Raw genomic sequence first — 72,089 nt, 5'->3', positions numbered from 1 at the left:
CTCCAAGTCAGTAATCATGAAAAACAAAAGTTTCATTCAGAAGCAAAGCCACTTAAAATTTGTTGAGCAGATTCAGAACAAATATTATTTATTTATTTATGGAATGGATGATTTTCAGTTATGAAAATCATCAGATATATAATTGATCAAGTCAGTAATTCTGCAGACCAATAGGTATTCTATAACAGAGCTACTTAGTTTTTGGCTTTACAGATTCAGAACACTGGATTATTATTTTTTTACTCAATCACTCCTCACTTGGCAGGTCCAATTCACCATCGGAGACCCTCCCATGGGTGGGCGGCGACGATCCACATCAGGAAGCTCCTACTCCACTACACCCCCCACCAACATTGCCGCCACCACTGTTGCAGGTAAGCTCAATGCTCAACTTCTGTTTCTTGTTTCTGTCCACCCTCAAATTCAAAGCAGCTTGTTGATTAATGCTAGCAACCATTGCTAGTAGTGCTTGCCATTGCACAAAAATTTATTGGTCATTTAAGAATGAAAATCAAGTTGTAAAAGGCTTACACTTTAAAATGTCTGTTTGTTGGACTGCAATGTCTTCATGCACTATATACTGCACATACTCCTTTTACATGATGGCATGCCTTAATTTTTCCATCTGGAGGCACTCAGTCATTACAACTGATAATTGAATATTATTTGATTACAACAAAGTGGGCATGAATAATTTGTTCTAAAAATTCATTAAGTGTTTGAGAGGCTTATGAAGATAAGTTGGTGTGAACTTTACTTGATTTAAAGTATTGATTTTGCAACTTTTATGGTATTGTATATACTGTGTGTGTCATTGTCCTAATGTAGCATTATATGAACCTTAAAGCTTTACCTTTGTGGTGTAGGGGACTCCTGGTAATTGTGCTATTGTTACTGTGCTTCAGGCAACACCCCAAGCGGCCGCCTCACCCCCAGCAACTCCCCCCTCCGTCAGTCTGGCCGCCGTACTCCCCCTTTCTTGCCCCCTCAGCTATTCTCTGCCCCTCCTATGCTGCCCCCTATCCTGGGCTCTCCCACTAAGCTAGGGTTGGGAGGTCAGGACAACCCTGCTGGAGACATCTGTGGTAATACGACCAACCTGCCTCTGGCCCACCGTGCCATCACTCTCCCTGAGATGACCTCTGTCTCCCGTGACCTCACGATGGGTCAGTGTCCCTGTGTGGTGTTGTTTTGTCTCGTCACTGTTGATGGGCCCAAATTAATGATACTAAGCTTTTTTTGTGGTTTGAGGCATTATTAATGTTTTTTTCTAAGAGCTTACATTGCTGTAATTGTTGGGACTTTGAGATTTGACCGTAACCCTCGCTTTTTCATCTCACCAGGAAGTGCCCAAGACATGAGTGTGGAAAGTGCCAGCTTGCAACGGTCCCGGACAGAGTCACATTTGCTAGAGTGGCAGCATGCACACCATGCCACCAGCCCTCCTCATGGTGCCAGACAGCTGGTGCAGTATGGCCAGTCTGCACCACCTTCTTTCCTCTTCCAGGGTGGTGGCCATACAGAGGGTCATGACACAGTAGCTTTCTATGCACCTCCTCTCCACCAAGAGACTTTAATGGAGGTATTAATGGCTTGGTTTCATGTACTTTAACACAAAATTAGGATGTTTGATAACCTGATCTTTGTATATAAAAAAATAAAATGGATTCAATGTGATACATCATACTTCAGAAACTTTTTTATGTACTGATGTATGTTCCTGCTTAATGATTATAATTTCTACATGTGTCTTGGGTACATCTAAGATAGTTGAGTGATTTTATTTTTTTGAGAAGCTGGATTTGTCAGCACTAATGAGAAACATAAGACATTTCTGCTGTCATTAGTGATATAACAAGTTTGACTTTAAAAAAAAAAAAAAATCAGGTTAGATCAGTGATGCATATATCCATTGTTGCTGCAAAACATGATCTGAAAAAATTATCAACCAATTTTTTTTGCTTCTCAGAAAGAGCACAACGAAACCCTGGCCAAGCTCAACTTTGTGTTGGCGCTGGTGGACTGCATCCTGGAGCTGGCCCGCTCACGGTCAGCCCCCATCACAGCCCTCACCCAGAACACTACCATGAGGGAATCTGTGTCTGCAGGTCAGCTCAGTTTCATTATTGCACTGCACAGATCAAGAAACCTATCAAAGTAGATTAGAATTTATATATTTGTCTGTTCTAGTATTTGTACTTTGGAACTTCCTCTGTAAGGTGGCCTTGGTTTGAGAGCTTCCTCTCCCAAAGTATATATTTTGAGTTAGCATACCCAAAGTTGAACACCTTCTTTTTCTCTTAAACTGTAAACCTCTTTTCTATTATTTTGGAGGTCTTATTTTCTTCCTCACCTCATATTGCCTATCTACACCATCATGGGTATCCCACTCTCCACTGTGCTTTACGGGTATGAAAGTACCTCATTGTGTTGCCTCTTATTTGCATATTGTCAACTTTTTATTACTTGTTTTATAATTATCAGCTGCACAAGGAAAACAGGTAAAGATACGATGTTGTTTGATAGGAAGAAAGTATACGAGATTTATCATGTAACTTCTGAAACTTACAAAGGAACAGCCAGTATCATTTTATTACAGCTGTAGAACTATAAATTAAAGGGTTTCAGAACCTAAGGTCAGTCAGTAGACATCCTACTAGAAAGTTCTTTACCTGCTGCTACAGGTTCTCCCCGTGAGTCTGAAACCTCCCCTGTGGCAGCCCCCCCACCAGAGTGGCAGAGAAGAGCAGAGCAGTTGGTGTTGTACATGAGGGCCCTTCAGCTGCTCAACTCAGCCCTTACTCTTGCCAAGCATGAGAAATCAACAAGTCGGCTGCAGCCTTCCAATGCAGTGAAGAATGGTGAGTAACCTTATGTAGAAGTAGGCTAGATTTAAAGGCCAGGGAAATATATATGTGCACATTGAAGTCAACTGGGTTTATTGAATACCAGAAGTAGCATATTATGTATTCTTGGATAGAGTTAGAATGGGGTGAAATCCAGAATGGATAGATATATAGAGGAGAGAAAGTTGCAATATTTGTAATCCCAAATTTAATGCACATGTATGAAACCATTCTTTGCTTAGTCTAAGGCAGATGTTCTTAAAGTAGTGCCTCAATACCCCCAGGGGGTGTCGAAACTGGTTCTTGGGGGTATCCAAAGAGGCATCCTGAAAATATTCCATAGCCCATTGAGCGGATAAATGGCAAATGGAGTTTAATGTAGGGAAGTGCAGTATTCTGAGTGTAGGTAGGAACAACCCCTCACATAACTGTTGCTTAAATGACACTCATAAGCAGGTCTGGGTGCGAGAGGGACTTAGGGGTCTTAGTGAGCTCTGATCTCCGTCCAAGGGCACAATGCATTCAAGCTAGAAATCAAGCAAATAGGGTACTGGGATTTATTTCAAGGAACGTAAGCAACAGAAGCGCTGAAGTCTTCCTCAAACTATATCTAGCATTAGTTAGACCTCATCTTGACTATGCGGTTCAGTTCTGGTCACCTTACTATAGAATGGATATCAAAATGTTAGAATCGGTGCAGAGGAGGATGACTAAGATGATTCAGGGGTTGAGAAACTTGCCATACGAGGAAAGACTCAAACAGTTAAACTTGCATTCTCTAGAAAGGTGAAGGGTGCGTGGAGACATGATCGAGGTTTACAGATGAATGAAGGGCTTTAATAAGGAGGATATTCATAAGGTTTTGTTGATAAGAGAACCGGGTAGGACACGAAGTAATGGGTTTAAACTGGATAAATTCAGATTCAACAGGGACATAGGCAAAAATTGGTTTTCTAACAGAGTGGCGGATGAGTGGAATAGGCTTAGCAGTCACGTGGTGAGTGCCAATACAATTGTCACATTAAAAAATAGATTAGATAAATTCATGGACAGCGATATTAGGTGGGGTAAGATACACGGGAGCTTAGGTTCAAAGGAGCTGCCTTGTACAGGCCTACCGGCCTCTTTCGGACTCCTACGTTCTTATGTTCATAGAATTTAGCTGTTAGTTCATAGCTGTCCTGTTTTCTCTTTTTATAAGAAATTAAAAGTTAAAAGGGGGAGTAGTTGGCTAATATTGGAGAGGGGGTATCAAGTTGACTTGGAGTTGAACTTTGGGGTATCAGGGCTGAAAAACTTAAAGAACCACTGGTCTAAGGAGACTCTTTAGAGAGATGTCAGAAGTTTTACGGAAGCATGGAAATGCATGTTATAAGTAAGAATGAAGTTATGCTAATGATAAAGAAGTGAAAAACCAGAGATGAATGGTGATTTGTATAAAGTAGTGGAGGACTTTGAGTATAAGTGTCATGTGGAAATAGAAGTGGATGTGCTGGTGAAACATTGCACAAAATAGGAGAGTATACCTGGATGTATGGAAGCTTCTGATGAATGAAAGTGAGTCTCTGTCAAAGGTTTCTAGTGACAGCCATCCTCTAAGTACTTGCTACATGATTGGGAAGCTCATGGAAGATCTGTGGAGATGAAACATCTAAAAAAATTCTTCATAGTAAGTATAATGTACATTGTGGGAAATAAGGAAGTGAGCTAGAGGTTTGGGAATGTAGAATCTTCTTGACATTGAATAGAGCAGATTGTACTGAGATCCTGTGGCCAAACTGATTTAATGAAAAATACTTCAGATTTGTGAAAAAATGTAGTTTTATTAGTGTTGAGGAAAATAGGTTGAGGCACCTATAAAGAAACAGCTATAAATGGGGAAATATCAATGCCAGTTCTCTAAAGAGATGTATTAATATAACCAGATTGTACTAGGCAGAACAATTCTTTCTATTTATCTCTGCATTCTTCAGTGTATTACTGGTTCACATTCATTGAAACTGTGTTTTCCAACAGTGGTTGGTGTATTGAATGAGAGGTTCCGGCAGGCGCTGAATGTATGTAAAGATCTTAGCAGCGCTGGACCAGTTTCTGCAATTGACTCAAAAACTTCGACTATTACTGCAGACAGATTGATATATAACTATGCTATTGAAATGGTAAGTAATGTGAAAACTCCTCACCACTTAAAAATAAATATATTTTGTGTAAAGAACAATAAATCTGCAGTCATCTTTTTTTCATTGTAGAGGCAATATTTCTTGTGCTTTATTAGTTTATTCATTATCTTGAAATATACTTATTTGTCAATAGCTCAAATATTCCTTTTGAAATACCAATGGGATGTTTTTTTTCTGAAGCTCTCTTCGAGCAAGATAGCATGTTTCATTATTCATCCTCCAAATATTCCTGCATTTTTTAATACATTGAACTAGTGATCTTCTACTTACCCCGTCCTCTCTTATAGGACTTGTATACTGTAGTAGTGTAGATAACACCAATAGCATGACCTTCCTTCTGTCATAAAATAAGTACTTAAGAGGTTGCAGATTCTATTGTATAAATAATTGGACATTTCTGTCATCAGAATCATCCTTCATGAACATCTATGTTTTTCTTTCAGCCACAAACTGACATCCATTAATTTTCCAGTCATTTCATCTGTTTTAGTTAAAGCAGCGTTAACAAATGTCCTTCCTCTTCAGTGTCAGAGTGCAGCCCTTGATGAGCTCTTTGGCAAGCCTGAGGAGTGTTTCAGAAGGTACCAGACAGCCCAGATCCTCCTCCATGCTCTGGCCCAGCAGGTGGCCCATGACTCTGACCGCTCCTTATTGACACGCTACAAGCAAGCCGTTGAGAGGCGGCTCTTCCTCCTCCATGAGCAAGGGATTGTTCATGCTTACAACACCAACGAGGCGTAAAAGATGGTGCTACAACACACTGATGACTCATGCACTTGTTACAGTGGTTCAGGTGATACTGAGAGCCATCACAAACTAAGGACTCCACCTTGAATTTGTCAAGACACTGTGAAGACTTGTGACCATCAGTGTGACAGTATCCCCTTTAGATTTATTTACATCGGTGTGATAATGCCTCGTGAGATAAGAGCCCTGAGTGCTGATTACAGGGTACATTTTCAGTTGAATATTTAAATTATTAAAATTTGTCTTGTTTCAAGAGTATATTTAAAACAGCATCAGTGTGCAAAGTATTTTCATGATAGCCTTTGCTAGGCTTGACACGATTGGAAATATAGCTGTACATTGCTGTGTGAAATCCAGATAAGGAGAGGATGAGTGAAAGCTGAATTTATTAGCATTAAGAGACAATATTGAAAGTGTTTTCATGAAACGCTGAACTCGGAATAATTTTCCAGGATGGAAACAAGTTCTAAACGACAAATAGCAGCTATTTAAGTAGCTCTCTATGATTTGTGATCGAGGACAATACATGAAGATACAGTATATTATTTGTGAGGCCAGTCAGTGTATTTGTATATTTAAAGACAATGCTTCCCAGTGTAACTTGATCTTCAGTCAGTCTCATGTAATGGTCATTTACATAATGTCCCCCTGACTTGCTGGTAAGAAAGTTATTTGTGAACATAACCATACACATATATCACATATGGTACTGAGCCATGTAAATTAGCAATGTTGTATGTGCTTCATATTATATACATACATGTACTTGACTACCACTCAAGCAAAGTTCTGGTCATAATATAAATTACCTGTATATATGTATGTGTGTGTGCACATATGGTTAAAACAGGTAACCTCTGAATAAGTACTCCAGATGTGCATGTTGGATGAAAGTTGAGGTACACAGCTGGACAGAATCATTCCCAAAAGTCTGTGTGAGAGAGAGAGAGAGAGAGAGAGAGAGAGAGAGAGAGAGAGAGAGAGAGAGAGAAAGCTATATTTTCTTTTCCAGCAGGTGCATATTTCAAGTATCGTGTGGATGGATGAGCGCTTCATGCAAGAGGATGATTCATTTGCCTTATTTTATCTGATAAATGTAAACTTTAATAATGCTAGCCACCATATGGGGCAATGCTAATGCCTTAGTTTTTCTCAAGAGATCTAATAGGATATATGCGTATTGTATAGCAATGAGGCAGAGGTGTTGTATTTCCATGATGGATGCAAACTAGATACTAACAAATTATAGTTAGTGTAGCATAGCTCCTTAGGTGTCCCTGTGCAGAAATCTCAACCCAGCTGTTATGAGTTTATCTGATGCAAAGCTAAAGAAAGTGCTGAACACACTTCAGAACTGTAAAGAAAAAGGCTTTCTTAATGATGCATCAGGGGAATATACATAACAGGGAGAAAAAAGAATCAGAAGCAGGGATGTGAGTGGACAGAGGTGTCACTGGGTTGCTTTCTCACTCATGATGCTGTGCTCACTTTCCTTGATCCTTTTTATATGTTGCTACTTTTGATATTCTGTTTAGTGGACTGAACATTTTTACAATAGGTTATGCTAACTCTTCAGTGATATCTGAGTATTTGCAGTGTGTACATCAGGATTGATGCGCCTCATGCTGATGGTGCTGCACATGTCAGTTGAGTTAGTCAATATGGGTCACAGAGTAGGCCATTTCAGCACTAGCTTCTTGCAGGCATCATCCTAAGAGTCTGTATGGTACATTGAAATGGAGGTCTTTACGTTGAATATGAATGCATTCATTTCTATATATTATGCCTTGTTTAGCTTTGGAATCCTTTATGTGACTGCATTTTTTTAGCTGACGTTACAGTTGCCTACGGATATGGATTATTTCCTTCTTTCAGATCTACATACAATTACTCAGGAAAAAAAAATGTAGCTTAAGATTCAATTGCCACAAAGTTTTAGTTAAGTAATAGTGTAAATATGAGTGTGTCTGCGTGCGTTAGTGATTTATCTCTATACATATTTGAGTTTTGTATGTTTCATAAGCTTCAATCTCATTTATGCATTTTTATTCACAGTTGAAGCATTTGTATCTGAAATATGTACTTAGCCTTTACATTCATTGGAGTGGAGTTCCCCATTACATTTTAGAAAGATAAACAAATGTGATTTAACACTAGCTAGTGTGATCACTTCATTGTGATAATGGAGCTGGGAACCTGGGCAGTATGACTACCACTACCACCACTCAAGGTGAAGCTTCAGCTGAGGTCCTGAGTCAGTGTGACCATTAAATGTTTTGATGATGCAGCTGGGACCAAGTTATTGTGCTGACCACTTAGGATGATATTGTGTTGATACTGGATAACTTCATCTGCTTGAATTACCACAGCAAGATGAAATAGATAAATTGTAAATCATATTTCAGTGGCTCTTGGCAAGTAATTTTTTCCAGTGTGATGATAATGAATGTCGAATGGAGGATTTCAGTCAAGAGAGCTGCATTGCTATCCATTGTTGATATTGGTTCTGAAAACCAGCATTAAATAACATGATTTAAGCATCACCTCTTGCCTGTTGTGACTTAAAAATGCTGTTGTATCCTTATTTTCTTCATGATACCATGAAAAAAAGTGATGTGAAGTTATGGCAGACAACATAATATTGTGCAGTGATTCACAATGATGATGAAGTACAGTGGTCTTCAGTTAACATGTGGATAGTCATAAAACATGGTTCTAGTCTTGCCTTACAGCATAACTTTATAGAAAGAAATTTTGTTACTGGTTCTGCAGTTTCAAAACAAAGTTTGTAGCACATTGATCCTTTGATTGAAAGTACACTGCATCAATAGCCAGTGTGCAGGAAACCTTTTTTGTTGTGGCCTCATGTAAGCTTTTCCTGGCTCCCCAGGTTCCCAAGGCTTTGAAATCATTTTCATTTTTCTTTCAAGTTTGTCTTCTAGTCGAATACCTTTTATGTGGGCATTGTAGGCAGTGTCCAAGATCTCGTGGCTGGCAGGTCTACTGTCACAATATGTACTTTGTATTTTTATTATTATTATTATTATTATTATTATTATTATTATTATTATTATTATTATTATTATTATTATTATTATTATCATTGTCATTACTTTATTATTACTGTTATTGTTGCTTAATTTTATTATTATTAGTTTCCTGATGCAGACCTGAGCTCTTGTGATTAGGAAGCAGAAACCTTTGAGGGCAAGAATCACCCCCATGACTATACTAAGTGGCAGTGACCCACCCCCAACCACAGCATCTGTGATCTTTTTGTTCTGTTAGTGAGATTTTTTTACATAACATTTAATTATTGTAAGAGTTGTCAAAGCAAACTATGGTTTGTACAGGAGGTGTATAATTATAGTTACAGTGCTGCTACTTTGGCCTTTTGTTTTCACACATGATGAACCCCCTACTGTTGAGGCACTGGCCTCGGAAGACAGGCACACCACAGTATTAAGGACCTTGTAGTTAGGCCAACTGTAAGATTTGTTAGGATAATAAACTGGATTTTTTTCCTTTTATTAAATGGCATATGTAGATAAGTATGCATAATAGTAAAAACACTTAGTTAAATTTCCTAACGTTTATAAAGAAAAGCTGTCATTGGCTGGGTGAATGTGGGCGGTGCCTTGATGTGGCTACTAGTCGTGGTGAGCACTGGCTGGCTCATATTATCTACTCTTGCAACTAGTACAACGCCCTCCAGGGGCTGTCATTTTATATTCTTACCATAAACATAATAGAGAAAAATCAAATAAAATTAAAGCCAAACACTGTAATTTAGATTTTTCCTCCATATGCATCTACAAAGATTCCTGTAAAAGTCCAGACTTGCATCAGTCTTATGGCCTTCTTCAGAATTTTTTTTTTTTTACAATTTTTTTAACTTTTTGTTTTATATTATTTGATATATAGCATGTTTCTTTCTTGAAGTCTTATTTATTAGAAATTTCTACTATTTAATTATTCATTAAGTTGAGCTACATTTGTTAATTGCCTAGATTTAGTAGATAAGCTGACCTACCAGTGTGAATAACTGTGCTTAGCTCAAGATATCCAGTCTACTGTCTGCTTATTACTACTCGTATTCAGACACTTTACAGACACTATGTGCCTGAAGTTGCTTCTTGATTGTATTTTTTGTATATTACAAAAACTTATACTCTCACATGGCAGCATCATATAATAATTTAGCAGAGGGCAACAGCTTCCTTGATGCCATTTGGACATATCCCGTCTGAATGCAGATCTGGGTACTATTTTTTTAACAATATTCTGTGGCTAGATTATCTTGCTGCATTCTTTGGTAGTGAATATTTTGCTAGGTATATTTATTATAGGCTGTAGATATACCTGCTTCAAGTGAGGCTTACTATTCACTTGAGTACAGTGATACCTGAAAATAAACTATAATGTAAGGGAATTCATTAATAAGATATGCTCAAGCAAACATGTACATAGCTGCATGTATGAAGATAACGCAACCATTCCTAGTAAATAAATGTTTCGTCAATGCTAGACAATATTATTAAAGCTATGGCCTCTTGCTTAGATAGTGTATGACAGTAATTTCAAGATACGATCTTCTTTTGTGTGCTGAAACATAAGTTTCCGATTAACTCAGAGATCAACACGCTCGGGTTTAATCAATCATTTTTCATTTGCCATGAACCTGGGGACTGGAAATACAGTATTTCTGTTTATGTGAGGAAAGGAGGTCAAGCTTTTAAAAAGACTGTCTTTGAACATAATTGCTATGAGATGATCGTAATTCGTTTTGTGCTCTACACATAATAACAAATTTTTAGAGATGGTTATGATATAGTCCATGACTGCTTTTTATTCTATATGTCTGATCTAACAGGACCCCAAAAATGCAGCGATCTTTGTCAGTGATTTCAATTCACATCATCAGTAGCAGCTTGGTTCTCTTAGGTCGTGCAGCTCCTGACTTTTCAAATATTTCTTGCTTCTCTCAGCTTGCCTCCAGACTGCCTCAGCAAGTAGGCAACTGTCTTTATTTTTTATGATGAACCTGTTCTGACCTGATCAACACCTCATTTAAGGTTCCCACTTTTTTCCGATCATAGCTCAATACATCTTGGAAAAATAAAGAAAATTACTTCTTAACAATTCAAAGGCATTGTTGCTCACATCCAATCAATTGGAAATCTATTAAGAAAAACATTTTAATATCTGCTGGACCTCCATTTTCCATATATAGTTATAATTTGTTGCCTCCCTGAATAGTCAGATAACTTTGATAATCAAGCAGTGTTCCATTTAAAGTGGTTCTGATTGGTCGATCTAGACTTGCTCTGCTAAAACACGAGATCAGACACAATTATTATTCCCGGATTTCCTCATATTTTGGCTGCAAGCTGCCCAACAGTTCCCTATCAATCAGACTCTTTTTTTATCTCTAGACTCACATCACGCGCCCATACTGAGTTCCATCGAGCTACTCGAGGCAGTAACTGGACCCTTAGGTTTGTTGTAGAAAAATAGTATTGACAGTGTGGTCAGCGGCGTTGTACTTGTAAAGGTATAATGCATTTCGCTAAAAATCTTATATTACATCATATCCATTGGCGAAATGTAGTAATAAATCCATGACTTGTAAAATAATTAACACACCGCGGTCTGGCAATGCTGCGTCGCCACGCCCGCGCCTGCGCCGCGGAGGGGGGAGCGTCATACGAGGGCCGAGGCGCCGCGGAGGGGGCCATTGCGCAGCGAAGAGGTATGAATTAAGCTTATTTTGCAGGTTTCGAGCTATCCAAGTCGTCTGTACGAGGTCTTATTCCATGAGAACATTTCCTTGTGGCGTACAGCATTCAAGGAGCCTGGCAGGACATCAAAAGCGTAACGGCAGCATAAAAGACTCCTCATGGTTAATTCCCTCTCCCCCGTGGCACGAGTATGCAGAGTCAGCTTCACAGTCCATCACAGTGGCTTTGTGATCGCCCGAACCAAACGCTTCAATCTCCTGCACTCCATTATGGTTAGGTTTTCAATGCAACACTGGACTTAGAAATTTTCAAGGCACCTCCACATAATGAAGCCGTTTACGCAGTAAATTGGGACGACCAGTAACTTCACAAATGTGAAGCAAAAGAAGTATCCTATGCAGTACCCATGCTATTTTTTCGGTATATTAGAAGCAGTTGTTAGCTAGATTAACCTAAATATGCTCCCCGACCCTAAACCCTCTGCGAGCTATTTTGCGGCTGCGGCGGCCGCCGCCAGAGGAGGCGACGCGCTTTCGTAAACATTATTCCCTATTTTCAAGAGTAAAAAAAAATCCTTGAATTGGATTTTCAAAGCGTTTCCATGACTGTTGAAGGTTTGTAGAAAGGATATATGAAGAGATAGTGATGTTTCATAAAGTAGATTATGAGATACTGGCACGGTACTAAAACGAATCATTACCGCCTATTGTGTATAAAGTGTTATCAATAAGCACTCAGATACTTAGCACTCTAGTTTGTCCATTTCTTGCATTAATTACCATGTTGAAGCCCAAACAAAAATCTGATCATTATACACCTCTATTGACCCCTCCTACATTTTAATGAACAACAATTACAACAAAAATACAAAACAAAAAGCAGAAACAGTTAATTTTTGTCAGAAATGGTACTACTAAGAAAGGTTGAAGAGTACATTGATATCTATCAGAAAAATACTAGTGTCAACCACCTGAGTGAAGCTGATGAAAGACTGGATTAATACTAAATTTAGTGTATTGCACCTCCATGATGAAGTGTTTAGCATGCCTGGCTATGAATCTGCAGGCCTGGTTAGAATTTTTTATATTTTTATATATATATACTCTCTCTCTCTCTCTCTCTCTCTCTCTCTCTCTCTCTCTATATATATATATATATATATATATAATATATATATATATATATATATATATATATATATATATATATATATATCTATATGTTTTTTTTTTTAGTTTAACCATCTTGTGGTTTACGTTGATTATTTGTTTTACTTTTATGAGGACGTTTTCATGTAAGAAACTTTACTCATGTCAAATTTAACCATAGTTTAATGTTACATTACCCAAGATGAGTTCTAACTGGAAAATCGTAAGTAGAAAAACACTGATAGATTAATCAGGTCTGACAAGTTAAAAGAGAAGACAGTCATTCACTGGTGCCTGACTTGCTACAGGACCTGTATGGGACAAGCAGACGTGATGCTTGTTCTATACAAGTGGATCACATTTATTTTCCTTCTACTTTATATATATATATATATATATATATATATATATATATATATATATATATATATATATATATATATATATATACATATATATTGGGTAGGCGGTAGCGAACTGGTAGCGTACTGGGCCCACATTCACGCGTGATGGACGGCCAGGTTGAATCCCCATGCTACCACTTGGATTTTTCAGTCACCGCCGAGTGGCTTAAAACTACCCACATGCTGTCCTGAAGACCACCCATCAACCCGGACTCTAGAGGAAGCCGTCCAAGCGAATCAAGAACAAGTTCCAGGGGGCAGCATGAGCCAATGCAAGATGGCGCCACTATAAACACTCGCCTGCGCCAGAACGGGCTGGGCCGACTATCAGGCCCCACCTGGAAGAAGCCTTGGGCCGAGCATCAGGCTACACCAGGAAGATGCCTACCGGCGCAACAGGCAGCACGTAAAAAAAAAAAAAAAAAAATCTATATATATATATATATATATATATATATATATATATATATATATATATATATATATATATATATATATATATATATATATATATACAATTTCAAATACAGTATATTTTATTTTGATTTAAATCATGATTTCTTTTACTCTGTCTCACCCAGAAGCTGTTGTGAGATGGGATTGAACTCACAACTCAGTCAAGCATGACCCAAGCACCATATCTAACCCACTGAGCCACCTAGTCCCATTTCTTTTCAAGATCTTTCCCATAAGTTTGTTTTCCTTCCTATTCAAGTAATATATTTTTATTTTACTTGTCCTACATCATCCAACCATTTTCTCAAGAATTTATCTGTTCTCAAACATGTCTTTACTGGGTCAGGAGGACTGCATCCTCCACATGTATTAATATGAAATATTCTATATAGTTCACATTTTGATTGACTCGTCTATATAATTATGCAGGGAAAAATGTTACATACGCTTAACTTATTCTCTCTTGAAATACCCTGGTTAATCATTAACCTTCTAGCTTTATAAGTAAAGGATTGATTGTGTCAGTGTGACATCTCATTTCTCCAAGCCATTCACTTTTTTTTTTTTTTTCTTTTTTATCCTTTGTTTAGCTGTAGTTTGGTGATGATCCAATAATTGGACATTCAATATTCAGTCTCACCACATTTTTAACCACTAGTCTGATGGTGGTACTGTATCATCAGCTAACAGTATATTTTGATTGGCAGGGTGGTGGTGCTAATGCAGCAGATTGAAAAATGCCATTGCAGTTCTGTGATATACATGGGAGAAATCTTACTGTGAAAGAGCTTCTACATCAGGTCAGTTGGAATATGTTATTTTTTGTTAATCTTAGGATTTTTCTTTCTAGGCATGAGAGACTTTTTAAAGCTTTTGAAATGGGTATTCAATCCATCTGACTTTTCCTTTCCATCTTCATCAGTAAACTAGAACACATCACCCATTTAAATCCCATACGATGATTTAATGTATGATAAATCTAGTAAACAGGCAAGTTGGAATATAATGTGAAAGCCTAAAAGAATGATTAATAATGGAAAAAACTAAATGGCCTTCTCAGGCATTCATTATAATACTGCTCACTGAAATGTATTTCATCCCATGTCTGTTAAACACTTGTCAATCTGTGCTACTTTTGTTGTTATATTTTTTAAATTCATTCATTGATATGTATGCTGGTATTCCTGCTGGGTTCAACACCTCCCCTTTTAAAATTCAACATACGTACTTTAAACTACATAACTTGTCATTGTCTCTTTATTGCCCTCTGGGAACATCCCTTGAGGAAGTAGCCATGGCAGAAAACTCTCCAGGTCTCCCTCTTTGATACACACCTTTTTTGCAACACATACAGTACTCGTCAGAAGTATGCGGGCCCTGCTTTCCAACCCTGTTTATCAGTGAATACATTGAGGAATTTATATGAAAGAATGTATTTAATTTACATTTTAATACTTGGTAGGGTTGCCTTTCTATATCTTTACACTCTCAAGATGTCTAGGAAGTGACAGAGCAAGGTTCTTCAGTGTGTCGTGTGAGATATTGTCCCAGCCTCCAGGACTCAAGAATGGGCGCCTCAAGCTTGGGTACCGAACTGACGCCCTTCCCCTGTAATCCGTCTTGATAATGTGCCACAGGTTTTCAATAGTATTCAGATCCGGGCTATTGCCTGGTCAATCCTTTATAAAGGATACCATGCAGTCCTTGAGCCACTGGGTCACAGATTTTGCTGTGTGGGCAGGGGCACCATCTTGCTGGAAGACACTGGGCTTTGCAAGCTTGAAAGAATCAGGCAGATTTTCACATAGCAGCTCCAGGTAGACATGTTGGTTAACTTTGACGTTCTTTGGAAGAACAACAAGTTTCCCCATACCCCTGCCAGTAAAGCAACCCCACACCATGAGCGAATCTGGGTGTTTTACTGTGTACTGCACGTTGCGGGGGTCGAGGGAGTTGCTGCCTTTTTGCTGGTACACTCACCCTCCACGGTTGCATATAATGTCAAATGTAGCCTCATCTGACCATAGCACTGAAAGCCAGCCATCCTCACTCCAGGCAAGATATTTCATGCAAAAGGCGACCCTGCGATCTCTCTGTGCCGTTGAGAGAAGAGCTTTCTTCCTTGGTGAGTGGTTGGTGTAACATAACTCCTGCACCCGACGTGACATGGTATGCATGGAAGCCTCCCCAAACAATTCAGGGTTGCTCTCCTTCAGAGATCTTACTGTTATTCATGGATTTAACTCTAAGGTACGCTTTATTTTTTCTCTTGGAGAAGTCTTCCTAGGATGCCCTGTCCTAGGTTTCTGGGATGGTGTTTCCAGCCCTCCTCCCTCGTGAAATCGCACCATGTATTTCTTGACTGTGGACTTGGCCACATTCAACAATTCACTGATTTCTGTAGTTCCATGGCCTGCCTTCTTTAGCCCAATGATTTGAGCAATTACTTCTTAAGTTAACTCCTTTGTAGGTGCCATTGGAACAGTAAAGCCCCTAGGAAAATGAAGAAAACCAGTGTGAAAAAAGGCAAGGTCCCAAAGAGAGGAGATACCTATGATGCATTCCCTCCACATGGCGGCAATGATTCACTGGTGCCTGATTTGCTACAGGACCAGTACAGGATAAGTAGACTTGATACTTCTCCTCTACAACTGCTTCACATGTCCTTCCTTCTTTCTTATTTATATGTGTGTGTGTGTGTGTGTGTGTGTGTGTGTGTGCGTGCAGCGTCCGGGAGATCCAGGAAGGATGCAGGTTCGAATCCTGGCCGTCGCACTGCTGGGATTTTTCAGTCACCACCAAGTGGCGTAAGACTGCCCACATGCTGCCCTGAAGACCACCTATCAACCCGGACTCTAGATAACCTCTCCAAAGAGAGGCTCATAGATGAGCTCCAGGGAGCAGTATGAGCCAAAACAAAATGGCGCCACTATAAACATTCGCCTGCGCCACAATGGGCTTGGCCAACCATCAGGCCCCCACCAGTGATAAAAGCCTAAAGGGGTAATAGACAGCGACGTAAAATATATATATATATATATATATATATATATATATATATATATATATATATATATATATATATATATATATATATATATATATATATATATATATATATATATATATATATATATATATATATATATATATATATATATATATATATATATATATATATATATATATATATATATATATGTAATTTAAATCATTAGATATTTTACTTTTGATATGACACTTAAATAATTTTAAATACAGTATATTTAATTTTGATTTAAATCATGATTATTTTACTCTGATTTAAATCACTTAATGTAGATCAAAACAACCCTGGGTCGCATACTATTGATGAGGACTGTACACACCCTCTCCCTCCTCATTCCTGCTGATTATATGACTCGTGGTCATTCTACCACCCTCTGCCTTCCTCTATGACTCTAGCCCTCTTCACAAAATCACCATTCTTCATTCTCATATCAAACCATATCAATGAAGTTTATTTTACCCATTTTACTCAGTTTTATACACCTCTTGCACTCACATCCACACTACATCTCATACATCTTCATTACTTACACCATTTCATCTTACAAAACTACATGCTCTCTTTTCTAGCAGCTAATTTTTACATCTCACATTCTTAGCAGTTGAGATTCATGCCATGTTAATTTTTCAGAGGCATAGGTCAAAGTTGGCACTTCATATAACTATATTATTCCTTTAGTCATAATGTCATTCCTGTCTTATCAGGAGGTTGAGATGTGGATTTAGTTTTTTTTGAGAATATGCCTGGGAAGTAATGCAGCAACTTCTGTGATATTTCAGAGATTAAAATAAGACAGTTTGTTTTCAGGTATTTTTTATTAGTTTTCAATAATGTCATACAATGAAACAACTTTTTAACTTCCAGCAAAGATATCTTAAAAATGATATCCTTGCCATGAGTCAAAAAAATTTTATCAGTAAAATTTGAGTCTTGCTTCCTGTAAAGATATTGTATAAAATGTTCTCATTGTTCTTGAAGCTTGTCATCTGAAAAAGAAAAGAACCCGTTACTTTCACTAATAAGTAGCAATTTTATCTTGCTTAGATTGAAATCTTTAAAAACTGTGCCACAGCTCAACCCTCTCACGCACCGTGACACCAATGGCGTGTAAAAACTTTTAGGGCCACTGTGCACCGTGATCCTATTGGCGTCAATTTGAACAAAAATATTACTTTTAAATTAATAGTTATATTCACTCCAATCGTGTCATTTTTTGTTTGAGGGTAAGTTTCCTCACACTCTCCGTGTGCACAGATTTGAGTGCGGTTGGGAAAACAAAGACAGTTTTCGGTCACTCTCTCATCAGTCAATCTGCATGTCTCACTGCTGTAGGCTTTAAACTTTTTGTGGGCTTCCGCTTGCCCATGCGGCCCACCGCATAACAGTGATTTGATTGGGTGTAATTTGTATTCTATTCTCTTTACAGGCAGTATCGTATTATATTTTGTGAATTACGTAAGGACGTGAATACATAATGGCAAGGAGGCTGCTGAAACCTGAGAAATATTACCCACTCTTGTACTCAGACAGTGAAAGTAGTGGTGAGAGTGAAACAGAAAGCATTCCCCACTTTGCGAGAGAAAGTGATGAGAGCAAAAAAGACTTAGATTCAGAAGGAAATGAAGGCACGGAATGGGACAGCATGGAGGACAGGACAGGAGTCGCACTTCCGTCCCCGCTGGACCCGCTCCCTCCCTACTCAATATTTTTACTTTTCCGTAAATATTTCATGGTGCTAATTGTCCGATTGGAGATTTGAAGGAACCATAAGAATCCTGATAAAATTCTGCTATTATAAATACATCTACCTTGAAAAGTTAACCCACAAAGTTTTTAGTTATGGAGGTGGGAACATGACCTAAGTAGAAAACTTATTTATGCGGACTTTATTCCATGTCTATAAACGGTCCTATGAATTAATATTATTATTTCTTTATTGATTGATGAAAAACTACAACAAATAAGTAAGCCATTGATATATTATGTATAATAATAAATGCAGGTTTGGGGGAAGAAAGTAACCGAGAAATAAAAAATTTCAGTGTGCTAAAAAAACTACCTCGACCGGCAAGAGACCTGATGTTTGAAATGAGCGCAGAAAAGAAAACTTATGGTGCGCGAGAGGGTTAAGAATCGCACCATGTTTCTGATCCAATAAATCACTTCTTTTTTGCTGAAATATGAAGAATCTTTATGAAATCAACATGTGTAATTGAAACTCACTTCAAAGGAATTAATGAGTTTTTTGTAATTATTGTTCTGATGTTTGCACATGGAGATTACTATGGCATACTGCGGGCCTTCTCCCCACTGATGCCTCTATCATCAAACCTTACGACCACTGTTTATAGAGGTGAAACTATCACACAGCACACATGCCACTTTAAATCACTGTGAAAAATTATGAGCTAGCAGGTGACTTGGCCAGGCTGGCACACAGCCGAGTATAAAAGAATAATTTGAATAGTTCACCAAGGCTCAAGCATCTGCTTTATCCACGTCATGTGTTATCTCTGACTCCCAATCAACATGTAAAAACAGCATTGAGTGGTATTCAGATACCCAGTCAGCATGACAAATATTCCTGCAGTCTGCCCCTTATGCACTGAGTGTTCACATGTGGATTGTGAGTTGCAGACAATGTTTTGTGCATTGTGGGTAACAAATGCCTTGGTGATCTATCCTTATTGTCTCTTATCCTTGGTCATGGCCAGGTCACCCACTAGCAGTTCATAAGTTCTTGTACTATGTTGTTTTAAGTGGCATATGTATTGTGTGGTATTTTCACCTATTAAATTCAATGGTTGTGAGGCTTGGCTTTGATGATATATTGATGGAAGTGGGTGAGCCAGGGGCTTAAGACCAGAAAGGGTATGGGGCCAGCAGCCTCCATGAGCAAGACTTGAAACAATCACATCTAACACATCATTAACTCATTCAAGGTCAGTTTTATATTTATGACTTTTGTTTATCAGTCACAAAAAGTAGTGACAAGGAGGCTTTAAATGGGGAAAAAAAGGATGAAAGTTCTGTGAATGCAGCACCAATATACCTTTATACATGTATTCTAGGCTGAGACTAGGGCTCAAGTGTTACATCACCAGTTTGACTGCAAAGGTCAACTCCAAGATGTTCCCTGATGCTTCCTTCCAGTGAAATATCAGTTAGTCAAGAGATTCCAAACATTAATTTGCAAGGGTTAATTGGTGCTGTCTGCCAAGGGCTTTCACTTGTTTTTCCCACTTAAAACCTCCTTATCAACTTTCTTTAGCTGAAATAATAACAATCTTATTGAATTAACATGAGTAATATTAAACTCCCATAAAAGGAGTTAATGAGGTATTATATGTGATGACTGTTTTGAGGCTTGATCACCGAGGCTACTGTTATGTACCACCCGCTCCCACGCTAGTCCCTCTTCCTGACTCATCCACTTCTGTTAACACATAATCGAACCTGTCAAAGCCAACCCTTATAACTATGGGTTCTAGAAGTGTGACATATCACACACTACTTGATGCCACATGGTGTGAGAACTTGAGCTAGTGGGTAACCAGGCCATGCTAAAAAACGAGAAAACATTGAATCATGTCATCTGTGACTCCCAACTCAAATGTAAAATTGGCACTGAGTTGTACTCAAAACATGCAGAACATAAGGTGCAAACTGCATATTGCAGAGTAGTGCAGTGGACTATCAGAATATACAACATCGTGCTTATATCTGGGTCAGGAGTCACAGATGACGTATGATGCATTGTGGTGAATTATCTTTTTTGTCTCATCATCCTTGGGAGGTTATCCATAACTCAAAAATTCTCATGTTGTAATCGGTGCAGGTGCTGTCATGATATTTTCACCTCTATAATCAGTAGTTATAATGATGTGCTTTGATGGGTTCTGATGTATTGATGAAAGTAGGTGAGTCAAGCATAATTCAAAATGTGGATGGGAGAACACCACAGTAACCTCCATGCATAAGTCTCAGAACAATTATCACACCAGACACCTCATTAACTCCTATACTGTATGATATACTCTTGTTGATTCATCAATTTAGTCAGCCCAGCTTAACTCTACTGATGTCAATCATTACTAGAAGTCCTTACAAAATAATGAAATAGAATCATAGTCATGGCTTACTGTTATGACTCAATGACTCATTTGGTGTATATGTAGCCTTATTATGGCATGTCATACTGAAAATTAGTGTTCGTTCATAAACAAGTTTGATTCCATGGCAATAATTTGAATACAATTAATTTACACACCTGTAGGGGTGCTTGTTGCTTCTGTATCTTGTACTTGCTTTGTGGTGTTCTGATTGCTACTGCTGCCTGTGCTGATGTGGCCATTGTCACAGGCATGTGGCTTTATTTCCTTCTCCATGTCTTTTTCTTCCTCCTCCTCACTACTGGAGTCGTTAAGGTCACTGTTGACATTAAATTTATTTAAAGCATGATTTTCCATGTATATATATATACCCTATGCAATCCTGCTGTCCTACCATTCTAACATTTTTGTACAAGCATGCTTCTCTCTGTTTATAAAATATGCAGTCCTGCTGTCCTACCATTCTAATATTTTTTGTACGTTTCTCCCTGTTTATAAAATATGCAGTCCTGCTGTCCTACCATTCTACCATTTTCTACACATTCATGTTTCAGGGTCTATCTGGATAAGAGTGCAGTATCCACAACCTCCCCAAGCTGCTGCTCTCTTTTCCTCTCCTTACTGTTATTGCTTTTTTCTTCATGGGTGGCCCCGCCCACAGGCATGACGTCATAATGCAGGAACCAATCAGAGAGCAGTGGAAGCGGCGGCGACAAAGTAATTTAAAAAAAATCTTTGTATTAAATCAGCTTGTAATCTGCCATCAGATCTTTTTAGGTGTTTGCCGTTACTGTACATTGCCCTTACACCAATGTAGATTTATCCATGCTATCTGATAATTATGTTTATTTTATGGGAAAGGAGAAAATTGAGGAGGAAAATAACTTTTTCCCAGGCAGAGAACATTCACATGCATTACGCAGAAGGACTGCAGTATTATTGGCCTGGTTGCAAGTCCGAGCAGTCGTAAGACGCATATGCTGTAACTCGAGGACTACCTGTAGTACGGGTGAGTATTTTTGTGTTTTAACATAATTTATGAAAGTGACATGGAATTTTCAGCAGACGTCCTTAGTGCCTTGTCAGTGAATGACAAAGATACTAAGTATATGCGTGTTATGCACCTGAGAGATGCCCGGCGCATTATTGTCCAGATCCAGATCCAGAAAACACCAGAAAAGAGGTGTACACTTTCACTCTTTCTGTGGACCGGAGCCTTCATGTTCATCTAACAGTTGTGGTTTCTTACAGAAGAGGATGCATCTTCTGTCAACTGACAAGAGTGAAAGTGATGTCTAAGCACTGGTTTGTTTGTTTTGCAGTGGGCTGTGACATCACAAGCAAACTACATACAGGAATCTCCATTCATCTGCAGCTATTCATGGTTGAAGTTACTCCAGTTGATGAATGTATGAGTGAGATTGAAGCACACTCTAGGCTTCATGTCTCTTGTTGCAGAGTATGTTCCTACCGAGATGTGTGAAACTGAAGAGAAGGAGTCATTCTACATCATTCTCTTACACATGTAGCTTTTCTACTTTTTCCTTGCATGTCTTGACTATTCTCACCCATGCTCCTTACAGGCACTACAATAATTGTTTTATTTCAATCAGTCATTAGGGACATATGTGGGGGCTTGTTGCCTCCCTCAACCTACAAGACAAAACCCAGGAGTTCCTTTGGGTGAGTCTCCATGTAGGCCCCTATCCTATCGTAAGTGCCTCATTGCAGGATCTATCAACTTACTCAAGCTATGAACTCTGTGGGTGTCCCCTTGGCCTCCTCCACTCTGAATTGTCTCTTGCAGATATAACCCGGAGAACAGGATCGACTTCTGGGTAACATGCCATGTGCCTGTTAGGTAAGGCAGTAGGTGATCCTGCGAGAGGCTCAGGATGTTCAGGAGCCTGCATGCAGGGCCCTCCTAAAGTTAATCCCTTGTCTGGTTCTGCATGCCAGCATTTTACTTGCCAGTATGAAGTTTCACTCTTATGGAGGAGCTCCAAAATCAGTTTCAGACACTTCTTCACAAATATGGAGGATGTCACAATGATAACTGTTGATAAAGTGAAGGGGTGCTGGGTGAACCCATAAGAGCTCAAGCACAGATGGTTGCTAGACTTGTAAAGTTTAAGATTCTTCTAAAGAAATTCACTGAGGAAGACCAACATCATCTGATTGCAATACAAGACTAATTATTATGATTTTATCCTGTCAAGGGCAGAAATGTTTTTTCAACAAATAATAAATATAGATTTCCATGCAAGTCTCTTAAACCTGCTTATTATATGACTATTCTTATATTCTAGGTATATATTTTAGTCACATTAATTATCATGTATGGAACACCCCCATGCTATTTCCATTAAGAAATAGGGGGCCCCCCCCCCACACACACACACACAATCTCCCACTACTTACTCCATGAATCTCCCTTTTTTTATTCTGGCCACAGGTCCCTCCTCCATACTTCTCTTGGTGGCTGATGATCCACAGTCTTTCTCAGTCACTAAAGCTGTAAAAATGAACATAAAATATGAATTGTTGATTTTAGCGATGCAGAAAAATTTAAGTAAATTTGAAATTTATTTAAAAAAATAATTAAAACTGAAAAGAAATGGTGAATTTTATTTGAAAATATAGTATATGCTCAGGTGTTGAAAAATTGAGTAATAGGAAATAAATTTACATGTGCAGACACATCACGTCTAGACTACTTTGAGGGGTACTGGAATTGGTAGTCATCCTTATGATAGACTGAATAAGATTACCGTAAGGAAACCTTTGTTTGTTTGCCTGACCCATGCTTCCCCGTTTTTCAATTATCTAATGTCACAACCGGTAAGTTAAGGGTGCTGAATGGTATGTGGGTGTTATTTGGATATGTCAAAATAACAAGTCATAAGTGGTACTTGAACATGGCACAACATTTTCACCATATCCTGATGCTAACAACTCGGCCTGAACTCCTGTGCATTGAAGATACGAATGGTCACAGCAAAGGCACAAATGAATGGCAAGTGGGAAGCCACGTGATATTACTGGACATGAATGCTAAGAGCACTGCTGTCAAGGCCATGGGGTAAATGGGGTGATATGAAGGGGATAAAGAAGGTCCTGGGCACTGACCTCCCACCTTGATCACCACCAGGCCCCTTCTCATACCATGAGATGCACAGGGAACTATTATTGCATGAAAGGAAATGTAAATGTGAGAGGTAGCATAGTTCACAATCAATCGTGAAGAAATGATGAATATGCCTCTACTTCCATCATTATCATTAATGGCAGCAGGGTCAGTCACAGCCTCACCTCCTTCAAGATAGGACACTCCCCAGGCCTCGGTGATTCAGCCTGACCTAAGGCAGGGTCTGGGCACTAGTACATATTATGGCTTGTTGCTCAGTTATATACCTAAAACACAACCAAGTGTTTCACTGCCTCTAAACTCCCTGACACAACTGCAGTCTCTAAGTCACAACTACCACTAAAAACAACATGCATGAGGTTATGCTGCTGGTGACGATGCTGATCATAGATATCTACTTATACACATAAGTTAGTAAACATTTCATACTATGAAAATGCCTCTTACTTTCATCATCATCATTGATCTGTAGGTCTCACTTTAATGAACACCAAGCAGCAACAACATTAATGAAGAACGTAAAGGCACAACAGATTTGTGACCACTTTCATCATCGCTAGACTACTGTGATGTCTTCATGACTCAACACCCAGGTTCTCAGGTAGGGATGGTCTTGAAGACTGTCAGTCATCTCCCCTACACACGTGCTGTGCATAATCAGAGTCTTGGTGTTAACTTACTCTTGTGAGGATGTCTCTTTGATATTATCAAGCAGGAATAGGTTCCAATCTGTAGGTTGGTTACATTAGGCAGGTAAATGGAATAAATTTGAAAGTAGGTTGGCTGATCTATTTTTGAACTAACCTTACCTGCTTGCCTAATGAAACCTACTTTTTGCTGCTAAATTAGTAACTAAGTGATGTTGCCACAAGGGTAGGTTAGCACCATGACTTGGAATGTGCTCGGTTCCATGAAGCCAGTGATAATTGTCTTGCGAATGAATCACTCATGAATCCAGGTGCCCACATGTATAACCCATAGCTGCTTTGGCACCACCTCAGCCATTCCCAAAACAAAGAGGGGCTAGGGAATCCTCTTATCGTCAGGATGCAGGGGTCCCTGAGGCTTTGCCCTGCACCAGCTATATAGGCAGCTGGCTCCCATGATGTAAATGCATCAAGGAAAGATGTGACTGCTTAGAGATGATTTTATGTAAATATGGAAGCATAAAGAGAAAGGTATGGGAAAGATTATGAAGAGTAAACAGTTAACCCTCTCGTGCACCGTAAGTTTCCAATAAGTTTCTGTTCCACTCATCATGCATTTCTCAGGCCTGACCGGCCTTTTATTGCCGCCGCGATACTCTACATTCCCGGACGTATTTTACCCTCACAGATATATCATACACCAATAAATTTGGTATCATTGGCTTCATAAAGACTTGTACAAGAACATGCACAAATAAAAATAGAGGAAAATTTATATATAAACAATACAAATTTGTTTCAATTCTCCGTATAAAGCATTGTAGACAATAAATCCGAAGTACCAACTCTCCCCCACTCGCTAGCTCGAAATTTTGTAGGCCAACTTTTTTAGCCGAATATTTGTTTTGAAGCAGAATTTAGTGAGGATTTTTATGGTATCCTCAAAATCCTCATACGCATATTAGTTTCCGAGTTACACCGAGAAAACTGTATTTTTTTCCTCTCCCGTCAGAGTAGGCTAACAACAAAAAATCGCTCAAAGCTCCTCATCTATGCTCCTAAGAAAGATTGCCATATGTTACCATTAAGAAACTCAACCCAACAAATGACACTACCAAATTTGATGCACTTTCACTGAAAACGTAATTTTTAATCAATTTCTTTAACTTTGATGACGTGTTTCGTGTCATCGTGCGCCAGGACCTTTTACCCTTTGATGAAGCGAAACGTGTCATCATGCGCGAGAGGGTTAATAGGCTTGCCAGGAGAGAAGTTGGAAAGGAAGAAGTATGAGCATGGGGATAAAGAAGAGTATAAGAAATAGCATTACCCTCTCAACTCTGTCCAATGCATCAGAGACAGATGTGAAGTGTAGCACAGAAATTACTAGGGTGTAGTGGAAATGAGCACTATAAGAGGTGCATCTGGTGTGTCAAGAGGGCATGGAGAAAGTAATAAAGATGTGCATTAAGTGACTCATACTAGTAATTGCTGTGTTACACTTCACATCTGTCTCTGATAGATTGGACAGAGTCGAGAGGGTAATGCTACACCATGCAAAGGGTTGAAAATTGAACCACCATTAATAAAAGTATTATTTTCTTAGGACTCTTGTATCCTTACCCTGCCTTTGAGAAACATGAGGCTGCTGCTGACAATGATGACCATAGATATCTATTTATACACACAAGTTAGTAAAACATTTCACACACGCACACAAACAAACACATACTGGCCGCCGCCGAGAGAGGACGTGGGAAGACGACGGGAGGACAGCAATCTATTTGTCAGTCAAAAGGGCCCAAGAACAGCTACCGTATTTTGCGGGATATAACGCGCTCCGGTGTATACTGCACACTCTAAACTTTAACCCTTTGCATCCGTGACGCAGATGGTGGCGTCACAGTATGGAAAGGGTCAAAAGGAAATGGAAGAGGATTAATCCTCTGCTAAACCTCTCAATCCTCCTCTAAATTCCTTTTAATCCTCCTCCATTTCCTCTTAAGAGTTTTAAAAGAGGATTAAGAGGAAATGGAAGAGGATTAAGAGGTTTAGAAGAGGACTAACCCTTTCCATATGGTGACGAGGTTGAACCCCGACGTCAGCGTCGCCGAAGTGAAGGGGTTAAACAACAATTTTGGAAAAAAATATTCAGTGCTTAAAATGCTCAGAAATATGTATGGTTAAATGGTGCTAGGCTTTTCCCTGGTTCTTTCCTACATACTTCCTTTCTTTCTTCTCCCTCTCCATCCCCATATTTTTCTTCTTCCTTCTCATTTCTCTTTTCCTTTCCCTTCCTTTCCAGTTTTTCTCTTTTATTCTCTTTCCCTCTCACTCACACCTTTTTTCTCTCCCTCTTTCCTCACCTTTACCTGACCCTCCCTCCCTCTCTCTCTCTCTTCTTTTCCCATCCCGTTTCCTCCACTCATTTCCCTTGTTTCCTCCTTTCTCACACCCTCTTATCTATAGCCTTATCTCTCACTCCATCACTCTCTTCCTCCCTTTCTCCTTCCCCATTAGATTATATGAACACACACACACACACAGAAGGGGAAACGAAAAGAATGTGGGGAGGGAGGGGCAGAAGGGAGAGTCAAGTCATGTCCTGACTCTCCCTGCCCCTCCCTCCCCACACCCTTCTCCTTTCTCCTTGTTTTCATTGTTTACTCCACTCCATATCCTCGTTCTCCCTTCTTACATCCTTTGTACTTTTTTTTTATCACTCACTCTGTCCATCTCCTCCTCCCTTTCCCCTTCCCTGTATTTACCTAGTTGTGATATAAAGGAAGTGAGCTACACTCATATGAGAATGGCACAGACAAGTTGTGTGGCAGCCTAGGAGTCACACTGACCCATAAAACCCTACGCAAACTGTAAAAATTAAAGTGGGGGGGGGGGAAAAAAAAAAAAAAAAAAACCTACCTTCGGCATATACCGTGCAGGGGTAAACTTTCTGGCATTTTTTAAATGAAAAAGGTGCGCGTTATACACCGCAAAATAGGTAAGTCATTTGGGTCCCATCTCCTAGGAGTTTAGGAATTGAGAGGATTATGAGAGAGTGAGAAGTGATAAGTAAAATGGGGAGAAGTATAGGAAGGAGATTGAATGGAGAACATACAAACATTCAAGATGGCGGAGCCTCTGTCTGAGTCCCTGGGGCCTAAATGAAAGGGAGAAGAATCTTTGGAGTGTTTTGAGGGCTTCACGCCAAAATCAGTAATGGAACCGGTACAGTGGAAAAGAATAAATAAAGTGGAGCAGGACTGAGACAGAATAGTAGCAGAAATGAGGAAGATGAGATAGGAGTTTGGGGAAGTGATTCAGGCATTGACTGAGGTTAAAAAGAGAGATGAAGAGGCAAGGAAAAGAGACAAAGAGACAAAGAAAATGGTAGAGAACTTGAGGGAAGAAATAATCAAATTGACTAAGGAACAGCTGGAAAGCCAAAAAGAAATAGTGCAACTGAAGATGGAAAAACTAAAAAAAGATCATGCGAAAAAAATTATGAAAATGGAAAGGAGTGTGTTGGGGACAAATGAAGACATGGAGAAGAAGATGGAAGAAATGACAAAGAGTGAGGTAGCAGAGATGATAGGAAATGAACAGAAGACTGTGGGTGAAAGGGTAGAGGAAAAGATTAAGCATGTGGTCAATGATGAATTGAAGGAGTGGAGAAGTGAAAAAGACAAGGAAAAAACGAGCTTTAGGGAAATCCTAGAACAATAGCAACAGGAACAGAGACAAGACAGAAAAATAAATTGTGAATGTACTAAAAAATAGAGAAACAATGGTGAGAGATATGGAAAAAAAAAGAAAAAAGGGTGGCTGAGTCGTCAGAGTAACAGCCCCGTGTTCAGGAGGACGCGAGTTCAATCCCTGCCCGGTGCCACCAAGCTGGGATTTTTCAGCCGCCGCCGAGTGGCTTTAACTACCCACATGCTGTCCAGAAGACCACCTATCAACCCGGACTCTAGATTCTAGGATCAAAGATGAGTTCTGGGAGGTCAGCATGAGCCAATGCAAGATGGCGCCACTATAAACACTCGCCTGCGCCAGAACGGGCTGGGCCGACCATCAGGACCCACCGGAAAGAAGCCTTGGACTGACCATCAGGATCCATCGGGGAGAAGCCTACTGGCGCAATAGGCCTAAAAAAAAAAAAAAAAAAAAAAAAAAAAAAGTGAAGACCCAGAGAGAGTCATGAGAGGAGTAAGGTGAAAAGTATATTGAGAAATATGAATACTGAAGAGGAGGAAAAGTTTGGGGAAGTAGATGAAATAACTAGATTGGGAAGATATGAAGAAGGAAAAAACAGACCTTAAAGATTAAGCTAAGGTTCCAAATGGCAACAGAAACCATACTAAACAGGTCATGGAAAATAAACAACTCTGAAGAATATAAGCAAATATATGTGAGGAGAAATATGTCAGAGAATGAAATAAATAAAGTGAAGGAAATGATGAATGAAGCAAAAAAAGAAACGCTGAAAGATCAGACAAAGAAAAGAAGATATTTTTTGGAGAATGAAAAACGAAAAACTGATGAAGTGGTGGATAGGAGGTGAAAAGAGGGAGTAAGGGTGTTGATAGAAAGAGGGGAAAGAAAGGGAGAAAGGAAGGAAGGTTTAAAGATTGTGTACACAAATGTAGATGGTCTTGTATCAAAGAAAATTGAACCAACTGATTATTTAAGGGAGAGTGATCTGGATATTATATGTATAGTTGAAACAAAACTTGTAAAAGAACTGGAACTTGTACTGAAGAGAAAGAGCAAGTACAACATTTGGAGAAAAGATAGGAAAGAAGGAAAGGGAGGAGGAGTGATGATAATGACAAAACAAAACTTGAAAGTGACTGAAGTGAGGTATGGAAATGACAGTGCAGGTACTGGTAAAAGGTGGAGAGAAGAATAACATAATAACAGCCCATGTCCCCCCTAAAACTAAAAGTAGGAATGAAGTAAGATATGACGCTATGCTGGAAGATACAATACGGGCACTGACAGATGAATTAAAAAATAATAAAAATGAAATATTAACAGGAGACTTCAATTGCAAAGAAGTGAAACGGGAAGATTATGCAACGGAGGGGTGACAATACTTGGGGAAGCAAACTATTGAAGCTGGTAACAGATAACCTGATGACGCAGTGGGTGCAAGGAGAAACAAGGCTATGACGAACCATCAAGACTTGACTTAATTTTCACAAAAAATGTGGAGTTAGATGAAGGACTCAGTCATGAGTGCCCCTTAGGAAAGAGCGACCATGAACTATTGGAGATGAAAACTTTGGAAGGATGTGAATATTGAGATGAGGCCTATAAGGAAAAAGAAAAAACTACGCTAAGGCAGATTATGTTGAACTCAAGACTTTCTTCGGTGGGGTAGACTGGACTGATATGCAGAGGAGTACTAATATTCAAGAGAAATATGACTTTTTTTATGAATATTTACAACAGAGGAATAGAGATATATGTTCCATACTACACAGTAAAAACTAAAGGAGAGAAAACATGGTTTGGATAGAGGTGTGAGACAGCAAGAAATAGAAATAAGGCATGGAGAAAAGACCAAATAAAAATAACAGGGACATATAAAAAAGCAAGAAATGAATATGTGAAAATAAGGAGAGAGGAGGAAGCTAAATTTGAAAGAAGAATAGTTTTTAAATGTAAAGAAGAACCAAAAATGTTTTATAAATTCGTAAATGGGAAGTTAAAAAGCAACAAAGGAGTGGAAAGGCTAAAAGAAAAAAATGTATTCTATGAAAAGGACAAAGAAATTGCAGGCTCAGTTCTGGCACCAATAGTGTTCATAATATATATAAATGATATGCCGAAGGGATATGAGCCTTTTTGAGTTATATGAGCCTTTTTGAGTTATATGAGCCTTTTTGCAGACGATGCAAAGTTAATAAGAAAAGTGAGGACAGGAAGACTGTGAAGAACTGCAAAAAGACCTGGATAGAGTGTATAGATGGAGCCAGTTATGGGAGATGGAATTCAATGCAAACAAATGCCATGTTATAGAAATGTGGAAAAGTAAAAAAAGACCAAGGAAAACATACAGGACAGAAGAAAACTTAAAGGTGGTTCATGAAGAAAATGATATGGGAGTAACGATGCAAGACACACAATACCCAGAAAAGCACATAAACAAGCTGTTTGGAGAAACCTACAGGATGATGCAAAATATGAGGGTATCATTCCATTTTATGGAAAAAGAAATGATAAAGAAAATAATAACAACATTGATAAGACCAAAACTTGAATATGGTGCAGTTGTATGGTGGATAGAGATGATCTCTTCTCAACTGTGAGAATGAAGAGGCTGAAAGGACATGGAAAGAAACTTAATAAAGGAACCTGTTTGAGTGACTTGAAAAAGTATAGCTCTCCACATAGAAGTGTTAACACATGGAACAGCTTACAGGAAGAGGTGGTGGAGGCGAGCAGTGTCCAACAAATGAAGGAAAGGCTGGATGAATGTAGATATGGAGACGGGACTATTAGAGCTTCGCTCGGGCCCGGTAGACTACAAGAGGTACATACAAACAAAAACACACACACACACACACACACACACCTGTAGACTGCTTGGTAGCCTTCTTATCTTCCTCTTGTTTAGTGTTGGGCTTGCTGTTGTCAATTTTCTGTTGTTCCTTGCCTGCTTCTTTCTCCCCATTATCTTCCTCTTCCTCACTGCTGGACTCATCAAGATCACTGTTGGAAACATTGAAAAAATGAGCAACCTATTTCAACACTTAATATTTTTTTCTTTTCTACACTATAACTAGCTACAATGAAATGAAACTGCACCACTGACATTGCCACTGTTGCCCCATTATACTGATAACTAGAGTAAAAAGTCGACATACACAATACCTGGGCTATTGGGTTAAATAGACCAGAGCAAGGAAGGAGACCTCCCAAATAGATGACATTCCATAACTAAGGCAGTTAGATAAGGGCCCAGATCCTCATCAAGTGGCATAACTGCAATGAATTACTTACACTCCTGCAGAGTGTGAGGCAAGAGAATGTTACACAACATTGAAATCATAAATACTTTATAAAGAGATGCAACATCATGTAAATTCAACACAAGATAAGTACCTAAGAAATTTATGCTTAAGTGATTTAAGTTAAATTGTTTAAGTTTAGTTCAGAGGAATTTACAAATTTAGTATGGAAGGGAAATGCAAAAATCAATATATATAACTATTGACCAACAAAAGCATGGAATGCAAGGATTCTCTGCTGATTTTTTATGTATTGTAGTACACAATCTGTTGTATAATGTAACATTCTGTCCAATATATAAAACCAACAACATGTGGCTTCAAAACATTTCCTTAGAAATACTCTGACAAATATGGCCTAAATGACCAGGAAAACCAAGACCTTGGAAACCCTGTACCAAAACAAGTTATGGTGGATATCACATGGAGATGGGAAGTAAGCATTATGGAAAAGGGAGTAAGCAATGGCTGAAGATATTTTTATGATTGTTGGGAACAAGAAATGGACTTGGGCAGCTCATATCACCTGAAGAACTGATAATGGATGAACAGCCTAAGCATTAGTGATAAACCTGGAATTTTACGTCAGCTAATCAAGTGGAGAGATGAAAATATGATGGAGTACAGTAACATCAGATAGAGATAGGTGGAAATAATTGCATAAAGTCTTTGTCCTGCATGGACTAATAATAGCTGAGGATGATGACACAAAGTCATATTATATATATATATATATATATATATATATATATATATATATATATATATATATATATATATATATATATATATATATATATATATATATATATATATATACACACACACACACACATTGAACAAGGTAACCACTCGTGTACTCACTCTATGAACTTTGCCTTTTTGGCTTTAGCCACAGGTTCCTCTTTTAGGCTTCTTTTGGTGCTTGATGGTTCTTGGTCTTTTTGAAAAGCTGCAAGAAATTAAGCACATATTAGTATGGAACAATCTACAACAATGTAAATGGTTAGATGTGAAATCAAGATCAACTTGAGAAGAGAAAAAACACTTGGTAAGAAAGCCACTTACATATTTTGTAACTCCGATAACAGAAAACCTGAGTTCACAATCAGTGTCCAAAAGAGATGTGTTGCACTCAACAATGAGAAAAAAACTTAACATTGAGGGAAAGAATGAAATCTTCGCTAACATTCTGAAAGAAACTGCACCTGAAGTTTGAGATAAAATAAAAACAAATTCACACAAATTTCCTTCAGAAACTAAACTACTGATGGAAACACACTGAAGCATGAAAGTACAAACAGTGAGAAACAAAACAGAAGTAGAACTTATAAAAACTATAACAGGAAAAAGGAGGATGTGAAAACTCCACATAATAAAAATCAACAAAGCACTAACTTTAGGTTCTAATGTTAAAACTGTTAACAGGAAACCAGGTGTATTCCATAAGGAAACCAAATGGAAAACTCACATACAAAAGGAAGAAAAGAAAACAGGTCATTAAAGAGTTGTACGGTGAGCTATTTCACTCAGACTTCCAGCCCCAGAATGAGTAAATATATATTAGAAATTCTGGCAGTAAAAAAAGTAAGTTAAGATTAAGTTAAATGAGCACTGAAAAAGTTAGTGTCTGGGGATAATAGTATTAGTGTAGGTAGATCTTATGGGAAAAAAAAAAAAAATAAATAAATAAATAAATAAATAAAAAATAAAATAAAATAAAAAATTGCAGTTGAAAAACTACTGATATATTTTCAGTCCTGAGAAAGAAAAAAATCCAAGTCTGGAAATTTGTAGCCATAATCTTAATACATAAAATTGGAGACCTAGAAGATCTCAAATATTATTGTCCTACGTGGTCTAGTGGTCAGTGTGCCTGGCTACTACGAGGGCCTGGGTTCGAATCCCCGCCAGGGCAGTCGGCGTGCAGCTCACCCAGCTGTTTATCATCCCTTTCGAGCTAGTCAGTAACTGGGTACCTGGGGAAACCTGGGGAAGGTAAACTGTGGCACTCCTGGATTTTGCATTGGCCCGTGTCCTGCGATAACTGGTTCTTACCTACCACAGGCTCAAAGGGCCAACAGATCAGAGATGAGCACTGCAGCCATGCACAGCTACAGTGTATGCACACACCTTTACCTACCAGCTCACAGTGAGCTATCAACACATTATTTACAAAAAAATTATCAGACAAAATTCCAGAGTCTAACCTGCCCAGGGAACAAGCTAGTTTTCAAAGTGGGTTCTCAACCATAGATCATATCCAGATTTTAAAATGGGTAATAGGGAAAACAAATAGGTACAGAAAAGCACTTTGCTCTGCATTCATTGATTATGAGAAGGCCTATGACTAAGTGTAAACTGTAGTGGTGATGAGTGCTTTTCAACAGAAGAGTGAGGGAAAATTTTTATGGAAATCCTTAAGACATGTACAAAGATGGAAGAGTGAATATTAAATTTCATACAAATAATGGAAACGTCCCAACAAGAAATGAAGTTAGAGAGGGTGACACCATATTACCAAAACTAATTAATGAATGCTTAGAAGAAATCTAAGACAATTGATATAAACAAATCCATCACATAAAATTGGAAATAAAGATGTGGAGTTCTTTTGAGAAACAAGATGGTACAGTGTGAGGCTCTCTTTTGCAGTGCTAGAAGCAAAAGTTTTTCAACCATCACATTGCCCCTGTCATGACATGTGTGGGCCTGTTTGCAGATGATACAGTGTTGTTGACAGAGAATGAGGGGATGCTGCAGAGGATAGTAAATGAGTTTGACAGCATGTGTAAGAGGAGAAAGCTGAGAGTGAATTCTGGAAAGAGTAAGGTTATGGTATTTGAGAGGGTGAGAGAATAGGTTGTTTATTTTGCAAAGCCGTACAGAGTTAGAGCAGAGGGTACAATGAAGTGTAGGATAAGGCTAGGGGAGGAGAGAATGGAGGAGGTGACTGAGTTTAAATATTCAGGAGCTGTTTTATGTAAGCATGGCAGTATGGAAGGTGAGGTGAGGGAAAGAGCAGTGAAGGGCAGACAGGTGGTGGGTATATTGGAGTTATGAGACATGGACATGTAATGCAGCACAGCAATCGAGAATACGTGCAGTGGAAATGAGTTATATAAGAGGTGCATGTGGTGTGTCAGGATGGGATGGAGAAAGTAATGACAGCATGTATGAGTGGTTTGGTATGGGTGCGATAGCAAAAGGAGTGGTGTGTGGAGTGGTGGAGTGGGTGAAGCATGGTGCATTGAGATGGTTTGGACACGTGATGAGAATGAGGGAGAATGAATTCGTGAAGAGAGTGTATGAGGGAAGGATTGAGGGAGAGGGTGGGGTGTCAGGGGAAGACCACCTGTGAAGTGAATCAATAGGGTGAGTGAGTATTGGAGCGAGAGAGTTGGAAGTAGCAGTATTGTATGTGTTGAGAGGGAGTGCCAGAACAGAGTGGAGACACTTCTGCCACGGCCACCCCCTGGAGGGAAATTCCTGTGAGGGAGCAAGGCGTCAGAGATATAGAGAGATGGATAGATGACATGTGGATGAGGGACATGGACACTCACCAAGTCTCTGGGAAGAAATATGAAAAGTGCCCAAAGAGACATGCAGAGATGAATGCTGGATCTCATTATAATGGCAAACAACTGTAAATGATTAAGAGAACAAACAAAGGTAGGTACTGAGAGCAATAGAAATCAAGATATGGCAATTATTGGGACATACTTTGGAGAGGGGACAAAAGATGGACAAGAAGGGTGATAGATGGGAAATAACTGATATAAAAAGACTCAAGGGGAGGCTGTTTACCAGATGGTGTAATGAAATTAAGAGGTTTCTGCAATGTTTACATAAAAACTGGAGGAGGCATAGAAGAAAAACAAATGTAAATGCTTGGGAGAGGCCCATGTCCTGCAGATCATCACCTCATTTGTGAATAAACTACGAGAATCACCACAGCAAGTCCGTAACATGTATGATATGCTACATCATGGTTTGAAATAACTTAATTCAATAGATGAATTCTCAATATTATGGTTACAAAGTGAACATAACATAAAAACATAAGAATGCAGGAAGTCTGCAGGAGGCTGGTTGGCCTATACAAGGCAGCTCCTGTAAGCCAAACCCCACCTAACCTAACTAACCATGAATCTATCCAACCTCTTCTTGAATGTATCTATGGTATTGGCACCCACAACATGACTGCCAAACCTGTTCCACTCATCCACCACTCTATTGGTAAACCAATTTCTTGCCTATGTCTATGTTGAATCTGAATTTATCCAACTTAAAACCATTGCTATGTGTCCTGCCAGGCTCTTTTACAACCAAAACCTTATTAACATCCTTTTCATTAAAGCCCTGCATCCATTCATAAACTTCTTTCAGGTCTCCTCGTAACCTTCACCTTTCTAGAATGTAGATTTAAATGCTTCAGTCTATTCTCATATGGCAAGTTTCTCACCCAGTGAATCATCTTGTAAAAACTGCATGAGCACTTGGAGTTAGTTTTTGTTTATAAATTTAGATTATTTGTTATTTGTGCATCAATCAACTTGAATATCTATTCTGTCCTAACAGGACATTCCTTATGTTCTGCATACATAGCTCCAACACTGCTTCATGAGACCATCATAATTATTGGGAACAAGTAGTAATACTTAACCAAATCTACCTTTGTCTAAAGAATCATACAAATTTTTTTCACGACGTTCTCTTTGCTGAAAATAAGACTCATCTTGGAAGGTGTGTCTTGGAGATTCTTCTAGCATCTTAAATTTCTGTCGTTTTTTCTCTTGCAATTCCCTTTCTCGATCAGCTTTCTTAGAGATAAAGTCCTTCAATCTGAAATATAGGTAAAATTTAGTTAAGGCCAGTGCCTGATCCTTGACATCCTGCTGTCATCATATGGTGCCAAAGCATGATGTGGATGCAGCCAATGTCAGTACAGAAGTGACAGTATTTTAATTGTGTGTACATAATTGTGTAAAGCGATCATCTCACCATGTGACTTAGCCTCCTATAAATGTTTTTTTTTTAAATGAGTTTTCTTGACTCACATGTGTGTGTCCAGTGCATTACAGAGGTGATTATTTCTAGGATGGAGAGACACATTTCACATACTTTCTCTGTTCCTCAAGCTAAAAAGCTCTGGTTACATCATGCTTGTTCTTGTGCCCTCATCATTGAACCCTGGCCTGGCAATTTAGGGAACATTTCTCCATATTCCACTGTACAATACGACTTTTGAGAACATGCCAATTCCATTTTCAAATGGGGAAGAGAAAAGTATTACACAGGAAGTGGGCATTTGTAAAGAACACAATCAACTGCAGACAGGATTTGTATATGGTCAAGAGACCTGAATTGCACAGCCTTTAAACAAATAGTTAGTATGGAAGTATGTATATACAGCTAGGTAAATATATGAGACTTTATAAGACAGCACCATCACACAGCAGAACACTACCTTTTTTCCTCATTTATGTCCCTCAACCGACGCCCACTAAGGTCACGGCAAGCCTCGCGGTTTGTGGTCTTTTCAATCTGAGCACCTGGGGAAAAAATAGTCAGCTTGTCAATCCAAAGAAAGAAAAAGGCAGTGCTGGAGTGATACTTAAGGATAAAACAACATGATTTGTAATCTCTAACAGGGAATAGCTGATTTTAATGAAATGTTCATAGATTATTGAGATAAAAATAATTACATAAAAGCCTGGTTGCCTTTTCTTATCAATATTTCAGTTGTATATTAAATAAAAATTCAAATTGCTATACAATGGGTTACTGAACAGCTGGTAACCCCATTTCCCACCAATGTCAAATTTATTGTATACAATTCAAACTGCAGGTTTTTGGAAGGGGTGGTCAATCGAGTTTCATAGTACTAAGTGTACATCAATGATTTAGCCTGATTCGGCTTCAAAGTACTTAAAGTTTTGAGGGGTTTAGGGAGTATATTATTATTACTTAATATTATTAAAAAGATGATCTCTTGTCATGCTGCAAGCCTCTCTACTCTCTAGTGGCATGATTTGAATTCCACAACAATTTAAATATGGAGAGAGAGAGAGAGAGAGCAGAAAATAAGACACACATAAAATATCGTCCTTACCAATAGCCCGCAGCATGGAGCCAAAGCCACCTTTCCCTCCAGGCAGCCTCAGGGTGGCCACAACTGTTGATCCATCGTCAATGGGTGATGACGGGCCGATGATGTGGCCGTGGCTCTGTAGCACAACTTCACATGCATTGCCCTGAAAAGGTAAAACTATATTAGATCCTGTACTTGAATATTATGAAGTTATGCCCATACAAATAACCAGTACCACTTGGCACTTTATACCTTATTTTAAAAGTTAATGGTTATGTGTACCTCACATAATTACTACATATGACTTTCATAAACATCCTTATCCAACAGAGAAACAAACAACAATGAAATGAAATTAAAATTTATAGAATCACATATCACTTGCATTACACTTACAAAATCATATTAATATGGTTGAAAAAAAATTGTTGTTATCCTTATAAACTGGACAATGATAAGGATATAATTAATGCTAATTGCCATATGTCTCTTGTCATCAGCTCCCTTATATGCCACCTACAACTTGTACAACAGATCAATGGTTCCCAACATTCTTACACTCACAACCCTTTTCCCAAAATCTTGAAATTCACGTGACCCCTTGATACCAGCACTTTGCTTTACACATTTTTTAATACTCTACTTTTCACCTATACCTGGCCCTGGCATGCCCCAAAGGATACCTTGATATCCCCTCTCAACACTCACCAGCAGAAACATATAGCAGCAGCAGGATAAAAATCATAAAAAACAATCTCAAAATAATAAATTATAAAAATCTCTCGCCCAAGCTGTTTCAAGCAATGATTGGTGACCCCCTAGTCAATCTTTTGCTGCCCCCCAGGGATTGCAGCCCACTGGTTGGGAACCCCTGTAATAGATGCTATTAGATGGTTAAGATTCCATAAATATATCCAGCAACATTTCCTAAACTAAACAATTTATTGCATAGGCTGCCATTTAAAAAGCACTTTCTTCCCCTAGGATCTTATACTAGCATAATTGTTAGTTATAGTTACTCAAAGGGCTAAGAAGGTACGAGTACAAGACTAACATTTAACCTGCGCAATGTACAGTACGCACTCCTATGGGACTTGTTTAGTATGCACTGAAGTTTTGAGCCAGTACTGCAGACAATTCTTACCCTTACTAAACTCTAGACCTCTTTATTTTTTAGCATTTTGAACCCCATCAAAAAGTACCACACATAAATAATGTCAGAAATGATTATAAAAAAATTACCAGGATCTCACTCACAGCTTGGTCTCACATTCCCACATGAGCGATAATCATTCCAAAATATGATAGATTAGGTTCTGTTTCGTCAGGTCAATGCATCAGGGGTGTGATGTGGTATTTGCCGTACAGGGATGCAATGTCTGTCCCAGAATTTATGCATTTTGTTGATTGGGTAAATATCTATAACTTCACCTATCTCACGATGGCATATGAAAGTGTGTCTTTCTTGTATTTTTTATTTTTAATGAATCTGCTAACTATTCCTCACAGAAATCCCAAATTTCCTTTACTCCCTCCCGGAGACTAGTGATTTCCGTGAAATAATCGCGCAAATTAACAGGAAACATCAAAACTCACCATCCATCATATGACATTACCGTAATATTTTCAAGGGAGTGCCCTAGACACTGACTGATGTGCTCTTTCGATTGATTTTATTGTCATCTTCTTGTAGGAACAGAACTATTGCCATATATTTTTGTATCTTTATTTCTCCACTAATAAATCCCGGAAAACATCCTACCAGTCTCATATCAATAAATCCTATTGAAGTAACACCAGTCCCTATATCACATCAAATAGATGGTCTACCATAAATACCAGTATTTCTGCACAAAGACAAGGAATTACTATTAGTTTTTCATGTGTTGAGTGATTTTGACCTACATAGCCATGGATGAATACATTGTTTTCTCTTAATCCCCAACCATAGGGGGGATGGGTAACTGAAGGGTATCTTTCCAGAAGTATGCCTGCCTCACTGTGAAGAACACCTTTGCTGACATATAATGCACTACCATATTGCTCTCCAGTCGCAAATCACTTGTTCATGAGATATCATTATATTAATATGTGGCCTGGAGAAATACATCAAGGAATTTATTTCTGTTGATTGCATCCTGGCAGTGGGGAACAGATCATTAGGTTAGATTTAGCTTATGTTAGATTAGTGATATGATTTGTACTGCACCACTGGTTGTTGTCAGTGGTGGTCGGTGGGCTGCATGTGTAGTTCAGGAAATTTATCCAATAGCTAAAGCACATGTCTACCTTATCTACATGGTGAAATGAATACTGGTCCTAAACTCCATTATTATCAAAGGCAGCAAAATATTTATCTATGGTAAAGATTGGTATTACTGACGTGGTGATATCTTGTTTTCTACTTGACCAACCACTCTTCTGTTGTCATGTATATATTCTACTAACTTTAAAACCTCTTGAGAATCAATAGGAAAAAGTGTAGATTTAAACAAATGTGAAAATAGCATGTGAAATGTGTTTGGGAACCCACGTGGCTGCGGGCGGCATTAACTATAGTCTGACTCTGCTATGAAGTCAATTTGGATGGGCCTGCTCAAGGAGTTCCCTGGCCATTGCGCTGCCAAATCTTATTTAATGTATACAGAATATGTGGTGTTATGAGAGAAATGAAGGGCAAAGTTGGGGAAGTTGGAGTAAAAATGTACGCTGAGGGAAGGAAGTGGGTGCTGAATTCAATCTTATTTGCTGGTGACAGCAGAAAATGAAAGTGACACAAAATTTGGTCAGTGTTTTTGATAGTAGTATATGTAAAAGGAGAAAGCTGAAAGTAAATGTCAACAAAAGTAAAGTGATGGTTTGTGAGCGGAGTAGAAGTGGGGTTGTAGATTTTGTATGCCCATACAGAGTGGGAATTGAATGTGAAAAAGAATGTAAAATAATTTTGAATGGTGAAAAAATGGAGGAAGTTAATGAGTTTAAGTACCTTGGATCAGTCATGTGTAAGCATGGAGGTACAGGAGAGACAAAAGAAAGGTGGTAGGGTCTTTGGGACGTATCATGAATGGCAGAAGTGTGAGTATGGAGGTAAAGAGGGATTTGAGAAATACAGTAATAGTACCAACCCTCACATATGGAAGCGAAACATGGGCCTGGAATGAAAGTGAGAGGTCTAGAGTGCAGGGAGTGAAAATGAGTTATTTGAGGAGTGCCTGTGGTGTAAGTAGAATGGATGGAATGAGTAATGAAAGTGTATGAGCATTTTGGAATGTGTCACGTGGGTGAAGGGAAGAAGTGTGGAGTGGTGAAAGAAGTGAAGCGACAGACTTTAAAGTGGTTTGGCCACATGGAGCGAATGGAGGTGAGTAAGATGACCTGGAAGGTATATGTGAGTGAGATAGAGGGAGGGAATATTAGAGGATGACCTCCAGTGAAATGGAGAGATAGGGTGCAGGAGTATGTCAGGGAGAGGGGTGAAAGATCCTTGAGAAACTCTGAGCAGGCAAGGAGGGAGTGTCTGGATAGAGAGAGATGGAAACTCTTCTGCCGTGGCCATCCCCTGGTGGGAGCTCCTAGGAGCAGGCATCAAAGATGAATGAACGAATGAGAATATGTGACACACAATTTCAAATAGTACGTAGACAACATAGGAGGGAGAGAGTCATTTATGTTGCAGCGCTGTAAAAAGGTTTAAACCTCACCCAAAATTAGCTACTTCATATTTGTGTCAGACTGTAATGGCTCACTGCTGAAGCTTACTCCACTGCCACCGACAAGGGTGAAGTGCAAAGCCTATCACACATATTTATCATAAAAAAAAAAAAAATAACTGGCATATTAACCAAACAGGTTGAATAGCCTAACCTAGCCTACCTACAGGCTCTGCCTACTACCACATGGGTCCCCACACACATTACTTGGCTATTTTCATAGTTGTTCTTATCTCTACACTCTTTCCAATTGATTTCCAGGAGGTTTGAAGTTTATTAGAATGCATATATGGCAACAGAAGAGCAGATGAGATATTAGTGTATTAATAAAACCAATCTTAACTGCATTTACTCTCAAAATTGTGGAAAATGACCTCTTATCAAAAACTTAAGAGGGACTTAACCCTTTCATGCACCACAACGCGATTCACGTCAAAATGGAATCATCTACATGAGCTTTTGACTCGAATCGCCTCAAAAACTTTTAAAAATTAGCCAAAAATAAAGTATCTTTCAGAATCCTGTCAAAGATTCAAGCTAGACCTATAAAATAAACTAATTGTCAACTCTCTTGTACCGTTGGATTTGAAGTGATAATTGCCCATGGATTAGTTGCCTCTCAGCGCGACTGTCGTCCCTTTCAATTTTTTTTTTCAGAGTTGGTAAACTTCGCTATTTATTTGCATTTCTTGATATTTTTTTCTTTCATGTGGCAGAATAATCTCTTCAAAAATAATTATAACAATGCCAGGAAAAAGAATACTCGTGGGTGAAGTCGATAACATGATAAAAAAATTCCGCTGCACGGCCATGAGGCCCCCTAGGGAGCCCCAGATGGATGTCGCAGTGAAAAGAGAAACTTATTAAACTTTTGGTGCGTGAAAGGATTAGAACGAATCTTTACTTTGATGGCTGCAGATTTTAAGTGTAATTCTGAAAGGGAAACGTGTCTGTTATTAACTATTAATAGTTATAACAGACATGCATTTGCACAGGACTATGAAATATATGAAGATAAATCCTACACTTGCAGATGAAACATGTATATTTACCAGTGGCGGTCAGCGGGCTTTCTAGACTTTTCCCCCAACAAAGCATCTGTCTACCTATTCTAGTGAAATGAAGACTGGTCCAAAACTTCATTATTACCGAAGGCAGCTAACCGTGTATCTAACCTGCCTAACCTGCTGATGCATGTAAGGCCACTGTCCCTACTGATGCGTGTTATGCACCTATACAGGTGCCCTGCGCATTATTGTCCAGATCCAGATAACAAATAAGGCCAGTCATCTTCACCTCTCTCCGCCTCAGGGCCTCGAGCAGCGCCTCCCCTGTGGGCGTGGGCTCGCTGATGCACCAAGTCTGCCGCTGCCCGGACACATGGGACACCAGGAACAACATAATTGGCTGAGATTTTCAACACTTCGTGTTCTTCTTCGTGGGTGTTTTAACACGTCCTCTCACTGGCCAACAACAACAATGGCGGCGACAGTCCCGAGGTCGAGTCCGCGAGTCAGGGCCATAGAGTAGTGCTGTACACTAGAGTGCGCACCTAGGCCCGTCATATGTCGCCTCTGAAACTGGATCGGCGCCCATGAGTGTACTGGCTCTGGATCTGGATGATAATGCGCAGGACACCTATCAGGTGTTTGACACACATATTTGTGTTCGCTGTTGTGGGGACGGGGGAGCCGAGTGTGCAGGGGAGGGAAGTGAATCAAGTGTATTTCAATTTGTCAGTGTCGGTGTGTTGTGGTGACAAGAGAGTGTGTATTTGTTTTCTGAATGAGTCTATTGTACCGCAGTCTAAAATCTGTTGAGGGAGGCTGTTCCAGTCACGTATGGTGCGTGGAAAGTATGAGTGCTTGTATGCATTAGTGTCAGTGTGATATGGAAACATGGAAACGAAATGCAGGTAACAGAAAGCCTATTGGCTCATTACGAGGTTGCCCGCTTTGGTGAATTAATCTGTTCGACAGCCACTTGGGGCCTGGGAAGCAGATGAAAGCACCTCGGTACAGTGGCCGATCCAGGGGGGGGACACCTGGTCACGTGCCCCCCTAAAAAAACATACGTATATAATTTTTAATAACGGAATTAATAATAATAATAATAATAATAATAATAATAATAATAATAATAATAATAATAATAATAATAATAATAATAAAATGCATAAATGAATATTATCTACTAGTTCGCGTTAACATATGTTTTAAAGCTAAAAAGAAAAAAAAAACGTGAAATACTCCCCCAGAACAAGTATCTACACATCCAGTTTATTCACGCTCTGCGGGTTTCCCCTCGCTGACTTGTCTAGTACGCTTATCGGTTATGCTCACAAAATTATCCTGTTACAAAGAAATTATTACTTATTCATGCCACTTTGCCCATTTCATCTACAGCATGACAAAGGTTTTCTACACTTAAACACATAAAATCATTCAGACGGTCAACTATGGGTGAGGAGAGATTGGATGGGCTTGCAAAATTATGCATTCACCGTGAACTCACCAACGGTGATCTGATTGAAAATTTTGTTACGGCTGTCATGGAGTGGCTTCTGGGGCTTCCTAGATGGACTAGCTCATCCCTGGCCTTCATCGGGCACGGGATGATCTATCTGGCTGTGCTGCGTCGCCACGCCGCGTACAGTATGAGGAGTTAAGTGGAACAGTCTGGGAACTCCATCATCACCTTCGTCAGACAGAGCTCGGCCTATGTATGTGGATCTATGCGGCGGGAGTGGCTGGGCCTTCTATGTCGCTGGGGGAAATAAAACTATCATTGTTGTTTTTGTTTTTGTTGTTGTTGTTGTTGTTTTTATATTTTCAAAAAGTAAAAAAGAAGAGGAAATTTTATTCTGTAATTTGTACATCATAACACACACACACACACACACACACTGTGACACACACACACACACACACACATATATATATATATATATATATATATATAGACACACACATATATATATATATATATATATATATATATATATATATATATATATATATATATATATATATATATATATATATATATATATATTTTGTCATTGCTTTTGTCATAAAATTTATGCCCCTTATGCTACAGCGAATTAAATTAGTTTTAATGTAGCATTGAGTTCCTCCTAAAAAAAGTAGCTTAATGTTATTTAATACATTACTCAACACTTGACAAATAATTTTTCATTTATTTTTTATTTACCAAAGCACTGCTAATACAAATTAAATCAAGTGTAAGTAAACTCAAGAGCAAATATTTTCTCATTTTTTCATTTAATTTCACAAATAAAACTATTGAAGCTCCTCTTGTAACCCAACATATTTTAGATTTACAATATGGAGGACAGGCTGGGATGGGAAAAATTAGTAACCCAGAGACTAGCCTACAATGTCTGCCTAACAAAGTAATACTCGTAGGTAAAGTGGGGAGCATGCAATATTGCTGCGCGTTGCATCGGTGCTCATTTTCGCCTCCTTGACCTTTTGAGCTTGTGGTGGACTCGTATCCACTAGCCCGGGGACACTTGCCCCTATGCCATCCGGATTCCCACAATTTACCTTCCTCAAGTTTCCCCAGGTACCCGTTTATCGACCAACCCGAAAGGAAGGATGAACAAGAGCAATAGCTGGGAGGACTGCGCGTCGAAGGCACCTAATCGGGCTCGAACCGGTGCCCCGAGGAGTGGTAGACGGTCACAGAAACCACTCAGCTATGGAGACGCAGGGGCTGGGGTGTCAAGAGAGAAAACCCATTTTAACTCTCACTCTGCCCGGGTATAGAACCAAAAATCTCTATTCAACCGAGAAATTTCGGTTGCGAGCCGAGAGCCTAGCGCCCCCCCCCCCAAAAAAAAAAATTCTAGATCCGCCACTGCCTCGGTATTCAGTTTACTCCTGACGCAACGAAATGACGGTCGATTCGATATTTGAAGGAGTTGATGGTATTCGCATTTACTACTTCTGAGGGAAGATTGTTTCAGTGGCGGATGACTCGGTTTGAGAAGAAACTTCTTCCAATGTCTGGTTTGGTATTTATGGATGTGTGTGCTACGAGTACGTTGACTGTTTGCGTTGTGTATGTATGTATGTGGATCAATGTCAATGTGAGTGTTTGTGATCTTGTACTGCGCGAAGTTCATCCAAAACTGACGACTTTACACAATTTCCTCACACCCAGTTTCCTGACCCCACTATTCATTATTAAACTGAGGTCACCATATCATCTTCCTGAAAAAATTCTACATCACATTAAAGCATAAATTTGTAACAGTAATATTAACCCTTAAACGACGGGTATAGTTTTCACCGAATGGTCCCTGGATACGGGTAAAAACAGCTGCTATTTTTTGTTGTTTATTCACATCGTATGAAGCGTCTAAAAAAATAGAGCATAAATATTTATTTTTACACTTATTTCCCTTCAACTCCTTAGTACTCTGCTTTATTTTCATCGCATCACTTTTTTAAGCACGGTTCCTAAGATCTACCTACACGCTTTTCTAATTATATTGGTGTAGGTTACGTAAAGGTAAAGATGGGTGCATATGCTGTAGCTATGCGTGGCTGCGGTGCTCATTTCCGAACCGTTAGCCCTTTGAGCCTGTGAAAAGTAAGAACCAGATACCCCGGGACACGGGCCAATGTGAAATCCAAGATTGCCACAGTTTACCTTCAGGAGGCTTCCCCAGGTACCCATTTATCGATCTGCCCGAATGGGAGGATGAACAGCTGTGTGAACAGTACGCCAACTGCCCGGGACGCGATTCGAACCCGGGCCCGCGGAGTAGTAGCCAGGCACGCTGACCACTAAACCACGGAGGCGTCTCGATCTAAAATTATATATAGAGGGTCAAAATTGCCTCTGAACATAAACTGTGCCGCGATGGCGAAGTGTCGATCCGTGATCCCTAAAGCAGTCATTGCGTGTACGAGAGCGATGGGTCACGGCAGTTGAAGGGCTTATAATCAATCAATCAATCAATCAATCAATCAATCAATCAATAAATAAATAAGGCCCGCTAAGCACTACTCCTATAAGACAAAAAGAATACAAAAGAGAGGCTAGCAGAGAAGAGAGGTCACTTTAAGAAATACCCATATACTTGAGGCAAGGTGCAAGGCGTACAAACAAGCGGCCTCCGGTGCAGCCTTCAATAAAGTGTCCTACCTAAACACGAAGGCAAAGCTCCGTAGACTGCATCACCACCACGGCTATTTGGTTTTCTTTCGTTGGATATTCTGGGGTAACTAGTCTGTGTTGCAAATACGGCACAATTCCCCTCTCCTACGTATTAGCAAGAATAAAAAAAAGTGTCTTGAAAATATAAATTGTTTTCTTATGTTATCTTATACATCACTATTTTTTTCTGTTTCTGATGTTTCTCCGTTTTTTCCCTCTTACTTAAAACCTATACTCGTGTGCGAAATAGTATTGGGTATTTGTTGTGCTTGTCAATTCAAACATTTTCTTGTCTGTGTCTAATCTGCCCATCTATCTGTCAAGCTATTCACCTATCAGCTTAGTGCTCCCAGGCTTCCCTTTCGCCCCCGCGCCTCCACGCCCACCACAGCTTTCAGGAGTGTTCTTCATGTTGGTGGTTATTTTGCACACCGACGCGAGTCTTGTCATTGACTGAGGTTTTTCACTGAGTAGTCCTCCTCCTTTGTGGTTCAGTAATTACTTCACCCCTCGTCACCTTGGGCGGTGGGAGTGCCTTTCCCGCGGCCAGAGGGAGGGATGGAGGGAGGGAGAAAGGGGCACCCGGCCAACCATATCACCGGCTAAACACATTCGACACGCTATGAGGGCGGCAGCTGCAAGGAGGTGCCGACACGTTCCACTACGCTTCGCTCCTGCTCCATTTCCCTGAGACAATCATATGCGTGCTGTTGACCTGACTGATGTTGATGTGAGCCGGTCGATCCAAGCCTTCGTATTTTGTTCGTTGCGGGAGGTGGATGCATGTGGGTAACCTTTACGGGAACAATGTGCGTGTTTACCCAAAGAGAAGAGCGGAACACTTGTTTACGATTGTGTTCACGGGTAGAGAGGCAGGTAAAGTTGGTCCATTTCACACTTTTACCTCCGACATCCTGCGCCCGGCGGTAAACAAATGGTGGTGAGGGAATCCGCTCGCTCGGCCTTCCCCTAAATGTTACGGTCGTGGAGAGAGGAAATCTTTTTTTATTTTTTTTATTTTTTTGGGTGCAGTGATGACTTTTACCGAATATTAGTAAGAATGTTTAGTTTGATCAGACCAGGGGAATATAGGACAGAACACGAGTAGAATGGAAGGGTTAAGTACCTGGAGAGGGTGTAGATGAGAGGGTTTGAGGCAGGTGATGATGATGATGGTGGTGGTGGTGGTGGAGAAGGTGCTGTGTTGGAGGTGTGGCTGTAGAGGTTGTTGGGCTGTTCAGAACACGAGGGGGCCAGGTCAGGAAGCTACAAACGAGGAAACGCACACACACACACACACACACACACACACACACACACACACACACACACACACACACACAGAGAGAGAGAGAGAGAGAGAGAGAGAGAGAGAGAGAGAGAGAGAGAGAGAGAGAGAGAGAGAGAGAGAGAGAGAGAGAGAGAGAGATTGACTTTGTATCATCTCATTACTATGCGAGCCAGAACGTGTGTGTCTTTCACCATGATTTGAGCACGTGCTGAACTCGCGAACGCTAGCCAGTACCCTCAATTTCAGACTGAGACCGTACCTTCCTTGTCTTAGCTGGGAGCTCAATATTCACGGGTCTCTGGATACAGCTGGGATCTCACATGCCACCCACACACACCCGAGAGGCAGAACACAACCCCCAACTGACACCCGGTGCTCATTCAATGCTGGGTGGACACGGGGCACAGATAAAAGGAGGCTGCCCATTCGTCTTCACTCGGGAATCGAACACAGGACCTCTCGGTTGTGAGGCGAGCCTGGACCCTGAGGCGAGCAAGCTAACCACTGGACAACGGAGCTTCGTGTGTGTGTGTGTGTGTGTGTGTGTGTGTGTGTGTGTGTGTGTGTTAAGGAAAAGCAGCTTGACTGGCACTGTTAAGAAATCGATTAAAAGGAGGAAGAGAGGAGGCGGAGGAGGCGGAGGATGGAGATAATCACTAATGAGGAAGCGGTCGAGGATGAAAATGAGATGAGGTTTTAGGAAAGTCCTGCAGAAAAAAAGAAATTAAGAGGCAGGGACGGATGAGATGCCATGAAGGGGAGGATGTATGGGTGGGAGCAGGAAACTATGTAATCTGTAAAAGGGGGAAATAAATTATGGTTGTCATTTAACGTCATTATTTGTTCGGGAGAATCTTCTTTTCTCCATTTTACCATCATCACTATCTTCTACTGCTGCTACTACTACTACTACTACTACTACTACTACTACTACTACTACTACTATGTACTACTACTACTACTATCACCAGTAACTACAGTAACAAAAATCAGGTAAAACAAGTAAGCTACCCAATATAAAAAATAAAAAAAAAAGATAAATGACTGCTGAGTTGGATGAGGTAATTAAACACACACACACACACACACACACACACACACACACACACACACACACCAGCAGCAGCGACGATGGACAGTGTTTGTTTAGAGACAGATGATGGTGGTGGTGGTGGTAGTGGTAGTGGTGATGGCTGTGGTGGTGATGGTGTTTTTGACGGTGATGGCAGTGGTGGTGGTGGTGGTGGTGATGGCGGTTAGCGTTGGTGGTGATGACAGTGGTAGTGATGGCAGCGGCGTCGGTAGTGGTGGTGGTGGTGGTGATGACAGTGGTGGTGATGGTGGTGATGACGGCGGGGATGAGTGAGGCGGCCTTTGAAGAGAGGCGACGTGAGGCTCTGGTGGGTGGGTCCCTGGGGGGGAGGTCCTTGTCTCGCCGCCCCCACCAGCAGCCTTTGAGGTGATTGACTCTCTTTGACCTGCCGAGGCTGTGTTTACTTCAGGTGAGCGACGGAAGGGTTGATTAATTCTTTCACTTCTACGGCAGGAAGCTAAAGGTGAATGGACAGCAAAATCTGTACGAGGAAAGCATGCATGTTTTTGCTACGCATAGAATATAAGAAAATAATCAGGTGTGGCTGATAACCATGCAGAAAAGAGCAAAATGTTAATTAATGAGTAACACTGATGCCCATAAGTGCTGTTTCAAAGATGCTTCGTCTCATTCCTGGGTGTCTTGAAGGACGCAGAGGAGGCAACATCACGGAAAGGACGGCGTTGATGAAGCGCTGAGACCGTCTGTGTGTGGACTCATTTCCGGGAAGACACGAAAAGATGCATTGTGATTATACTGTTTGAGCGTAGGAAATTAAGCTTTACGATAATCGAATCTTGTCCACGACTAATTGGCTGTTTCTGATGAAACGTTTCCTACAAATAGTATCATTTTACAGTAATAGGCTGGTTGTTCCATGACGCTTTGTGTGTGTGTGTGTGTGTGTGTGTGTGTATATATATATATATATATATATATATATATATATATATATATATATATATATATATATATATATATATATATATATATATATATATATATATATATATATATATAAATATATATATATATATATATATATATATATATATATATATATATATATATATATATATATATATATATATATATATATATATATATATATATATATATATATATATATATATATATATATATATATATATATATATATATATATATATATATATAATAATAACTCAGCGTTTCATCATGCTTGTTTGGAAGGTGTGTGTTCGGCGCACTGTGGGGCCGGCGCTCCAGGACCCGCCGCTGTCCGCCTCCCTCATAACACTAAACTTCAACTTTCAGCATCAAAACAAACTTCAGCGAGGCAATGTGCACCTCAACTCTCCTTCGGCTGCGGCAGACAACGTCCCCTCCTACCCTGTTAGCGACACACACACACACACACACTGTGTCTTTGTTTCCAGTTGCTCCCTTTGAAGTTGTAGTTGGTGATGGTTGAGTCGGAACTTGGGAAAGTTCGCTGTGGAAGAGGTGACGTACATTGGGTGTGATGCCCGCACCAGACTACCCTGGCCGTTGTACGTAGCTCAGAAAGCAGTGTCATCAATGACGTCACTTTGTATCTGTATTGACTATCAGTACTTAAAGAAAACGGGCTCAAATATATACTAATTCTTGTGAACCTCCATGCCCCTCCCCTCCTCCTCCCCTCCCTAACTATACTCACCAATCCACCCACCCACCAATCCCTCCTCCACTTCCTTCTCTCTCTATCCACACTCACCCACCAACCCACCCACCCACCCACCTCGTTTTGGGTTATTAGAGGTGACTGAGTCTAGTGTTTTGTGTGCTGAGTCTTGTGTTTCTTGTGCTGAGTCGCGTTTTATTTTGGCTGAGTCCTCTACTTTACGAGTTTCGTCTCGTTTACGGGCGCATTGTTTACGTGTTTCCTATCGTTAACGGGCGCACTGTTTACGTGTTTCGTCCCGTTTACGGGTTTCGCATCGTTTACGGGCGCATTGTTTACGGGTTTCGCATTGCTTACGGGCGCATTGTTGACGTGTTTACATCGTTTACGGGCGCATTATTTACGTGTTTCGTTTCGTTTACGGGCGCATTATTTACGTGTTTCGTTTCGTTTACGGGAGCATTATTTACGTGCTTCGTTTCACTTACGGGCGCATTGTTTACGTGTTCGCATCGTTCACGGGCGCATTGTTTACGTGTTCGCATCGTTTACGGGCACATTGTTTACGTGTTTCGTTTCACTTACGGGCGCATTGTTTACGTGTTTCGTTTCGTTTACGGGCACATTGTTTACGTGTTTCGTTTCACTTACGGGAGCATTGTTTACGTGTTCGCATCGTTTACGGGCACATTGTTTACGTGTTTCGTTTCACTTACAGGAGCATTGTTTACGTGTTCGCATCGTTTACGGGCGCATTGTTTACGTGTTTCGTTTCGTTTACGGGCGCATTATTTACGTGTTTCGTTTCGTTTACGGGCGCATTGTTTACGACGTGTTTCGCATCGTTAACATGTTTCGTTTCGTTTACGGGCGCATTGTTCACGGGCGTCTAAGTAACGAAATGTCTCATGACTAGGGGGCAGTGAAGGAGGCCCCTTCGGCGGACGTGTCGCCGGCCTGCTCCTTGACTGGGCCAGGGCCGACAGCCTCCTCCTCTTCGGACCCCGCGCAAGAAACATTCCCGTTCACCTCAAGGGAACGTTTGCCGAAATATTAAAATCTTTTAATTACTCGGAAATAGCCGTTGTCGCAGTTTGTGTAAGTTTGAGATGTGAATGAAATGAATGAAACCCTGCCGCCATAGGGCTCTCGTTGTTCCTGGTTGTCCCCGCACTGTTTCCTTAACACGGGGGCTTTCCACTCAGCAATTTCGCCTTGCAATGCTTCCCTGTGATTGGTTTGCTTTATAAGTTCACGTATGAAATGTCCAAGCTCCTGGCAACATGGCGGACGATGACGGGCTAATGAAGTACTCACGCCAGACGCGGTAAACGTTGTGGTTACCACTTGTGTTGCAACCTTTTCCTTCCTGCAAACACGTTACCTCAAGAGTTTAGGGAAACGAACAAAAAGAAGATCATTGCATGGCGTGTGCCGCTCTCTACACTGTAACAAGGGTGTAGTATAGAAGTAGTAGTAGTAGTAGTAGTAGTAGTAATTATTCTTATTGTTGTAGTATCCTCTCCACAGTTATGAATAACTTTGCCCTTCCACTTCTCTCTCTCTCTCTCTCTCTCTCTCTCTCTCTCTCTCTCTCTCTCTCTCTCTCTCTCTCTCTCTGTGTGTGTGTGTGTGTGTGTGTGTGTGTGTGTGTGTGTGTGTGTGTGTGTGTGTGTGTGTACACCCTTAGGATAATCTAAACTTTATGGAAGCGAGAGATGAACTCAACCGGTCTTCTCTCGGGAAGGAAAAACAAGCCAGCAAGTCTGCCAGAAATCAGAAAACTTCACAGAGAAATAGTTTTCTGCAACTTCTTTGATGATCTGCAGGACCCTAAATCCGTGGAATACGACGGCGTCACTTTTTGGAAGGAAAAAAAAAAAGACATCTTGAGAAAGAGCATGAGGATGTGGTGAGTGAAGGAAATGCGTGCCGGAAGATTTTGAAAAGTTAACAGAATTGGGACCAAAAAGGCAAGGGTTCAGAGAGAAGAGGGAAAACAACTAGAGGGATGGAGTGATGTGGAAGGAAGGGGATGAAGCGGGGAAACGGTGCACAGAAGGATGGGGGAAACAAAAAAAATATTTGGAGGCAGCGAACGATAAACACAGAAGGAAAAAACGTACTGAAGAGAATCTACGAGCTATTCAACGAGTAGCTTTTCAATAAGTGACGAAACGAAGCCAAGCACAGGCTCCCAATCACTTTTAGAAATTGAAGTAAACACAGAAAACCAAACTCAGACTCCCAATCACTTTTATAAATTTAAGTTCATAAAGTGCTATTAAGATCATAACAACGCAGTAACGACGATAATGTGATGATGATGCTGGGGTTATGATGACAAAATCGTGACAACATGATGACTTAGAAGGGAGTTGATGATGACAAGACAGCTTTTAATGACTGAGATGATGGCGAATAGTCGTAATAATGGCAGACACCTGGTGACAGCAAAAGCAGTAAAGGGAGAGCGTCTACTCGTGCTGACAAAGTAGAAGTGAAAGCCGGTGACATGACAAACGGACAGCGATGATGAAGCAGAGGCCGTGATGACACAAGTAAAACAGTGAGTGGAGATGATGATGGTGACAGCGATAATGGTGTATGGTAGGGTGGAAAGGTGCGTGAAGCGACAGTATAGGGGTGAATTATGATGGTGACAGTAATAGTAAGGGATGAGTAGTGGACGGGGGCGGATGGGCGGATGGGTTGGCTGCAGGAGCGGTAGGGTGGCAGTGGTGGTGGTGGTGGTGATGGGGGCGGTGACGTATGGTGGTTGGTGAGCTAGAGTAATGATGGGAGGGGGTCGCGGGAGCCGAGGTAGAGTCAACACAGCAGGTAGGGGCTGGTGATCGATGGGAGAGGATGCCCGTCGGGATGGGAAGAGTATTACGTCACAGAGAAGGGAGAGAAGGGAAGGAGTCTAGGGGCAGGGGGAGTGAGGTGGGGGGAGGGCGAAGGGAAAGAGACGCTCGGTTAAGAGGAAGAATTGTGAGGGTTAGGGTAAGATGTAGTCGGCTTTGTCAGTGAAGGGAAATCAATAGAATGACTCAGGTTTCGAAATATGTATGTTGAAGATGCCACGCTCGGCTGGAGATGGGACGGGAGAGCGTGTAATTGAGGAAGGGACGGAGGAAGGCCGGGAAGAAAGGAGCAGCAACAGGGAAGACAGAGTTGGCAGGGGAAGATATGGAAAAAAGGAGGCGAAAGGGAAGGAGCAGTAACAAAGGACACGGCTGGTGGGGGAGACAGACTGAGGCAGGAACGGGAGGAAAGAGGAAAGCAAGGAAGAAAGAAGCAGTAGAAAACAGAGTTGGCAGGGGAAGACATGGAAAAAAAGAAGGAGAAAGGGAAGGAACAGTAACAAAGAACACGACTGGGAAGGGAGACAGACTAATATACTTTGGACGCTGAACTGAGGCAGGGACGTGAGGAGGAGACAGAAAGAAGGAGTAACAGAGGATATGGTTGGCAGGGAAAGACTACACTAAGCAAGGAAGATATGCTGCTTCCTTGAACCCTGAAGTGAGGCAGGAGCAGGCATTCTCTTTCCTGAACGAGGCTCCGAGGCGTGTTTGTAGCAGCGTCAGGGGAAGGGAGAGGGACGTCTGGCGGTCTTGACGGCGCGAGGCGAAGGGGGACGTGATGGAAAACTGACAGCCGCGCGCACTTGTTGAAATTCATTTGCGTTGGAAGCACTTGGAGGGAGTCTTGAGGCAAACATGAGGTGATATTACGGTTGGGAGAATTCTCGTTGTTGTTATTGTTGTCTGGTCTTGAGAAACTCCTGGGAAGCAGAAACACGAGGGCGGAAGTGTGCGAAGTGGGAAGTTAGTTTATTCTTCAGTTCTTTTGGTCAAGGTAAAAAAACACAGTACTACCAATGCTGCCAATACTATTACTGTCATTACTACTATTTCTCCTCCTCCTCCTCTCACTACTATTACCACCACCACCACCACCAATAAGAACAACAACAATAAAACCACCACCACCACCAACAACAGCATCAGCCCAGCAGCTCAAGGGCGGACGGACGCATCGGAAAGACCATACCCTCGCCAAACACCGTGAAAATAACCGTTCGCTCACTCGCTTGCTCGCTGGCCGCCCTTCGATTCCCCTTACTCATCGGGTGACTCAGCGAAGGAGGTGAGCGACAGTAAAGTGGGATTACCTTGCGTGTTATGTGACCTCTAGCGGCCCACGTCATGTCATCTTGTGTCGTTTTATGAGCGCGAGGGTTGACGTCATGAAGAGGGGGGTTGAAGGACCATATTCTTACACATATCGGGTTCCCATTACATTTATTTTCCAAACCCACGGAGAAGATTCACTTGGTGCTCATGAGTGCTTTTTCCCGGTCATGGTGTAGATGTCGCGTACAGCTATCGCCAGGATCACAAAACAGTCCATGAAAACACCATAAACTTATAAGAGTCTTTTTAAACAGACTTACAGAGGTGCCGATACGTTTAAGAAGACAGGCTTTGGAGTCTTCAAGAGGGGATTGAGTCATGTTTTCCACTCCCTCTTCCCCCGAGCGTCCCCTCTCCAACAAGTGACTGAAGTTTGGTAAAGTTTATAATTCCGTCAGTGATTTCCTCACGACCCTCTTGGAAAACATCTGACTCATCCTCGTCTTCTATAGCTAATTTGCGCCTCTTACTCCCTCCTCTTGACACATTCTCTCCCTCCTTCTCCTCCTCCTCCTCCTCCTCCTCCTCCTCCTCCTCCTCCTCCTCCTCCTGAGTCATCTTCGATCCTCAACACCTGACTCACCTTCCTCCAGCAGCAGCATCTTGTCACAGTCACGCTAAAATGACTCTTCACATCTTCCCCTAACCTGCCCCAACCTACCGCAGCCTGTCATAGCCCTGTAAACCTTCTGTCTCTTTCAGTGTGTGTGTGTGTGTGTGTGTGTGTGTGTGTGTGTGTGTGTGTGTGTGTGTGTGTGTGTGTGTGTGTGTGTGTGTGTGTGTGTGTGTGTGTGTGTGTGTGTGTGTGTGTGTGTGTGTGTGTGTGTGTGTGTGTGTGTGTGTGTGTGTGTGTGTGTGTGTGTGTGTGTGTGTGTGTGTGTGTGTGTGTGTGTTGATCCCCTAGCTTGAAACGATGACAGCGCTCTAAAAATCATCACAAAACGTCATTACAGTCTCCTTAATTGATCACGAGTGACACTTTATTCGTTCCAACCACGATGACATTTTACTTTTTTATACTTTTTTTGTCATTTTATTTTATTGCTACATCAAATCCTTTCTATCGAGGCAAACAGGCTTTGGAATCTTTGGGCTTAACTTTGCTTTTCCTTCCTTCTGTTGTACTATCCATGCTTTCTGTCATTTTCTTTCTTTTCTTCATTGCACTTTCCCTCCCTCAATCACTCGGTCATCAGCTACACATTCCATTATAGCTCTCCTCTCCGCTCCCTCTCCCCTTTCCCTTCCCTTTCATGTGCTGATACACCTTTCGTCTCATTAACTTCTCTTAGTCTAATTTCCTCCTTGTGTCTCGTCATTCCCATTGTCTTTCACTCAGTTTTCATTGTTGCTAGATATTCACTCATCCACCCCTTCAATCTCTCTCATATGAAGAAGATAAAAGAAAAAAGAAACAGAAAAAGCAAATAGAAAAACAAGAACAAGAGGAGGAGGAAAAGGAAGAGGAGGAAAAGAAAGAAGTGATGATCGCCCCTGTGTCGTGGGATTTAAATAGATTGCAGTATGTCAGTATAAGCATGGGATTGAATTACATTAGATATTCATATGCATGGTATGATAACAGAGTACACAGACAATTCATTTAACACCCTTCCACAGCTACTGAACCCCCATTGCGTAGTAGTTTTATGAGATCTTTGCTTTAGAAAGTTTTGAATAGCAAACATTACGGATAACGAGACATTAGTAAACACACATGTCCTTCACAGTTCAGAAGTTGTTAATGATTCCCATCGGACCATAGGTGAAATAAAAAGGTCTAGTATTTCAACTCCTGACTCGACTGATATGGTAATTTATTTATGAGTCTGTAGGAATTGGTGCATAATAAAAAAACGTACTTGTATAATTTATGATTACTTTTTTCGATTAACGCTTCTAAACAATCGAGCTGAGACACATTACAGACAAAGAATTATTACCATTTCAACACGTGTCCAAACAGCGGCTAACGACACGGATGGCGGAGGACGACGAGGATGACTGGAAAAGAAGAGTTAGTATTCGCTGGTGTGTACTGTGTATGCATGCAGCCGGCATCAAAAAGCAGCGGCGACGGAGAGTGATGACAAAATTACTCTATGCATGAGGGCGGAGACAGGAGGAACAGATGTGTGTGAACGGCTGGCGCGGCGGACAGCCAGGACAGGAAGCCAAGGATGGCGGAAATTAGCTTAAATGTGGACGAATACACAGGTGACGGAGCAGCGGCTGGTCCCTTTCCTACCTTTCTCCCACGCCTCTGCCTTTGCCTCTGCCCTCCGCCTCTGCCCCTCCTTCCCTCCCTCCTCCCCAGCGTCCGACCTTCGTCTCTAATGATATAAAACTTAATGACTCGAGCGTCAGCTGGTGTGTGGGCGGTGTTTTGATGTTCAGCCATGAGCGACACTTCATTATATACATCGTGAATCTGGTCTAGTCTCCAAGCGATGATAATAACGGCTTAATTTTATGGTTCATATATTTACGAAAACAACGTCATCAGGATATAAAACAAACAGATGTGCTACATTTTGTTCCTTGGCATTTTTTCTCTCGTTTTACCGATTGGATAAGTGTCTGTCTGTTTTTGTCTATTTGTTCATCTCCATCTTGAGGCTCACATTCTTCTCGTGTCCCCTCCTTCCCTTCCTTCCTTCCTCCGTCCGTCCATTCATCAGATCTCCACCCTCGCGGCGACCCTCATCGGCTGCGGACAGACGCTACCCATCCATCATCTCACTGAATTCCTTAATAGATCCATTTGGGATAAGAGACTCGGCCAATTTGGATTCCTTCCGAGTGTGAAATTGGTTAGAGTCGCGGCTGGTGGTTTGGGAGCGGCAGTAGATTCGGCTCTCCACGCACTGCTTCGCCTTCTGATTTATGTCGTCTTGTTTTTATCGTTCTGGTCTGTCCTAACACGCGTCCATATTCTTAAATGTATCGGGGTTCCATTACAACTATTTTTCGAGGACACAGAGAAGATTAATCCGGTTTGCATGGGTGATTTTCCCGTTCCAGTTGCAGAAGTCGGGTAAACCTATCGCTAGGATCACAAAACAGTCCTTGAAAATCCCATGCAGCAAATTCTACGATAGGCCTTTCAAACATACGAACTGAGATGTCGAGATGTTTAGGAATGCGGGCTATAGTCACAGGGAAGAACGTACAACATCACTGACAACATGTATTTCCCTTCTTCCCCCCCCACACAGAAGTTCATACATGTCTTCTGTCAGGAGTATGTGTTTATGTGGGCGAAGTGCGGGGCTTCTCAATACGTCTAAATTAAATCCGCCGTCAAGTGTGTTTCATGTGCCCAGATTAAAGTGGTAATCGACCTCGTCCGCCTTCACAACGGGCCCGGACGTGTGTATGCTACCATGCTCTGCTCTGCTCCCCCTTTATCGTGACAGTTGGTCGTTTGTCGCACCCTGGCGTGGCGCTTAATAAAGACACTCAGCGCCAGGCGAGTGTCATCATCATGCTGATCAAAACAAACCCCGAGCGACGCCCCACTCAGCCAGAGGAGAGGCGGGTGGACGAGGGGCAGAGGAGGGTGTGTGGAGAGAGGGTTACAAGGGTTTGCGGCGGGGGTAATCACAATCACGCCCCGAAGACCGTAAATTTGGCGTGTCGCGCGGTCTTCCCACCCATTACAGCGTCCCGTTCCCGCTACCACCACCACTATCATGACGATCACCACCATAAGCAGTGCATGGTTCCCTGTGAGTGCGGAAAACCTGCGTCAAAGCGAATCCACACTTACGGACACCCAGTCATTACGTCGAGCTTTATGGATGGAGTGTCTCGCGGTGGTGAAGGGACAGCGTTGACAGAATGACACTCGTCTCAGTCGTCTGGTCATATTATTAAACATTTCGGCGCCCAAGTACACACATTTAACAAAGATTTCGCAGGAGTTGAGGGCATTTCCATTAACAGTTTTATGATCCAGGTGGTAGTTTGATAAATCTTCCGGAACATGAGCGAGAAAAATACACTCATGGTAATCTAATTCATCTCCTTTTTGACCTTTGGAAACAGTTAATGTGAGAAGCAGAAGCGTTTGAGAATACCGATCTTAGAGGCATGTCATGTTAATTTACATTCTAGTATATCACAATGGACTGTTTGGGAAGCTCGGCGTAATTGGCACCACCATTCACTTTCTCGAATCGGGTTTGGAAATTTATGACTCAATTTGTCTCCTCGCAAACACTCGCGCCGCATCGTTACTTCTTTTTTTCCGCGTGATGAAAATGTTATTGCGTTGCGCGTGTGTTGAATGATGTCCCGCCGAGGAAAAAAAAATGTACGTTATCTTTCATCTCGTTATTCGTTTCTTCTTACTGATTTTTCTTGTTCTTCATAGTTCTAGTTCTCGATTTTCATGTGTTTTGGAGGCTTTAAAATATGTTGTCGATACAATGCAGTCATTTTTATCCAGGTATTAATGGAATCAGCTACAGTTTAATTTGTCTATCTATCTATCTCTATATATCTAATAGTCTATCTATCTATTTACGTACTCATGTATGTCAATCTGCCATCTATAAATAGCATCATCTCAAAACTCAGTACATCTCTCTCATTTTAGGTTTGTTTTGTGGAGCCATCACACTGATCATCACGAGCCAATTTAAACTTTCCTTTTCGAGCGCTCGTTGAGTAATTCGCACATGCAGGTAAAAAAACAAGTAAGTGCCGTGACACCTGCCGGGGCTCATCACCTGCTTCAAAATAACCTGCCGGACAACACAGCCCAAAACAGAACAGTGGCTGTGGGAACCTCCTCTGCTACAGGGGGACGAGCATGAAGGCTTCCCCAGACCCACCACACACTCCTGCCGTCAAGTAATGCATCGCACAGGGAATGAGATACTTATATACATCAATGGCTGTGCGATCTCGGTGTTAATCTTCGTCCCTGCCCCGGGCGCCAGTTATTTGCAGCGTATCCCAGTTATTGAGGCATTTAGGCTGTCACATACATCTCCTACAGGTGTTATCAAGGGTGATCTTAAATCAGTCAGGGCAGGTAGCGTGGAGAGACAGCTGGGATAGCCGAGAGTCCCTTACTAGGCCTGATCGAGCCGGCAGACTGTCAATCAACAATGCCTGGCATTTTACCATGACGCTGCCATTAGGTGAGATGGCTTGTTTTTAATGACTCGTGTACCTGTTGCGTCACATCTGTCACTGTAGATGCCCTGAGTAGAAAATAACCCAATAATTATGATCGCAGAGCGCCGTAGCCTGCAATGGGAAGAAGTAATGTGAGCACATACTATTAAAAATAAAAAAGCAAATTTTATCAACAGTAAATTAAGCTGTAAAAACGCTTCCTATATTATTCTTTCGCGATACACTTTTTTTTTTTTCAGAAAATTAACAACCTTCCTTCACCTTCATCTCACCTCATGAAATACGTATCATCGAAAAAGTTAAACATCAGACAAAGGTGATCACACTTTTTATTCTCTTCTTTTTCTTCCTAATTACACTACTACCATCATCATCATTATCATCATTTTCACAATCCCCATATGGCCGCCACACACACGAGACATTAATTATTACGGGACTGATGTTGAGGCATACCATCACCATCACCTTCATCACCACTCCCCCCCCCACCCCCCCACCCCACCCCCACCTTACGTCTCACAATCCCCGTATGGCGCTCACACACACGGATCACCATCATTAATTAAGGTACGAACGTGCTGGGAGTCTTCCCAACAAACTTCACCATCACCACCACCATCATCCCCACCATCACTAACACCATACCCCCGGCGCCCACACAGTTGGTTCATCTTCATTACCGGACGGACGTGTATTGAGTGCTGAGCGAGGTCTGCATCACCATCACGACCAAGAAGCAGCAGCATTTCAATACGTTAGTCACTTGTCACGCGGCCACCCACCCACACGCCTCGCAGCCTTCTATTACCGCTCTGGCCCAAGGTTCATTCACCTCCTCAACCACACCACTGATTAATTCACAAAGCTCAAGTGATGTAGGTAGAAATTACACAGTCCCCCTCAGTATGGGTATTTCAGCAATATACGCTTCACAGCCACTTCAATGTATAATTCGAGAAGCTCTGATGACATGTATGTATATAGATAATCTGGTGTATTCCATTCGTATCCACTTCAAGCTGAAAGGCTGAAGAGACGGGAGTGTTTGAAGATCGTATGCTAATTTCAACTTATGCGAACCTTTATTATTAGTTTATACGTAGATTAGGCAAGCACATTCAATCTCCTCTATGTTATATTGATTTAAGAACAAGCTCTACAATTCAAGAGAGCAAACAGTAAGTAGAAAAGTCAGCGTAAGTAGAAAAAAAGTAGAGAGAGTAAGGAGTAAGTGGATATTAAAATAGCACCGCTGAGATACTAAAAAAAAAAAAAAGTGCATAGACTTCGATTCCAGTTGTCATGCAAATACATAAAATACATAACGTTATTTTTAAGGAACCAGACCGAGGAGTAAACAACAACAACAACAACAACAACAACAGGAAAATATAAAAAAAAAGCTCGCAACAAACCATGAGCGTGAAGTGCAATAATACTAAACTCATTCAACAAAACTATTCCTCTTATTATGCATCTGTGACAAGGGACGAGTGCACGCAAGGGGTTGGTGGCCGTGTTATTAGCCCCGGAACAGTCTGCAGGCGGTGTGTGTGTGATAAGCTTGTCCGAAGGGGGCAAGTCTGCGTAGCTCCCGAGGGTGTGTGACGAGACAAGGGATCTGGTGTGTGTGTGTGGTGGGGACTGGGAAGACTGAGGGTGGTCTGCTGTGTACGTGTGTGTGTGTGTGTGTGTGTGTGTGTGTGTGTGTGTGTGTGTGTGTGTGTTCTATCTATCTATCTATCTATCTATCTAACTATCTATCTATCTATTTATCTATCTATCTATCTATCTAGATATATCTATCTATCCATTTATCAGTCTACCTGCCTGTATGTCTGTCTATCTGTCTGTTTGTCTGGGGAAAGGCTTTGGTTGGTCTGCTGTTTGTATGTGTCTATCTATCTATCTATCTATCTCTTTCTATCTGTCTATTCCTTTATCAAACTATCATTCTACCTGTTTCTCTGTCTGTCCTTCTGTCTATCTATCTGTCTGTCTGTCTGTTTGTTTGTCTGTGTCTGTATATTAAGTCAAAAATCTACACCACTACCTACACTTTCTATTATCCTGAGTGACCTTGAAATTTCACCCCCCAAAAAACGAAAAAAAAAGCCCGGCAGGGGGATCCACAGCCAATCAAAGCAATGCCACTAAAAAAAAAGAGGAAAATGCCAAACAAAACTAAATAAGAGCAAAAGAAAAACGCAGAGAAGAGGACAGTCTAGCCTCACTTAATAGCAGGGCAGGTGAGGCGAGCGAGGCAGGTGCGTGGTTCATAGGTTGCTGGCTTGAGGGTGTCGCTGAGTGTGTGTGATAACATGGCATTATTAGGGAGGCGGCGGCGGCGGTTGTGGTGGTGACGGTGGCGATGGTGGTGGTGGTGGTGCCTGAGGGTGCCCTTGTATGAACATCTGAACCGGTCATGAACTGGTCGTGGTGGTGGTGGTGGTGGTGATGGTGCTAGACTGGTGTTGTGTCTTCGATGATTGCTTGCATCATACTCTGCGCTGCAACATATGTTCGTGTGTGTGTGTGTGTGTGTGTGTGTGTTCTTTTATTATGTCAGGTTAGTACTTTGCCGATGCCGGTGGTCTGCGTTTTCTTTTCCTGTTAGCATTGTTTGGGTGTTAAACATTACCGTGATGTGGAGTTTAGAGTTTCTTTTGTTCTCCGAGCGTTGTATGCGAGTGGAATGTTGCCGAGTGTTTGTGGAGGGCGAGGTGGGTATTTTTTTTTTTTTTTTTTTAACAGGCCAAACTGCAAAATAAAATAAAACAAAAAAGATCTCAATTACCAATAGTTTTGTGGTTGCTTTACGTGGAATATAAAAGAAGAAATAGACAGTTTAATTTGTTTGTTGTGGGAATGTTTCGACAAAATTACACACACACACACACACACACACACACACACACACACACACACACACACACACACACACAAGCAAGCACGCACGCACGCACGCATACACACATATTTTATATATATATATATATATATATATATATATATATATATATATATATATATATATATATATATATATATATATATATTTATATTATAAGGGATCACTTAGTCTCTCCTATCTTTGCGTCGTCACAATTCAGCAGGTCACTTTGTGTGGAAAGCTTTTGCAACTTTAAGGTGAAGTTTTCCGAAATTCGTTACGCTGAGGACAAGAAATCAAAGCTTGGACACAATTGAAGGGAGCATGACGCTGCGTTGTGCTCACCGCCACTGTTGCGAGGCATGGCGGGTGTGTTCACAGGACCGGTGTTATCAGCCTGCCCGAGGACTGGCCGGGGGGAGGCGGTGACTGTCAGCACCAAACAACAAGGTGAGGCTCGCGGCGGAACCCTAGGCAGGTGGGTCTGAGCTGCACCATCATCGTCACCGCCACCAGGGACCCGGGGTGGCGGTTGCGTGGCTGGGTCGAGGCGGTGGGCTCAGCCAAGTGTGGAGGGCAGCGCCCTGGGCGGCTGCTTCATCATAATTCATGGTCCGTCGAGGATTCCGGCGTCGGTGTTGGGTTTTCTGATAAAGGAAACGCCGCTCGGGGAAGAGAGTGGTATCAAAAGTGTTGGCAGCACGAATATGTGATGCTTCCATCTCAAACTAAGAGTGAGTGGCGCCATATAGCTGCTATTCCTTAATCTTAATAGTGAACACACGAGAGAGGACAAAGCATAGTGGGGCCAGGGTGGAGGCAGAAAAAAACCCTAGCGGTTGCGTCCCATCGGTCTTCCTGCGCACCTTGTGGTGTCGGGCAGTGCTGCCCCTCACCTGGCCGTACTAAGGGGCTTACTCGGGTAATTAGTGTGCCTCGGCAGGTAGCCAGGGGCGAAGGGAGATGAGTAGTGGATATCCTCATCATTGGTTTTAGAGGTGGTAAAAAACTGAATATCTCATAAAGCAGGATGATGACAGCTATATATAAAGTTTTCTTATCAGGACGTATCTCATACCTCGCAAAAAAAAAGAAAAATGCAGTCAAGTGTATAAATGAAATGTAACACACTGGAATACATTAAAGAACATAAATAGTGAAAAAAATATACGAGAGAGAGAGAGAGAGAGAGAGAGAGAGAGAGAGAGAGAGAGAGAGAGAGAGAGAGAGAGAGAGAGAGAGAGAGAGAGAGAGAGAGAGAGAGAATGTGCGGAGTCAGAAGGCAAAGAACCCGTGACAGCCTCCAAATGAATATGCCAAATGCAGCTCTGAGTCGCCCTCGGAGTGTGGAGCAAACAGTGGGTGGAGAGCGGCGTTCCCTGGGCCCTGTTAGCGTGCACGGCGGACCAGAGTGCATCGCCGTGTATCATCAGGGGAGGCTAGGCGGGGATATGCAGATGAGTCGCCAGCGCTCTGTGAATCCTCCTCCACCCCCATGCATGCACCCTCACCTCCCGTCCATACCTACCCACCTACCCACCCACCCATCGAGGCACGCACACGCTCACACACAGGCAGAAAAAAAACGGTGTGTGTGTGTGCGTGTGTCCCTCCCTTCATCGATATTTGAATGACGGCGACGCGGTAGTAGAATCCCAATAGCTGGAGGAGACCAAAACACAACTCCCGTCGCCGCCAGTTGGTTTCAAGTATAGCAATCGAGGATGAAGGAGCGTACGTCCAATCCCTTCCTTCCCCTCCCTGCCCCCACCCCGAAACAAGTCCTGTCGCAGCTCAAAATAAAACATCCTCTCGAGGCGCGCAGTAACTTCCAGCGGACGAGGAGAAAAGAGGGGAGAGAGGCAGAAAAACAGACGAACATTTACCGCGAGTTGGGAGACCTCCGGAGCGGGGGGAGTAAAGCTGAGAGGACCAGGCAGAGTGGAGAGTTCGTGCTCGTCCTCGCTTGGCGCCCCCGTCCACCCTCCAGCCCATCCACCCACCCACCCATCCACCCGCCCATTCTCCCGCACGCCCGCACAGACCCGAGCTCCTCTATCCTTCGTGAGTTCGGTCGATGCTTTTGGTGACCGGATGTTGGTTGGTTGGTTTGTCGCTGCAGTACTAGGAAGGGAGAAAGAGTGGTAGAAAACTATGATTCTTTCTAATATAATGTGTGCATGTGTGTGTGTGTGTGTGTGTGTGTGTGTGTGTGTGTGTGTGTGTGTGTGTGAAGGGCGTTTACCTACTACATCTTCCTAGCTCCTTTCCTCTCCTCCTCCTCCTCCTTCTCCCCCTCCTTCTCCTCCTCTTCCATCATTTTACTTTACTCTCACGTTTTCCTTCGTCCATCCCCCAGAAAAGAAAAGTCAAAACAGCAATCTCGCCTGAAGTTAAAACAGCGTAATCTCGTCGAAAACTTCCCCGGCCCGGCGTCCTCCTCGCATTCAACACGCCGCTCGGAGGTAACGTAACTTTCTGGGCAGTGTGATGCACTTATCCGTCCTTCCTCCGCGTCCTCCACTCACTCCGCCACCACCACCACCGCCGCCGCCGACAGGTTTCCCAACTCATACTCTTTTTTATGTGTGTGTCTTTTTATTCATTTTACAACGTTGCATGCAGTTTGGGCGGATGGATAACATTGCCATCTGAAGCGAAAGAAAAAAAGAAAAGCCCAACCAGAAACGTCGGTACATACTTCGTAATTTTTTCCTACTTTTTTTTTCGTGCAGCAGGTTATGAATGCCCGTATGTGTGTGTGTGTGTGTGTGTGTGTGTGTGTGTGTGTGTGTGTGTGTGTGTGTGTGTGTGTGTTCTTTCCAATCTGTTTTTACCTATTTGTATTTTTAATCAAAGGACTGAATCATGCTCATTGGTGTGTGTGTGTGTGTGTGTGTGTGTGTGTGTGTGTGTGTGTGTGTGTGTACGCGGCTGCATTAGCGCTCCCATCGGAACCTTTGCCCTGCGGAGGATGAGCCGCGGCCGCAGCGGGTCGGCGCGAGCCCCCAGGACGCAGAACACACATCACCCCGGGACGCCGCCGCATCGCTCAGCCCTATTTATCAGGCCCTGGGAACACGCCGCAGTCAGCCCGGAGTGGTGAACAAATTCCTACACTTTTATCACACGAGGCACGACATTCCACACAACCGGTCTCTCCTCCACGCCTTTATCTATCTTTTTTTTCTCTTCTCTATTTTTTCCCTTCCTTGTAGGTAGGGAGGCGGTCGAAGATGGGGAGCGCGATAGAGGGTCTCCTGTGACGCGCCTTACACACTGTCTCCGGTCACATTCTCCTGTTTCACCGCTGGAAATTTGTCGAGATGTTTCGGCTTTTATACGTTTTCGGTTCCTCATTTGTGGCCTGTAAGAGGGCTTCAGTTTCTTTTAAGTATTCTGTATGTTTGTCTTCAATAACTTACTCTATATTCGTGAGGTTATGTCTGTGGTTTTCTATATTTTTTTCTTCCGTGTTCTCTCTATCGTTTGTACTTCGCTGCTTTTACTTGCTCTCTCTCTCTCTCTCTCTCTTTCTGTAGCAATATGGAATGCTCGCACCCAACCTCGCCGTGAAATAAGTTTTATCGTTTTCTTTTGCTCAACTTTCATATTCGTCTTTTAATCCTCCGTGACTTTATATCAAGAGCGTATCTTTCGTACCCGCGTTTCACCTCACGCGTCCTGTTTGTCTCGCATATCTTTCTTTCCTTTCACTTACTTTCCACTTTACTAATGTCATGAAACGAAGACAAATGTTGTTGATAAGGATGATGGGATGTAGATGACACAAGAAAGGATAACAGGTGACGTGGTGATGCTGAGCTATTGGTGTCCACGCAGTGTTGAGTGAATAAAATGACGGAACAAGACTAACAGGAACGATAAAATAAAATAAAAACTAGTCTGCAGAAATATCAGGCACAATTTTCACGTCCGCGCACTACATCACTGGTAAAACTGATGACAATCCTCGTGGGCCAATTTGAATACTAACACGAAAAAAAAAGAAATGTTGCAGACTAAAGAAATTTATCCTCGAGCTGAGAAATTTTCTTCACAAGATTTTTTTTTCCCATCTCTCTCGTCAACGTGAGACGCCCGGCGAGCGAGCGAGGCCAGGCCAGCCGCCGGCCGGAATCTAATCCTTTAATCTGGGCGCGTACGTTCTCCACCCGCTTAAAGGGGATGCGGCACGATGAATTTCTCTCCGGCGTGATCCTGAGAGGACCGGCAGAGCGAAAGGGGAGTGGAAGGGCGGGGGGCGCAGGGCGGGTGCAGCGGGCTGAGGGGGGCCAGGGGCGGCGAGGCTGAAGGCTGGATAATTTAAGGCTGGTGTTGGGTCGGTGCGAGGCAGGGAACGCTTTGACTCTCGAGGTTATAAGTATTTTTATTAAGGGAAAAAGACGAGAAGAGAATTATCATCTGAATATTCCCTTCCTTTCCCACAAATCTGTAAGTGTCCGAAATATGTTCACAAAGCTCTCCTTAGTTGAATAATACGAACAAAGCAACGTTCTCGCGCTGGGCCGCCTAGTTTCTCGGTTTAAACACAGAGAGGCGGGTCGTGCAGCGCGCCTCTGCCAGCTCGGCGGTGCAAGCAAAGTGCGTTTAACAAGAGGTTGGTGCACGTCATGCCGGAGTGGCATGCGTTGTACTCCTCTTATGGCTTCGTTCTTATTGTCCATGGCCGCGAGGTGTCGAGAAATGGCTGGCTACCTAAACGAGTCCTTGAGCCGCCGTGTCTGGAGGGAACATTTTCTAGTCGACTTGGATTATCGTCTTAGGTATTTACGGCTTTTCGTTTTGAGAGGCGGAAAGCGAGTCGCATGCCTCCGGGGCCCAAAGGCGGCGCGGTGCGTGAGGAGGAAGTTAAATGGGCGAACCGGACGGGGAGCTCGGGAAATAATGAATACCTAGAAGTGAAATGTAGACTTTTCTGGCTTAGAGGCGGAGTGACAATCTAAGAAGTAAATTTGCAAAGTGCACGTGGATGAATGAAACGAATCACTTGCAGTTAAAAGTAAGTATAACGAAACAAAAGCCCCATTCTATTTTACGTCACAGTGATTTATTTGCCTTTAAGATATTCTAGAAAAAAAGCACTACACAGTCATTATATGAAAATACGTTATTCTGGATTACATGGTGTCACTTGCTCTCGATGGAAACGACATACTACGTACTGCTACTACTACTACTACTACTACTATTACTGCTACTACTACTACTACTACTACTACTATTGCTACTACTACTACTACTACTACTACTACTACTACTACTACGACGACGACGACAAAGACGACGACCCCTATCACCACCACTATTAGTACTACTTCTACTACATCTACTACTAATAATAATACTATGACGACGACTATGATGATCCTATCTCTACCACTACTACGATAGCCAAGGCATCTAGATATCGCCTCGTTCATGTAGCGTCGCAGCGGGAGGACGCAGCAGGCGGGGCGTGGAGAAGCACCACCTAGGGGCATCAGCTGAACAGGTTCGAACAGTCTTATGTTGAAGCCCCGAGGAACAAGGGCGAACACAACTTTTCGCTTCGTAGGAACGGCAAGACGCGCTCGTTGAGTAAAAAAAATGACAGCTTAAAACCTTTCCTTATTGTTCAGCGTCGAGGTTTCTCTTGGCGTATTAGTCACTTAGTCTTTCCGACATCAGCGCTAAGGCGAACTTACTATTATGCTGACGGTAAGAAACTCGATTTTTTTTTTTCAAGTGACGGTCTCTCATTACAAAACTGTGAGGTTCTCGTGTGTTCCCTAATAGTCATTCACCAAGTTGTTGTTTTACGATTCCGCCGACAATGAAACACTTATCGTTGTAATTTGAGATTATTATTATTAGCTCTCTCATGTGAGTGTGTTTCCTTGCCGTAACAACATCTCGTTACTAAGTTGTGAGATCCTCGTGTTCCCTGGCAGCCGTCCACTGCCTTACATTGCTGCTACTGCCAGGGCGTGTAAAGGTAATTGAGGAAACAGGTGATACAGGTGTTCCTGGCCGGTGCTGCGAGGAGCGGAAGTGTGGCTGGAGGGCAGGTGAAACGAGACACGAGGAAGCGTGGAATAAAGCAAAGTACACATCAAAGAGAGATGATTAATACGTCAGGTCGAAAGAGAGACTGGATATCGGGAAACGGAAGAGCAGATGAAGGGGGCGAGGAGAAGACAAAGAGGGAGGGAGGGGCAGGAATGAGGGAGAGAAAGGGTGAGGGAGGCGCCAGGAAGTGGCGGTCGGCGCAGGGTTATGGGACGTGGCCTGGGCGTCAACCTCCCCCCTTCCTCCTTCCCTTCGTCATTCCACCTCCATCTTTCAGCTGTACGTGACGTCAGGGTCCCTCACCTCACCATAAATAACATCCCTCCGCCTCCATCTTACACGCAACCAACACGGCACGGCGCCTCCACCACCAACACGACCACCACCACCATACTACCTATATGCAGCAACACACGCACTATTGTCCCTAATGCAGATATATGAGTGAGTAAAGTTGAGCTCTGTCCCAACAACCAACCCAGGAAAATTGGACGGCGGACTTTTTGGTCAATTCAGAGACAAGAATGAAGTGACATATATTATACTACTGTAGTTTAGGACAATACTAGAGAAACATCGAAGAACAACTAGATATGTATAGACAAAAAAGAAGCCACATAGGGAAGCCCATTGCAAAGGCTGTCCTCATGATCCTGAAATGCACTAAGCAGAACTACTAACACTCGCAGGCCGCCTCAACGCTCATCAACACTCACGCTCGACCCTCGTAATCGGAAGTGAGAGTTACTGACCGGTTGTGTGAAGCCATTAACGACCCTTTGATGGAGACTGACAAATCTTACGAGGAGAAACTTCCCACTCTGTTGAATTATCTACAGTGTTTATGTGTTTGGAAAGGGGGTATATATTTTTTTCCTTTGCTGATCTATTTTATGATTAGCGATTTATAGAGAGGAGTCCGACGTGACGTACAGCCGCAGCGAAAGGGTAAACTATGAAGGTAAAGGTAAAAGGTGAGGCCACAAGTCAAGGGGAATGGGCAGGGTAGACAAAAAGTACAATGTTTCAAGCCCTCAAGTCGATCCTTTGCTGCGAAAGAAGGCGTGTTTAAGAGAGGGAACTGAAGGCCAGAAGAAGAAGAAAAGTGTGTGTGTGCAAACTGGTGGAAACTCGTGTCTGTAGATTTAAGAGGAGAAGAGAAAGGACTCGAGGCCAAGGAGAGGCAGGTCGGTGAGTACTGAGTGACGGAGAGAGGCGTGAAGGTCATGGGAGAGGGAGACGAGGGCGGGATGGGAAGTGGAAGGCCGCACAACACACACGCGAGTCACACACTAATATTGTTTGTGACGCCTCAGTACGGAGTAAGAGGACAGGTGATGCCTAGCAGGTGATTGCTCGAGACCTGAGGGATGAGAGGCGGGGAAAAGGAGATTACGTTGATATAAGGGTACGTTAGGTAAATGGGGAGAACGAGTTAATAAGGAGGGCAAAAAGTGTAGTACATGGAGAGAACGGGAAAAGAAGGAGGCAATGCGGAGGGGAAAGGTTGAGGACAATGTAGAAAAGGAAGAAAGGGATATGGAGAGGAAGAGGGAGAGTGTGCAGATATGCAAGTAGATGTAGGAAAGACGAGGGAAGTATGAGGGAGAGGAAGGGAAAGGAGCAGTGTATGGAGGGGGAAAGGGAGGGAGGAAAGATAAAGAGTGGCTAGATTAGTAACACATGCTCTATTGCACACACACACACACACACACACACACACACACACACACACACGAACTCCCCCCCCCCCCTCCCCCACACACGTACACAGAGTCGCTGGTGGTGGTGTCGTGAGGGCCTGAGTGCACGGGACATTAGGGTTCATTAATATTAATCTTGGCAGCATGTCCGCTATTAGGGCGGCCACGCCACTCACTCCCCGCGGCGGCTGGCGGCTCCGGGTCCTCGTAAATCAGGTGCAGCTTCACGTCGTGCTGTAGGTGTGTGCTCGCGGCGGGTTATCAGGAGCAGTGCATTTGCCCCCCCCACCCCCTTCTCTTTTCCTCTCTCTCTCTTTCGCTCTCACGGTTGCCTCTCCCATTCACTCTGTTCACTCCTTCGCCTCCTTCTTGACGCCTCCCACAAAGTCTCATCTAGTGTCACCAAGTTCAGGATCCGTGCACATCTCTCTCTCTCTCTCTCTCTCTCTCTCTCTCTCTCTCTCTCTCTCTCTCTCTCTCTCTCTCTCTCTCTCTCTCTCTCTCTCTCTCTCTCTCTCTCTCTCTCTCTCTCTCTCTCTCTCTCTTCTTTTCTCTCCCCTCCTACAGGAAACTTACAGCTCTCTCTAATGCATCGAGATAGCGACCATTAGCGCCGTTAGCGAGGCTCCCCCGCGCCGCTGCAGTGCTCGTCTCTAACATGGCAAGTTTCTGCCACACTGAGGGATGGGGGCGCCAAACACTGGTCAGGAAATATAATTTGCACCTCAAAGGAACCCGAGGGAGGCGTGGAACTTGTCGGCGCTTGACAGTAACTTATTTGAGGGCGAGGCAGGCCGGGCGAGCTTCACTGACCTGCCTCGTTTTCCCTGCGAGTTTTCCCCCTTTTCCCTTCCTCTCTTTCCTTTTCCTGCTTCTAACACTGTGTAGGAAGGGAGTTTACGGTCTTATACACGCATGAGTATTAATCTGTGTCCTTAAAATTAATTGCCGTGTCAGTGATTAAAATACTACAGTCTCCTTTCGTCTCGTCTCGTCTCGAAGTCAAAAGCGTCATGCATTCCGCTCCATCAGGACGAAAAGCAAATGTTGTACTCTTGCAATTAATTTAATCAAACGCTAACCAACCAGGAGCTCCAATTTGCATGATTAAAGTGCTCCGCGAGGCATGCCTAAAGGATCAAGAAGACAGTAGATCAAGAAGGAACTGCTCATTACTTTAGTCTTATTTGGGGTAGCCACGCGGCGTCCTGCGGGGGTTGTGGTGCTGGGTGGGTGGGTGGGGGTAAGGCCACAAAAGGATTCGCTGGGCTCGCACTTGTTTATGAAATTCTCACTGCAAAAAAAATGTGTGTTGATCTATTTATTTACGCACTGAAGGAACTGCTACAGGAGTTAATAAGCTACGTGAATGGTAAGAATAGAGTAATAACACATAGTTAGAAAAAGTTCAATTTCCCAATGTAAATTAATAGCGAGTAAAAAAAAAGTAGGAATATAAAGATAGGCACGTTTGTCCATGTCCGCTAATGCAGGCTGTGTGAATACCAAATACAACGGATGACTATGATAAGTGAGCCCCGTATT

The 72,089-nt window shown here is 41.8% G+C and overlaps 2 protein-coding genes across 4 annotated transcripts in view; one reads left to right on the top strand and one right to left on the bottom strand.

Moving 5' to 3' along the window:
• Positions 1-9,553, top strand: part of LOC126998882 (serine/threonine-protein kinase unc-51-like) — a 108,422-nt gene extending 98,869 nt beyond the window's left edge. The window contains exons 13-19 of one of the 2 annotated variants that reach the window (XM_050861074.1): positions 266-374; positions 906-1,166; positions 1,344-1,582; positions 1,970-2,108; positions 2,685-2,861; positions 4,863-5,005; positions 5,552-9,553. In XM_050861074.1, coding sequence (XP_050717031.1) covers positions 266-374; positions 906-1,166; positions 1,344-1,582; positions 1,970-2,108; positions 2,685-2,861; positions 4,863-5,005; positions 5,552-5,767 — 1,284 coding nt within the window. In that variant the 3' untranslated portion in view covers positions 5,768-9,553. The remainder of the gene's footprint in view (positions 1-265; positions 375-905; positions 1,167-1,343; positions 1,583-1,969; positions 2,109-2,684; positions 2,862-4,862; positions 5,006-5,551) is intronic. The other variant, XM_050861075.1, reaches the window with a different exon arrangement.
• A 7,814-nt stretch (positions 9,554-17,367) lies between these two features.
• On the bottom strand, positions 17,368-42,789 carry LOC126998883 (replication stress response regulator SDE2-like). Of its 2 annotated transcripts, XM_050861077.1 has the most exons (10): positions 42,756-42,789; positions 42,598-42,724; positions 37,613-37,754; positions 36,968-37,052; positions 36,173-36,342; positions 32,362-32,449; positions 31,062-31,198; positions 23,105-23,198; positions 20,842-21,002; positions 17,368-17,557 (listed from the first exon to the last, which is right to left on the bottom strand). In XM_050861077.1, exons 2-10 carry the CDS (start codon positions 42,700-42,702, stop codon positions 17,535-17,537), a joined length of 1,005 nt encoding a protein of 334 aa, XP_050717034.1. In that variant the 5' UTR covers positions 42,703-42,724; positions 42,756-42,789; the 3' UTR covers positions 17,368-17,534. The 2 variants fall into 2 exon arrangements, with proteins under 2 accessions (XP_050717034.1, XP_050717033.1); XM_050861076.1 differs by lacking the exon at positions 42,756-42,789 and having other exon boundaries at positions 42,598-42,749.
• Between the last annotated feature and the right edge of the window lie 29,300 nt (positions 42,790-72,089).

Source organism: Eriocheir sinensis, chromosome 15 (genome assembly GCF_024679095.1).
Source record: "Eriocheir sinensis breed Jianghai 21 chromosome 15, ASM2467909v1, whole genome shotgun sequence".
Lineage (NCBI taxonomy): Eukaryota > Metazoa > Arthropoda > Malacostraca > Decapoda > Varunidae > Eriocheir > Eriocheir sinensis.
This window is presented reverse-complemented; position numbering and strand designations above follow the sequence as displayed.

Bases quoted from the DNA above. Each gene is read 5' to 3' on its own strand.
- LOC126998883 (XM_050861077.1), bottom strand. From the start codon at position 42,702: ATGTTGTTCCTGGTGTCCCATGTGTCCGGGCAGCGGCAGACTTGGTGC. The intron at 21,003-23,104 runs GTAAGTAGTGGG...TAATGTCAACAG, and splicing joins AAAAAAGGGAGATTCATGGA to TGACCTTAACGACTCCAGTA. The intron at 17,558-20,841 runs GTGTGTAAATTA...TTTCTTTTTCAG, and splicing joins AGCAACAAGCACCCCTACAG to ATGACAAGCTTCAAGAACAA.